The sequence below is a fragment of the Anabrus simplex genome, chromosome 13 (genome assembly GCF_040414725.1).
Source record: "Anabrus simplex isolate iqAnaSimp1 chromosome 13, ASM4041472v1, whole genome shotgun sequence".
NCBI lineage: Eukaryota > Metazoa > Arthropoda > Insecta > Orthoptera > Tettigoniidae > Anabrus > Anabrus simplex.
Genome location: NC_090277.1, coordinates 50,332,540 through 50,404,628, shown reverse-complemented (window position 1 = coordinate 50,404,628; position 72,089 = coordinate 50,332,540). Strand labels below are relative to the sequence as shown.

Here is a 72,089-nt window from a genome sequence, read left to right as displayed (position 1 = left end):
TGTCGGTGCGACGTAAAGCAAATAGCAAAAAAATTTCAACTTTCCTACCTAACCTCTCTTCCGACCGCGGCAGTATTCTGTTCGAGAGACCTAGGGAGTCTCTCATTTTTCACACCCTTCGTGGTCCTTTACTTTTGTTTGGTGGTTACTTTCGTTCTTCCAAGTGTCGGGCTCCTTCTGATTAGTGATAATTAGGAACTGACGTCTAGACCGCTCTTCCATAATGTACTGTGAGTAACATAAATTCTAGGGGTGCTGATGGGCCGAACCCCTAATGTTTATGCAAATCTCAGAGCATAACCGTTATGCAGATTGTTAGTCGCTCCAGTAAGTTTGCATTCTAACTTATTACTGCATAAAAATCTGGGATGTAGAGATCAGAAAAGAAGGTTGCGCGGTTAAAATTCCTCTTAAAACAATAACAATCACCATCACCAGCGCCTAGGGAGTCTTTCATTTTCACACCCTGCCCTTTCTTTTGTGCATCCAAAAATAAACGCCCTTCTCAACTTATTTTTAATATTATTATTATCAACCTGGATATGATTCTCGATTCGAGGTCTGTCTGGAATTAGTCATCAGTTTCCTGACACCATTGTAACCATGGCAACCAGAGTTCGTCTATGTACACTCGGTCAGTAGCCACATCTTCTCACTGTGCGCTTTCTTCCTGTATCAAGTGAACCCCGTTCCACTCCTCAGTCGAAAATAATATCCTTGCACTGACCGGAAAATGAACCCATGGCCTTGGAATAGGAGACATGTACACTATTATTATTATTATTATTATTATTATTATTATTATTATTATTATTATTATTATTATTATTATTATCTCATAAGTCATAAGCCTTACCATTCTTTTGTCTATACACTCATTTTTCCTTCGATTTATCCGGAACTCTCCATCTCCCATGTGAGGGTGGAATCATGTCATATAGGCTACTAAACAGGGAACAACCAAAGAATCTGTACTCGTCTTATAAACTCAAATACATATGATCCATGATTCTGGTTTTTTTTCGTGTAGCGGCGAAAAATGAACGATTGTGAAATTCTTCTTCTTCTTCTTCTTCTTCTTCTTCTTCTTCTTCTTCTTAAACCTTGACGGTAATTTCTTAAAAACTGTACACGTAAGGCTACATTACTGGTTCTCCGAAGTCTGAAAATGGGAAGGGAAATTTGGTTTCAATGCCGTATTTATTTATTCATGCATTCATTCATTCATTATTTATTTATTTATTTATTTATTTATTTATTTATTTATTTATTTATTTATTTATTTATTAATGCATGTATGTATGTATGTATGTATGTATGTATGTTTGTTTGTTTGTTTGTTTGTTTGTTTGTTTTTTGTTTGTTTGTTTGTTTGTTTGTTTGTTTGTTTGTTTGTTTGTTTGTTTGTTTGTTTGTTTGTTTGTTTGTTTGTTTGTTTGTTTGTTTGTTTGTTTGTTTGTTTGTTTGTTTGTTTGTTTGTTTGTTTGTTTGTTTGTTTGTTTGTTTTCCCCTTCTCCGGGGTCGCTCAGTCGGCGGAGCGAGAGTCCCAAAAGGGTGGACTGTTCGCAGGGCCGATTTGCTATTACGGGACCGACCTTCAGAAAATTTCTATTTACAGGGCCATTGGTGACTGGATAGGAGACATAATGTGAAATAAAAATCAGAATAAAATAACCACATCATTTATTAATATATAAAAACAAAACTCAGTCTGGACCAAGCACCAAATGGAAAAAGAATTGTTTCAACATCTCTTCCACATAATTCAATTGCTCGATCTTCTCATTTACAAATAACTATAAGTCCTTGACATGCTTTGTCGCTTCATGGGATTCAATAATATCTCCAATGAACTCCAACCGAAGCAATTCTCTGTAACATTGATTGATCGTGCAATTAGTGATACCGTCGTACTAACATCAACGAAACAATGCCACATTGAACATGAAAATAACTATTTCTCATTACTGTTTTAATCTTCACAAATTTTCATTAAATAATTTTTACCTTAACACATCTGCGACAAATTTTCTATTTAATTTGTATTGGCATACTTGGAGAAAATTCTTTTGAGAAAGTACTTTGACATTTCTGAAAAATCCTTCCTAACTCATTTTTTCCACACCACTGAGAAATTCTTTACAACTTATTCTCGAGGAATTCTATTCAAATTATTTTTGTGAAATGTTTTACAATTTGAGAAATTTTATACAATTTTGAGAAATTCCTTTGAGAAATTCTTTGAAAAATTCTTTGAAAAATTCTTTGGCGCATTTCTCCCCCCTCGCAGACTTCGCTCGATTGCATTCCTTTATAAATTATATCAACAATTTCTATCTGACTAGTATTCTCTGGGTGGATAGAGCATCACGTAACACCACGCGTAATGAACAACAACAACAACAGCAACATCGTCGACGAATAAATCACATAAAATATAAAAAAAAGAATAAGCATTCCTGGAAAGACATGAATAATATTCACGAATAACTCAATCACACCAGCTGTTTATAGGCAAATTTATCATACAGCTGAACTTGTCATATTTTATTATTATCATCATTTATTATTATGTTCTCCTCTTAAATTTTATTGAAGACCCTTATAGCATGAATCGATCATAATAAGAATTCACTAAGACTGTTGTTACAAGACGACATAGGATGACTAAGTTAATCTCGAAGAAATAATTATCACCACCATCACCAGAAGGATGCGTCTGTGAGCCCCAGGAAAAGCTAATAATAAGCAAGTCGTACGTTATACAATATCGGTTGTTGAGCGAAGGAATGAACTATTATTAGTCCCTAAATATTATCAAATCACTATAAATCACTATCATCACTATAATTCACTATAATCATTATGACTGACATGCACCCTAGTGGTCCCATATAGTCAATTTCATCGTAAAATCTACCATCATAACGCCGTAAATTTTTATTCTCAACAACCAGTCAAATACCCGACTTTCATTATTATTATAATGAATTATCTTTGTTCCTCCTATTATGGCTCCTAGAAACGTCTTCTCGATGAGCTGCTCCTAGTACACGTCAAGGACCATCCCTTCTGATATCAATTATATCACATAAACTAATAGTTCATTAAGACTTCGATTTACTGGTATTTACTCTTATATATAATTTCATCCTCCTCGTCGTGATTATTATAGCCATATTTTAATATTATTATTATTATTATTATTATTATTATTATTATTATTATTATTATTATTATTACCGAACTCGATAGCTGAAGTCGCTTAAGTGCTTCCAGTATCCAGTATTCGGGAGATAGTAGGTTCGAACCCTACTGTCGGCAGCCCTGAAAATGGTTTTCCGTGGTTTCCCATTTTCACACCAGGCAAATGCTGGGGCTGTACCTTAATGAAGGCCACGGCTGCTTCCTTCCAACTCCTAGCCCTTCCTTACCCCATCGTCACTATAAGACCTATCTGTGTCGGTGCGACGTAAAGCAAGTAGCAAAAAAAAATTATTATTTTTAGGTCTTAATCCCCCATAATTCCTTTTGAGGACCTTAATTGTACATGACCTCATGTAACTCATTGACAACTGGGATTACTTATCTTCGAATCAAAAACACAAACATTGTTCTAAGGAAATGCAAAGACTGCAAATGTAGAAACCATAAATTAAAGAATACATGAATACTCCACCATCACCATTTAAATACAACATTTCCAAAAGAAAGTACACTGCTCTAAGCAAGAATACAATCTACTATTCATCTACCGAAAAAGAAGAAATTTTACAATGGTACTTAAGGTTCCGATAACAGTTTTCATTTTATAATGCTGAAATTTTGTTGACATTTAACTAATGTCTGTAGAAATAGTAATGGGTATTAGTTTCAAACTAAAGGGCCCGTGATGTTCCGCAACATTAATTATAAATAGGTCAGATAAGTCATTTTGATATGCCCGTCATGGACATACTGCTTGTCTGCCCTTTTCAATGGTTTCATGAACATTTAATACGAAGCGCGTTATGGTATGCCACAGTTCGCAGTCAGAATTCGTCCATTCTGATGTCATCATGCCGCCTGTTCGGTAAACATCTATCCATATATTTGCTTTTGTTTTTTAAAGAAATCCTGCAGTTCTTGATGTAAAAGCTTGGTGTTGTGTCGTAGAAGGGAGTGGTATTTTTAATTGCAGTTCTTTTATATAGAACGGTTGTCTTGTGAAATCATAGGTTAATCTCGAAGGAGCGATTTTTTTCTAGGTACAAATATTTTTTAAGATACATGGCCTACACTCTTTCTAGTGTTGCTAGGTTATCCTTCGATAGATGTTTCCAGCATTTGCCTGGTGTCAAAATGGGGAAACTATGGAAAATCATCTTCAGGTCGCTGTTCGGTCCGGTCCAACTCCTGTTGATCATGGCTTCAGTACAGTAGAAGTTTAGATCTATTTCCTCTCTTTTTCTTCTTCTCAATTGTAGGAATTATGCTACCTGTTTGGTAGAAGGTAGCTGCAGTGTAAGTTCTTCTATAAGAAAATGCTACTGTGCCGGTACGTATGCCTTTCTAGATGGTGCCAATTTTGAAATGCCTAACGTTCTTCTGGTTTTCACGTCCTCTATGCAATTTAAATCACTTAACGTGAGATAATCGCAGATTAGTTCCAAACCATACGTGATTACCGGAACAACTTTTGCTTGGAAGAGAAACATTGCTGTGGTTAAAGACAGTTTTGTAGGTCATGCATGTCATAAATACTCCTAATGGCTGACGATGTATTTTCCCTTATATGGATGTTAAACGACGCTGAAGTTATCTGAAGTGTGATGTCGAGGTATTTAAGGGGGACTTACCCCTTTGAACATAGAAAAATGAGATGTGTTAAACTGTTCTTCCGCAGCAGTCGAAATGAATATTAAAAGGAAACTTAGTATTTGTATGACGAACATATTATTCCTTAATAATGTATCTATATATTTATAAATCACATAAGCCTGTGTCATTATATATCATTAATTATTCAAAGTGGCGGTGAATCATAGCAACTACTTTGCCGTTTCCCTGATAATTTCTAAATACATGAATATTTTTCTATGAACTTTTTTATTATGATTAGTAATGTTATAGCTACACCATGTACTGCTAGAATCAGAAAAGTCCATCAAGTATAAAATACTTCTTTCATGAAGTTATTTTCAAGTAGTCAATTTTTCAATAACTTTCATTTGAAAATAGTTTTTAAACTTAACCAATGAAGTTATCTCAATAATTCTAGTATATCTTGTTCTCCTCTATGAAATATAAATGCATGCAAAATTTCATGTTAATGTCTTAAAAACTTTCAAAGTTATCACAAAAACGTTTCTGAAAATCAAAAGTTGCGGGAGACGACCAACAAATTTTCAAAGTTTCAAATGAAAATCATAAATTGAAAAATCGCACTTTTGGTCGGTCAAAGGTGTTGGTTCCCCTTAAAAGAGCTCACTGTCTCCAGCTTCTCTCCTTTGTATGTTATTCCGTCACCCGCTGGTAATCTTCCTCCCTTTTTGAAAATCATTTGCACCGCTTTGTCCAGGTTAATTTTAAGTTTATTGTCTTTAGTATATTTTTCAAGTTTGTTGATAGTTGCATGAAGACCTTGATGGAGTAGAATTTGCAGCTGTAACACATGTTTTGCTGAAGGACTCTAATTCGAAGTCAGACCAGGAGTCGAACCCAAGCTAACTGGGTCAAGAATTACGCTAAACCCCTAGACTAATTTCCATCTAAAGCTCATTATGTAACCTGCCAGACTCACACTCTTTTCTGGTAACAAATCGCTTGACATTTTCAGAATATCGTTACATTATATTTAGCAATGTAAATCCTTGTGTCGTGACAGGTGACTCGCGTGAAGACATGTTCTACTGCTTTAAACGGCCATACATCACCATTTGTTGGAACACCTTGAGGACAAATAACACGACAGTCGCTGAAGCGAGCCAAATATATTTTTTCAGCCTAATTTGGCTTTCCACCACAAGCTACAAGTGTACTGGAGAGATGCTTCTAATCCCCTCCTATTAAAACTTCAGTGCCCACTCTCTGTAAGATCTAGTTATGAAGCAAGGAACGAATTTATTTATTTATTTATTTATTTATTTATTTATTTATTTATTTATTTATTTATTTATTTATTTATTTATTTATTTATTTATTTATTTATTTATTTATTTATTTATTTATTTATTTATTTATTTATTTATTTATTTATTTATTTATTTATTTATTTATTTATTTATTTATTTATTTATTTATTTATTTATTTATTTATTTATTTATTTATTTATTTATTTATTTATTTATTTATTTATTTATTTATTTATTTATTTATTTATTTATTTATTTATTTATTTATTTATTTATTTATTTATTTATTTATTTATTTATTTATTTATTTATTTATTTATTTATTTATTTATTTATTTATTTATTTATTTATTTATTTATTTATTTATTTATTTATTTATTTATTTATTTATTTATTTATTTATTTATTTATTTATTTATTTATTTATTTATTTATTTATTTATTTATTTATTTATTTATTTATTTATTTATTTATTTATTTATTTATTTATTTATTTATTTATTTATTTATTTATTTATTTATTTATTTATTTATTTATTTATTTATTTATTTATTTATTTATTTATTTATTTATTTATTTATTTATTTATTTATTTATTTATTTATTTATTTATTTATTTATTTATTTATCGTGTCAGAGGCAAGAATCATTACATTATAGAAACAATAGTACAGACTATATGTACAAAAAAAGTTTGAAAACAAAAGGAATGAAATGAATGAAAAGAATCATATATGTCAAGAAACTGGGGAGGCGGTATTCATTTACTAATACGGTTAATTGTTTGTCAGGCTGAGTAGCTCAGACAGTAAAGCGCTGGTCTTCCGAACCCGAATTAGCAGTTTAGAGTTCAGGTCAGTACGGTGGTATTCGGGGGTTCTCAAATACGTCAGCCCAGCGTTGGTAGATTTACTCCTACAAGATAAAACTCCGGCACCTCGTCGTCTCCGAAAATCGTAACAAGTGGTTAGTGGAACGTAAAAATTATATTATTATTATTATTATTATTATTATTATTATTATTATTATTATTATTATTATTATTATTATTATTATTATTATTATTATTATTATTATTTCTCAGTCTCATTTCCCGATGCGGGGTTGGTGATAAGGTGAGATAAAATATGGGATGGACGGGCGAGTTGGCCGTGCGGTTAGGGGCGCGCAGCTGTGAGCTTGCTTTCGGTAGATAGGGGGGTAGAACCCACTGATGGCAGCCCTGAAGATGGGAGTTTTCCCTAGTTTCCCATTTTCAGTTTAATTAAGGCTGTACTTTAATTAAAGCCACGAACGCTTCCTTCCCACTCCTAGCCTTCTCCTACCCCATCCTCGCTATAAGACCTATCTGTGTCGGTGCAACGTAAAGCAACTTATCTATATATATAAAATAAGAGTTTTGTCTGTACATTGCTCAGAATTTGAAAATAATGGTATTTCTGTATCGGCCATGTCCATAGTAAATGGTATTTCTGTATCGGCCATGTCCATAGTAACAAGAAAATGCATTTTTTACTTTTCCGTAATTTCTGTCTGTCTGTCTGTCTGTCTGTCTGTCTGTCTGTCTGTCTGTCTGTCTGTCTGTCTGTCTGTCTGTCTGTCTGTCTGTCTGTCTGTCTGTCTGTCTGTCTGTCTGTCTGTCTGTCTGTCTGTCTGTCTGTCTGTCTGTCTGTCTGTCTGTCTGTCTGTCTGTCTGTCTGTATGTACACGCATCGCGAGAAGACGGTTGAAGAGAATTTAATGAAAATCGGTATGTGAAGTCGGGGGATGAGCCTCTATAATCTAGGCTATAAATCATTTTGCGCACGCTGAGTGAAATGGTAGTTTAGGGGAAGGCCTAAAATTGAAAAATCAACTATTTATGTTATTAGTGGTCTAATGAAAATCGGTATGTAATGTCGGGGGATGAGCCTCTACAATCTAGGCTATAAATCATTTTACTCACGCTGAGCGAAATGGTAGTTTAGGGGAAGGCCTAAAATTGAATTCTCGACTGTTTATGTTATTGGTGGTCGTATTTTAAAGAAAATGGGTATGCAAAATTGGGGAATAAGTTGCTATAATCTAGGCTATCAATAATTGTATTCACGCTGAGAAAAATAGTAGTTTAGGGGAAGGCCTAAAATTTAATTCTCAAATATTGTTGTTATTAGTAGTTCTATCTTGATGAAAATCGGTATGCAAAGTCAGGAAATAAGTCGCTATAGTCTAGACTGTAAATTATTTTATTCACGCTGAGTGAAATGGTAGTTTAGGAGAAGGCCTAAAATGTAATTCTCAAATATTTGTTATTAGAGGTGTAATCGATGAATGCTACATAACTAAGGTTATATAGTATTAATTAAATTTCCTATTATTCATGTCTTATACATTGTTACCGTACTGGCTATGATCACAAAGATATTCATGAATTTGGGTTTTAGTTACCAAGTCTATATCAGCGCCGAGTAACGAGAAAATGGGTAAACAGTATTTAATGAAAATCGGTATGTAAAGTCGGAGAATAAGAAACTACAGTTTATGGTATAAAATATTTTACAAATCAGAGTCGAAAGAAAACTAAATGTGAAGGCCTACAATATAGAAAGCTCATAACATTGATCAACAATAACATTACATTGACCATTGTTTGTCGTGATGTGCTTTGTGTCTTCTGTTGCCCCTCATCTCTGGTAGATAGGATTACTGCTGCGTACAGAGTATTTTTTATTTGATTTACGTTGCACCGACATAGATAGGTTTTATGACGACGATGGGATAGGAAAGGGCTAGGAGTGCCTTAGGCCTTAATTAAGGTACAGGCCCAATATTTAACTGGTGTGAAAGTGGGAAACCATGGAATACCATCTTCAGGGCTGCCGACAATGGGTTTCGAATCCACTATCTCTCGGATGCAAGCTCATAGCTGCGCACCGCTAACCACACGGTCAACTCGCCCAGTCGTACAGAGTGTAACAGCCTGTCTGAATATTGATAGAAAGTAGCTGGAGAGTCAGGTAACTTTCTTCTTTAGCATGCCATTCCCCTGGTTTATAAATTTTCTGATACTACTGGTACGTAACACACTGGATCATCATAGCATTCGGGCTATTCAATCCCTACTCTGAGGCACTGATTGGAATGAACAGTGTGCATATTTAGCGGAATAATGGCAGATGAGTGTTCATGTCAATCTGCGGCCTGGTCATCCCAACTCTGGAACTTTGGACTATTAGATTGTCACGGCAATCTAACCGCAGCACTGTTCGTTAAAAGTGATAAAACGTGCGGCTTTCCATTTGATCGAGTATTTTATATGATAGCATTGCTTTTAATCGCTATATTCACACTTACGTTTTTGTAATGACCTATGTTGATTTCAGGTTAGGAAAACCACAAAGTCAGTCTTTCTGAGAATCCCGTAGGGAAGCACGGGTACATCAGCTAGTAATTAAATATAAAGATTCGTCCAAGAATACGCCTGTGTACCGGGCATTGCACACATACACACAAACAGTTTCGGATATTACGGACTCAATGCGGCTACTTGTGTTGGGGACTGAAAATGCCTTCTTACGCCATGGAATTAAAATGGCTCCTGGACTTGTATTGCCTGTCTTATGTACGTTGCCTAGCGACGGTGAATGTATGCACTTAATCCTGATGACAGCACAATGGACTGTCATATCCTAACACACGTTTCCAGCCAGTTGTTCGTTCATAACACACCAACGAAAGCAAAAATTGAAAAACCGGTTTCGAGGTGCATTCGGACCCCCCTCTATTTACTTATGTTAAAAATTTCAGATCACAAACACTTTTTTTATTATTATAAGATAGACTAGGGGACCCGTGCGAGAAATCTCGCGTGGTCATAAATTATGTGGTGGAGTAGTCCCCTGGTGAACTGCTGGTGAGCTAAGGAATACACAAATCAGTATTACAACTTAATGTAATTTTTTTATTTGTCGTAGTCACTTGAACGGAAGCCATTGCAAGTGCATAATTATACTGACGAATATTCCGGAAGTAATTTTTGGTTTTACTATCATTCTTTTTTAATTGATATTTACAGCATATTATAATGACATAAAATAGGCGTCCCAGCGGACAAAATGTGAAATGGACAGCAATGATGGCGGGTATTTACCTACAGCAATCGTATTTGCAAATCGCACACTTCGTACAATTCTTAAAACTAATTATTTAAAAAAATGATTGATATTTATGAAATGAAAATGCAATTCATCACTGCTAATGTCTATTCTCTTTCTTTTGAATATTCATTTCTCACGATCGGTTACTTGTGAACGCCCCAAAAGGGAGCTATACTACTAAAATAATATATATGATGACAAACATTGGTTATACCACGGTGTCTGTTTTCTGTCCGCCCAAAATTGATGATGTTAATTGTAAATAAACCCCCAGTCCAAAAATATATCCATGTTAAAAATAAATAACTAGTGCATTTCTAGAATTGTAATTACTCCGACAATCCGACTATCCTTTAAATTGTAGTATTCTTTCGTTTTTTATCTCCTTCTCATTCAAGGGAAGGCGCACTGTATTGGAGTATGAAATTCTCTTCAACAGAGAGGAGAGCTGCAGCAATTTATGTAACCAGGTAAATGTTTCTTATTTGTTATGTATGGCCTTAAAGTCATTCACAACGTATGTTCAGCGCTATTCAGAACAATATGTGACACCTGTTCCTGGCCTGTTCTGCCTTTCTAAAGGACCCAACTTTTCGATTTATCGTCACCAGCCAAGGAGAAGGTCACTTGAAGAGTCACTAAGCAATTTTTTTAGAAAGAACTATCTAGAATTGTGGGTGGTCATGTGGTGGGGAGTTACACTAGAATGCATTTCCTGGCCACTTAGGGGGGTACATATAGCGACTGAAGAGAGTGAGCAAGCCAGAAACCATCTGCTTCCCTCAACAGAACCACACAATGGCTCTCCTGAAGGTAAGAAAATACTCTACCAGTTTATAAAAAACTACGATTAAATGAGTGTTTACATTTAATAATAATAGAAATATTCTTATTTATATTACAGATATTGTTCTGTTAAATTACGTATTACAGGATTTTTCACACATCGCGGGGGAAAATCAGATACTTCTTTCTTTAGATGTTACATTTTATCTTTACTCCGGTCTGTTTTCGAACAACTTTGCCTTACGGGAGTGAAAGCTGGGTGGAAACGGCCTATCTTATTCATAACTTAGAAGTAAATTGCAGTGGTTATTGGTTTAAGAGGAACTATGACTAGGCAACCAGCCCCTATCTAACTCTAATAAGAGAAAAAAATGCAAGGGATTCGACACTTATTGGAATTAAGGTATCGGTCGAAGAATGATAAGGGCCACGAGGGGCGTGAAAATAAAAGACTCCCTGAGGCCTCGGAAAACTAATACCGTCGGAGTCGGAAAAGAACAAGAGTTAAGCAAGAGAGGTCGGATAGTATAGATGTGAGGAGCCTGACACAACTAAGTGGAAGCAATGACAGGACTCAGCTAAGGTTCCGTTGGTCTCCAACCCACGCTCTCAAGTTAAGAGACCCTGGGGCCAGTTGTAAGTAAAAGACATGAAACTAGCGGGAATGATCGCTGGTATTAAAATGTAGGAAGAATGGTAGGAGGGTACTAGGAATGCTAGGAATGAGGAAATAAAGGCTAATTATGAATAAACTAAATTGATGGAGTTATACGCATAAACCGGCTTCGGTGTTCAGGTCATGTGAGGTGAATGAGGAAGGATAAATTACCTAGGAGGATATTGGACTCATGTGCTTGTTTAGATATCGAGATGCGATAAGCTAAAATACTTAACTTCAGAATTCTTAATTGTAACTCATAAATTAATGTTAATGCGGGACTTTTTTCCATGTAAATTATCCTCGAAAGATGTTACTTTTCCTGGAATTTAAAATGATCTCTCTTCAACAGGTTTGATCTGATTGCCTTCAAATTTGGCACAAAGGTACTCGTTTGTGCTGTGACCATTTGAAAAATAGCTGATAACTTTCATCCAAGAATCATTTTTACTTATGATGTAATACCCCATATAAATTAAATTGTTGTCGAAAACATAGAGAAATAGTTATACAGTTTATTCCTTTAAGTTCTGGAACTTTTATAGCTAAGTTTTTAAATAATACATCAAAAAGTTAGTCTTTGCGTATTTTTAATTTATTTTAACTTTTAGTTTGAATGATATATATGACATTACTTCAAAGGCGTCCGGCTTCATGGCTAAATGGTTAGCATGCTTGCCTTTGGTCACAGGGGTCCCGCTAGGGTCAGGAATTTTTCCGTACTACCATTACTTTCGTTTTCCGTTTGTTTACTTCACTAGGACCAACATTGTAATAAATATCATTAGCGATTCTTACAAACTGGGTTTATTGTGAGAAACACCTGCCTGTCTCCCCCAAGCTAAGTGTACAAAATTCCGGTATATTTTTCTCAAAATCTATTTGGATTAGCCACTTGAAATTGTCCAAGCTGCTTATTTGCACCTTCAGCTATAACAGTAAGGAGGAGCATTTGTCGAAACCGAATACTATTTTAATATGACAACACCGAGCTCGATAGCTGCAGTCGCTTAAGTGCGGCCAGTGTCCAGTATTCGGGAGATAGTAGGTTCGAACCCCACTGTCGGCAGCCCTGAAAATGGTTTTCCGTGGTTTCCCATTTTCACACCAGGCAAATGCTGGGGCTGTACCTTAATTAAGGCCACGGCCGCTTCCTACCCACTCCTAGCCCTCTCCTGTCCCATCGTCGCCATAAGACCTATCTGTGTCGGTGCGACGTAAAGCAACTAGCAAAAAAAAAAATGACAACAAAAGGAAAAACAAAGAAAAAATCAAAGTAATCTCCGTACAGGCCATGAAGGGCCTTGGAGGGGTGGAGGGTTAAGGCTTCCACTATTCGTACCTCGGCACGTGATGGGGTAGAGTGGTTAGCTCTACGCCCGGCCGCCTTTGCCCCCAGGAATTAACCTGGTACTCATTTTTATGTAGGCTGAGTGAACCTCGGGGCAATATGCACCTCCGGAAGTGAATATCTCGTTTCTTACATTTTACGACTTCCTGACGAGGATTCGAACCCAGGTCCTTCCGGGCGCACCGAGCACGTCTTTACTGCCTCGGCCAGGTAGCCCCTTTAATATGACAAGAAATCTTTCTAATTTCTTTTAGTTATTACTTACAGAAAAAAATACATTGCTATTGCTGTATGGCGCAGAGACTTGGACATTGAGAAAGAAAGATGAGAGAAGATTGGAGCCACTAGAGATGTGGGTATGGAGGAGAATAGAACGAGTGAAATAGGAAGACCGGGTAAGGAATGAGGAGGTATTACGAAGAGTTGGAGAAGAACGAAGTATGTTACAAATCATTAGAAGGAGAAAAATGAACTGGATCGGACATTGTTTGAGGAGGGACTGTTTACTGAAAGAATGAATAGAAGGAATGGTGAAAGGCAAACGAGGAGGAGAAAGGAAAAAGTATCAAATGTTGGACAATATCCAAGGAAATAAATATTCGGACATGAAAAACTTGGCGCAGGACAGGCAACAGTGGAAGAGGTTCATCCCATGACAAGACCTGCCATAAGGCAGAATGCCTAGATGATGATTAATGTGTAGAAAAATTCAGAGACCCAACATTGGAAGTTTTCTTGAAAATGGTACCGAAGTACGAAAACATGTAACTTAAGAGAACTATGTTAAGGTTCATAGCACTTTTTCCTTTTTTTTACTTCAGGCCATTTTTAGAATATTCCTGTCCTATACTTTGGAATAGCCCTTTCAGACCGAGTACGCACAATTGTGCGGGTTCGTATTTTAGTTATCCCTGACCGTATTTGATGTTTTTTCGGCGCTACACCGGACTGCAGTGATTGTGCAGGACACGTGGCGTGTATTTCAATTGATTTTATTATGCGCTTGACCGCCAGGGCGAAGGAAGAAGAGTTTAAAAAGCACAGTTGATCGGCGAGATGGCAGGAAGCAGTAGTGCCGAAAGTAAGTATTTATTTACTGCGTTTATATTAATCTAGAAGCTTTACTGAATACCGGAATATATTCAATGAAGTGTGTACATTGGTTAGTGAACGTAAATTTTGAAGCTACATCATCGTACGTGATACAACGAGGTTTTGAATTTTGATACGCACAATTGCGTGGGTCCTGTTTTCCGGATGTTAGTTTTTATTTTGTAAAATAAACTATTAATATGTGTATTGAGGAGCATTTTAGTCAGTTCTTGACGTACAAACAAAAATTCACACCTCCAGTTTTCTTTCAGGTCTGAAAGGGATATGTTTGTCGTACTTTGTTGCTTTTAGGTTCCTCTTCTTTCTTGTGGCTCTGTTTGTCATCTCTTCCATCTTTGCTGAGAATATTGTTTTTCTTTGAAGAACTTAATGGAGCTGGAATACTTGCGTGAAGTTCAAGTCCAACCTATGGCGGTATTTACTGCAATATTAACCTCTACCACATTTGAATCATTTGCATTCTCACCTAAATTAACCTCATTAACACGGTGAAATTCCCATGTATAACAATTTCTCTTATACTTTCGATCGAGCGAGTGTGTGCTAGGAAACATACAATAAGATTTTGTAAATACCAACAAAATCAATATTTTTCATATTTACCAACGCGAAGAATGCGTTTCACTGAGTAGACCGGAAGTGAGTTCAGAAATCTATCTCTAATAGTTTAGAAATTATAGGTTCAAATGTAAAGGTCTGTAAAATGGGCGTGCCCTTCCATAGGACACCTTCATAACTAAAGCCTCCTTACTCGTTTTTTTTCATAATAATGGCATTTCTCAATGTATTTGTGTTCCCTGCACTTCAAATACTGTATATAAAAGCGCCAAAATCTCAAATGTCTATTTTTTCACACTACTTCAATTCTGAAGGATTAGGATATCCATTAGGGCTTAAAAATGTATGTGTCTATTTATAGCTTACTACCGGGCGAGTTGGCCGTGCGGTTAGGAGCGCGCAACTGTGAGCTTGCATCCGGGAGATAGTGGGTTCGAATCCCACTCTCGGCAGCCCAGAAGATGTTTTCCGTAGTTTCCCATTTTCACACCAGGCGAATGCTGGGGCAGTACCTTAATTAAGGCTATGGCCGCTTCCTTCTCATTCCTAGGCCTTTCCTATCCCATCGTCGCCATAAGACCTATCTGTGTCGGTGCGACGTAAAGCAAAATAGCAAAAAAAATTATAGCTTGGAAGGCTATTAGTTTAATTAATTGACTTAAAATATTTAAAGCCTGGAGTAAACTGCTGGGTTAAAAGTTAACCGTAAGGGTGGTACACCGGTTAAGGTGAGCACCATCGGGAAGAGTGGATTGTTGAAAGAGTTAAGGAGGGTTAATTTGAGATAGGTGTAGGAAGTTTAATCGAAGATAATAGAACAGGGTTACAAGGGTTACTGGCTAACTGGTTAGTGTTCTGGCCTTCCGTCCAGGCCTTCCCGGGTTCGATTCCCGACCAGGTCGGGGATTTTAACCTTAATTGTTTAATTCCTCTGGCTCAGGATTCTGGGTGTGAGTGTTGTCTTCATCATCAGAAATTCTCTTTTGTAGGGCCCCATCAACACAAACACGCAGGTCGCCTTTAGGCCGTCTACTAGCAAAATACCAGAACTAGGTCCCTCTGTAGGCCAAACGCATTATTATTATTATTATTATTATTATTATTATTATTATTATTATTATTATTATTATTATTCCGTTATTGTCATCTAGGGACCACATGACAAGTTCGATGCTTAATCCTTTGTTGTTCCTCCAATTCTCCTTCATCTGTCACTATGTCAGCATATCCTCTCCTCAGACCATTTTGATCGTGTTTTCTTTCCCTCCCGACCTGGGAATCCTTCCTTTTTAACACTTTCTTTCTAAAAATCTTTCTCCTGCTGCTTCTTCCCTTATCTTACTTCTTTCCAAATCTTTCTTAACTTTATGAATCGAATTTGTTGTCGACTTCTCGTTCCAAAGATATTTCAAGATCTGTTCAGTTAACCTGTTGTCATCCATTCTGTATAAATGTCCAAAAAATATCAATCGCCTCTTCCGCATTGTATCTGTTATGATTTCTATGTTCCGTATATCTCATCATTAGTTCTTGATTTCCGCATACTTTTTCTTTCCTGTTCTTCTAATTTATTCAGCTTATAATTCAGTACTAGACGTTCATTCGCGTATAGGCATTACGGTTTGACTATTGTGTTTCAGTGTTGTATTTTAATGTTTCTAGATAAACACTTTTGTTGTAATTATTATTATTATTATTATTATTATTATTACTATTATTATTATTATTATTATTATAGTATTATGATAATGAATTGGTAGTTTATTTCAGTCTAAGTTTGCATAATCACCCATTGGGGAAAAATCCGAAAACGGGTGGAAGCCCACCTAGAGATTACAAGAGTAGGAATATACTGTACAAGATTTTGTAATACGATCATCAGTTAAGAAATGTTGATTGATGTGGTAAATGCGGTGGGTGTTGTAATTGTAAACGATAACATATTATTCTCATATATTTTCTCCAACTACCATTACTGAGATTATATACCAAACTTTTGGTTAATTGATGAGTTAGATATTAATTTTTTGATTTAAACCTCCTATAGAGCCAGTTAGGACTGAGGGGATAATAATTATTCTGATGAACATACTTATTTCTATGAGGTAAGCTAACTGTAGTAGAGGAGCTACGACGTATTTTCAGTCAAATTTTAAACCTTAATCATTCTATTGTCCCTGGAAATCAAAAATGAATGGGGATGGCTTCCACTTTTAATAACAGCTTGTTGTTTCTTGCCGTAAAGAAACGCAACCATTCGTGAATAAAAGCCTAATCAACATCTATTACTTCTCTGTCCTACAGTGAAAAGAGTAGTATCAAAGTGGGTAATGTCAGTGCGACTAATTCATTATTATTTGCGCACAGTTTGCTGTCCTGGCTGTCGTGGCGGTGTTCGTCCAGGGTGTGTACGTACCTCAACCCGTGGTTGCTCCAGCTCCAGTGGACTTTTATTACGACCCCAGCCCCCAGTACAGCTACCACTACAGCGTGATTGATGCCATCACCGGAGACTCCAAGACCCAGCACGAGAGCCGCATTGATGACGTGGTGGAAGGTAGCTACAGCCTGGTAGAACCTGATGGCTCTATCCGTACCGTCAACTACGCCGCAGACCCCATCAGCGGATTCAACGCCGTCGTCGAGCGTACCCCTCCGCAGTGGCACCAGTAGCAGCTCCAGTCGCACCAGTAGCCGCCCCTCTGCGGTATGCTTACTCTCCCTACGGGTACCCTCCATACACCGGCTATGGCTCGCCCCATTTATCATACGTTCGATAAAATAGCTCCTTTTAAAGGTCAAGGATTTCACACTGTATAATGTTAGATTATTCGCTCTTCAGTGATTCAAATTTCAAATCCCTCTTCTTCTGAATTTCCACTGGCTTCTCTATGCTTCGTAAACATAATATTCTACGTAACGATATTAATTGTTATCACCGTGATTTTAACAGTCAACAAACTGAAAGCTGTATCTTCAAAATTATATGGCTAAAGAAAATGCATCCGTTGTCATTTCTTACGATGTGCCTTGAAATGTTTCTGCCTTCCGGTTAGTAAAAGGATATTAATCGGTGTTATCAATGTTCTCAAAGACAGTTTGTATATTATGTAAGATGTGAAAAATTGAAGCCCATAATCCCCAGCAAAATGCGAGATTTCCATTAAAGGTTTGATTTACTTTTTAAAATCACACGTCTCAACAGACATGATGTCCATACTTGGTAATAAATGGGATATCACGTTCTATATTTTCAACTTTGCCAGTGTAACTATCTGTAGAAGCTTGCTTTTTGCAACAAGAGTTCGCAGGTATAATTTGTCCACATATGCGGTCCGTAAGTCTGTGTTAATTCTGGGCTAATGTCCCCTTGCTGTATATGTACCAAAATTAAGTTCAGAAAAAGAGTTGAAAATACACTGTTCATTTTCTTCATCAACAGCTTCTGCGTCCGAAGAAGAGGCTAACAAATGAGTCGTTAAGCAAGTATTTCCATTCTGAAATAACAGTGGATCAGAACTACCTTGAATTGTAGGCGCTAGAAAGGGCTGTGTAATGCTATTTTGGTATACAGCATCCCCGTCCTTTCATACAGAATGTACAGGTTATATCAGGAATTGTACGGGGCTCTGCCATCGGTCCTGTTGAATGTCCATGAAGATGTTACAGAATTTTAGTAGCCAGAAAGATTATTAAATCAACCTTTGATAATGCGGCTAAGAAACTTTATCGGGAAAATCTAATTACATTAATATTTACAGATTAAAATATATTTCTCCACGCATGTGGACATTAGGTCAGAAGAGGATATTGCTGCTTCCATATTTCCGATAACAAACTTCATCTAAGGTTGTTTGATAGCAGTCTTAACGTAGTCCTGATCTTGTGTCGATCTCTTCAGCTTCACATAACATCGGATGACCATTTTCCCCGTTAGTTGTCCTATGTATTATCATAAAGCTGAACTAGTTGGGCAATCCAGAGGATCCTGTACAGTTGACAATGGGAATGTTTCATTCGCTTTTGCAGTAGTTCCTCAGCCCAAGACAAGAGAGGGCCCTGAAACTCCGCCTGCTTATCCACCCTCCAAAGAAGCTGTTGGTTATAGGTGTCATACGGTTGGTCGTAGTTTAACGCCATACTAAATATTAAACAACCGGGCGAGTTGGCAGTGCGTGTAGAGGCGCGTGGCTGTGAGCTTGCATCCGGGAGATAGTAGGTTCGAATCCCACTATCGGCAGTCCTGAAGATGGTATTCCGTGGTTTCCCATTTTCACACCAGGCAAATGCTGGGGCTGTACCTTAATTAAGGCCACGGCCGCTTCCTTCCAACTCCTAGGCCTTTCTTATCCCATTGTCGCCATAAGACCTATCTGTGTCGGTGCGACGTAAAGCCCGTAGCAAAAAAATATTAAACTACCACTCTTATTATCCAAACTGCAGAGATATTTGAGGTCATCAGTCCAAAAGTGATTAGCCTCCGACTGACAGTTTCGACGTTTCCTCTCTTGAGGGCGAGGATATTGTCATATATATTTCGTGCAATATTTTTGAGGCTAATATGCCGATGGTTGGTGCTATGTAAGTAATACAATATCACTGCTACCGTTCGGAAAAAGAAATAGGTTTACAACTGTCAGCTGCAAATTTTTTAGTGACAATATCCATACAAATGGGAAACAAATAGATGCCAAATGTTTCAACCTGGTATTTGGTCCCAGAGTGGTTAAACAGCAGTTTATCACGGCATTATTTCATGTGACAAAGGAGAAAAGTGTATGGTGGGTATTACGCTTTACACACATCTTCTCGGGTTCTCCATAGTTTCTCATGCCTCAAAATCCAACTGGTGCTTTCCCAGTTGTCCATTTTGTACCAGAATGTTCGGTACAATATATTCGTCATTGACAGTCATCTCATTCATACCTAGGAAAGGTATCGTAAATAGAAATAGGGAAAGTATGAAAAATGCGGAAAAATAATGTCCAGATTTCAGGGGATAAAGCTGTTCCCTCATTTATGGAAACATAGAAGATCAACATTCATTACATGACAGACTTCGACTTATCCACCAAAGGCAGGAAGACATTTCTTTTGATAATTTGAGTTATTCTTGTATACATTAGGAATAGTAAGTTAGTAATTATACATCCCGCATGTCCCAGTATTTAATAGTACATGTTTTACATTGAAAAACGCTGCACTTGTCATATTCAGTAATCCCAGTATAAGTAAAAAAGATTGCTTTCCGGTCAAATCTCTGTAGAGCTATAATCTTTCATTGTGAACTAATTCAAATCGTCAAAATGCAATCGTCGACATCACTGTGTAAAATTCATCCTAATTGTTTATAATATAAATATTTATAATTCTTATTAAATAATTTTACAGGTTGCTCATGCTTTGTATATTAGTTGAATGTAATAAAGTATATTTGTCACATGAAATTATTCTTGTTGTAATTTCCTGAATTCTTTTCACACATTACAACTGATCTTCCTATTATTTCACTTCATGTTGTTCGGGTCATCAGTCAAGAGACTGGTTTTTATGTAGCGCTCCACACCATCCTGTCATGTGCTACCCTTTTCATTTCTTCTTAACTAATACATCTTACATATACTCTAATATGTTTGTAATGCCTTGGTCTAGCCCTACCGTTCTTACCGCCTACACTTCCCTCATAAACTAAATAAATTTTGAAGAACTACAGTATTGTCCCTTGATGTGTACTACATCGGTAATGCCGCATGTTGGGTGCCATTAATGTGTCCCTTTATGTGTATCACAACTACAGTATTGTCCCCTGATGTGTACTACATCGGTAATGCCGCACGTTGGGCGCCATAAATGTGTCCCTTTATGTGTATCACAATTACAGTATTGTCCCTTGATGTGTACTACATCGGTAATGCCGCATGTTGGGCGCCATTAATGTGTCCCTTTATGTGTATCACAACTACAGCATTGTCCCTTGATGTGTACTACATCGGTAATGCCGCACGTTGGGCGCCATTAATGTGTCCCTTTATGTGTATCACAACTACAGTATTGTCCCTTGATGTGTACTACATCGGTAATGCCGCATGTTGGGCGCCATTAATGTGTCCCTTCATGTGTATCACAACTACAGCATTGTCCCCCGATGTGTACTACATCGGTAATGCCGCATCTTGGGCGCCATTAATGTGCCGCCTTATGTGTATCACAACTACAGTATTGTCCCTTGATGTGTACTACATCGGTAATGCCGCACGTTGGGCGCCATTAATGTGTCCCTTTATGTGTATCACAACTACAGCATTGTCCCCTGATGTGTACTACATCGGTAATGCCGCACGTTGGGCGCCATTAATGTGTACCCGTATGTGTATCACAACTACAGTATTGTCCCCTGATGTGTACCACATCGGTAATGCCGCACGTTGGGCGCCATTAATGTGTCGCCTTATGTGTATCACAACTACAGTACTGTCCCCTTATGCGTACCGCATATTTAATGTCACACGTTGGACGCCATTAATGTGTCCCTTATGTGTATCACAACGGTAATTCCCCAAGATACGCAGCGGATCCCAAGGCATGATCAATCCGCGGCAAAGAAAATACTCCTAACTTAAATTACACCTTGGATGTAAGTGATGGAATGCATACATTCTTAACTTATAAGACATGGACACTAACGTAATAAATATTTTCATTAATCTTACGTCATGGTGTGCCTAGCATCGTTTATTATATTAGTGCCCATCCAGAAGGGAAGCACATAGATGCCAAATGCTTCGCCTAATATTTTTCGCAGAGTAGTTAAACAGTAGCTCATCACGGCATTATTTCATCTGATAAAAGGCAAAAATGTACGGTTGACCATGTAAGCTGGGGGCATATAATATTTTCATTAATCTTACGTCATGGTCTGCCTAGCATCATATATTAGTGCCCATGTCTTGTCCGTAGGTTAAGAATATATGCTCCCCATCACTTATAGCTAAGGTGTAAATTAGGATAAGAGTATTTTCGTTGCCGAGGCCTGCGCACGCCTTGGGATCCGCTGAGTAGCCTGAGACACTTCCATTGTGCTACACATACGGGGACCCTATGTTGTTCTCAACGATGAACTAAATTACCCATTACTAATACTCTTAAAAGAACTTACAATTGCTCTTATAAGTTACAGGGATTTCACAAAAATCCTAGTATGTACCACGTATGCAGAGAAGTACACCTCAACTGGAAACAAATCCCTGTGGGTGGGTCTTAAGAGGGGGCTAAATGGAGGACCAGGAGCTCGAAACTGTGGAGCATGGGCTAGCGACTACGATTCCGCTAGCTGAGTCTGGCATGGCTCCCACTTACTTCTGTTAGGCTCTTCACTTTCAACTTTACCGAGCTCGGTAGCTGCAGTCGCTTATGTGCGGCTAGTATCCAGTAATCTGGAGATGGTAGGTACGAACCCCACTGACGGCAGCCCTGAAGATGGTTTTCCGTGGTTTCCCATTTTCACAGCAGGCAAATGCTGGGGCTGTACCTTAATTAATGCCACGGCCGCTTCCTTCCCATTCCTAGGCCCTTCCTTTCCCATCGTCGCCATAAGACCTATCTGTGTCGGTGCGACGTAAAGCAAATAGCGAAACAATTTCAACTTTTCTACCTGACCTCTCTTCCGACCCCGGCAGTATTCTGTTCGAGAGACCTAGGGAGTCTCTCATTTTTCACACCCTTCGTGGTCCTTTACTTTCTTTGGTGGTTACTTTCGTTCTTCCAAGTGTCGGACTCCTACTGATTAGTGAAAATTAGGAACTGTCGTCTAGACCGCTCTTCCGTAATGTACTGAGAGTAACATAAATTCTAGGGGTGCTGATGGGCCTAACCCCTAATGTTTATGCAAATCTCATAGCATAACCGTTATGCAGATTGTTAGCCGCTTCAGTAAGTTTGCATTCTAACTTATTACTGCATAAAAATCTGGGATCTAGAGATCAGAAAGGAAGGTTGCGCAGTTAAAATTCCTCTTTAAAACAATAACAATCACCATCACCAGCGCCTAGGGAGTCTTTCATTTTCACACCCTGCCCTTTCTTTTGTGCATCCAAAAATAAACGCCCTTCTCAACTTATTTTTAATATTATTATCAACCTGGATATGATTCTCGATTCGAGGTCTGTCTGGAATTAGTCATCAGTTTCCTGACACCATTGTAACCATGGCAACCAGAGTTCGTCTATGTACACTCGGTCAGTAGCCACATCTTCTCACTGTGCGCTTTCTTCCTGTATCAAGTGAACCCCGTTCCACTCCTCAGTCGAAAATAATATGTTTGCACTGACCGAAAAATGAACCCATGGCCTTGGAATAGGAGACATGTACACTATTATTAGTATTATTATTATTATTATTGTTATTATTATTATTATTATTCTCTCATAAGTCATAAGCCTTACCATTCTTTTGTATATCCACTCATTTTTTCCTTCGATTTATCGGAACTCTCCATCTCCCATGTGAGGGTGGAATCATGTCGTATGAGGCTACTAAACGGGGAACAACCAAAGAATCTGTACTCGTCTTATAAACCCAAATATATATTATCCATGATTTTGTGCTTTTCCGTGTAGCGGCGAAAATGTACGAGTGTGAAATTCTTCTTCTTCTTAAACTTTGCCGGTAATTTGTAAAAAAACTGTACACGTAAGGCTATATTACTGGTACTCCGAAGTCTGAAAATGGGAAGGGAAATGTGGTTTGAATGCCGTATTCATTCATTCATTTATTTATTTATTTATTTATTTATTTATTTATTTATTTATTTATTTATTTATTTATTTATTTGTTTGTTTGTTTGTTTGTTTGTTTGTTTGTTTGTTTGTTTGTTTGTTTGTTTGTTTGTTTGTTTGTTTGTTGGTCTTATGGCGACGATGGTATAGGAAGGGGCTAGGAGTGGGAAGGAAGCAACCGTGGCCTTAATTAGTTGCCTCGTGTTAAAATCGCAAAACCACGGAAAACGATCTTCAGAGTTGCCGACAGTGGGGTTCGAACTCACTATATCCCGAATGCAAGCTGACAGCTACGTGACACAAATCCCGCATCCACCCATTCATTGTTAAGTAAAATTTACCTTCTCGGGCAAAATATATGCCTAATGTTATTCTGTTAATCCGTGGACCTCGTCATGGGTAGGTGGAAAGCAGGGGATTAAGTTGAACTGAAGGATGAGATTGATTTATTAACTAGCAGAAATATGTAATCTGACGTTAGGCAAGGCCAGCAAGAATTAGGCCTGATACCATAACCTTTACTAATGATCACAGGTGTTAACTGCGTGGCCCAACTGGTTTATAAACTCTTATGTTACGAAACACTTTACTCGTTCATTGTATTAATTTACAGGTCGTGACACTAATTTGTTACAAGTCCTTATTTTATCTTCGCCGACCTCACATGCCAGGGTAACCAAGCTTTCTTCTTACCCGGAGGTTTAGTACGGTAGGTCCAAGATATTATAGCCTGATCGTGGAGGATTAGTACTGGAATTACATTTCCGTGTCTCCAATCCACATGAATGTAGAGGAAAACCGGTTAGGGAGGCAAGTTTCGGTCAGTGATATTCATTCTCAGCTGAGATATTTGGTGATGTCCTACTCGGAGTAGAAGTGGCAGGCCAACTCTACTTCAAATAATCTCAGAACGATTAAATCATAGGCGGACAAAATTCGTCTCAACGAGCAGCGCTTCAGCTGAGGCAGGTAAAGGAGCAGAGTACAGCCTAGCTGCAGCTTGCACGGCTCTCAGTTACAACTAGTGAAGGGGCGCGTGTTTGAAAAGATTTAAAATTTTAACAGTTTTTTTCTGCCTAATGTGCAGTTCTATTCAATTTATTAGATTATGGAGAAAGAAACAAAATACGTTATTTTGTATACAAGCGCCTTGTAAAGCAAATTCGTTTAATTATATTCATTTCACCCGTGATTGGGAGATTGGAATTTTCATCCACTCATTTAGGTAGTTAGTCTGTCAGGCATTAATTCATTCGTATGGAATGATCTTATCTTATCTGCTAGAGTTCCGTAGAAAACATTCAAGCATACAGATAGCATTCAATTCATGCATTCATTCATTCATTCATTCATTCATTCATTCATCCAATCATTCAATTACTCATTTAATAATTAGCGTTCTCTTCCTAGTTGGTGGCTATCCGTGAATGGGAGAAAGGAGTGTTCATCTACTCATGCATGCATGAATCTAATCCAGTCAGGCAATTCATTCACACAGTCATTTAGTTAATTCATAATGTATATTGTAAGCTAAGGATAACATTGTTCAGACTCTTGACACAAATAAATACTTGCATTAACACAAATGAATACGGGATAAGTAGAGGCATGATTTTTTCGCATTAACGATAAACGCGACAAAAAATATTTTGAAGCGATTTTGCGATATCTTTACGAATCATATGTTTCTACTTAAGAAAATATGGATATTACGTTCGCGAATTAAAGCGAATTAAAGCGATAAGGCCATTTTAAAGCGAAATTCAATTATTTCGCGATAAGCGCGATATTACAGCGAAATCTGTAGTGAATAACGAACTTGGCATTTTGTTCCAAGATTATGTATGAAAAGAAAAGGAAGAGCGAAAAAAGATTCATCAACAGGAAAGAAATATGTTATCATTAATGAAAATCTCTTTAAGACATGGCATCGAAGAAAATGGGTTTGCTCCAGATTTCTTGTCAAACGAAATGCTTGGTATGTTGTTCTTGTGGTGGCTGGTAATCCCACCCCTGCCTGTCTCCTCACGGCATTGTGCAATCCTGGAATCCCTAATGACGTCTACAAGCAGCACAACTGACTGGTGTATTTCGGATTCGTGGTCAGGTAAAATTAAGAAACTGATCACAGACAGTAGCGAAGATGGGTCGCTCGACAAGTGTTACGGTGCACAGCAGAGCTAAACAGTTTGCGAGTGAAGGTTTATACGTTTCGGAAAGCAATATTTTAATGTGTAAATTTTGTTATGTTCGTATCGAGTGGGAGAAAGAAGATACTGTCTCAAAACATTGTTTTAAAAATAAGGAACATTCAGAACGTAAATTTAGCACTCCGACAGTGAAACAGCAGGCAGGAATAGAACTCTCATTAGATATGCAAAAGAAAGCTAAGAGTTAAAAAATAGAATTTATTCACGAAACAACAGCGATGCTACTCAAAGCCAACATCCCGCTGGAGAAGGTAGACGACCCTGCAGTCCGGAAATGGCTTCAAAAATATGTACCAGATATGTACAGTCTATCAATTAAACCTCCACAATCAACGATCAGTGATAGTAATTAAACCTTTAATGATTAATTTTAAAATGTCATTAAAGCGATACGGCAATATCTATTTCGCGAAATAACGCGAAAATTAGTATCCTTCTCGCGAAATCGTTCAAAAATTAATGCGAAAAAATCATGCCTCTAGGGATAAGTTACATGTTGTTCTAGACTACATAACACTCTTAACTCTGCAACAAAAAATAAGTAGGAAGTCTTAGTAACTACAATTTAGAGTTTGGCCGAGGCAGTAAAGGCGTGCTCGGTTTACCCGGAAGGACGCGGATTCGACTCCCCGTCAGGAAATCGACAAATTTAAGAAACGAGATTTTCACTTCCGGAAGTGCACATGGCCCTGAGTTCCACTCAGCCTACAACAAAAATGAGTACCAGGTTAATTCCTAGGGCCAATGGCTGCCGGGCGTAGAACTAGTCACTCCACCCCATGAAGTGCTGAGGGTATGGATACTGGAATCCTTTACTTTCCACCCCTCCAAGGGCCTTCATGGCTTGTACGGAGATGACTTTTCTTTTGCTGATGATGATGATGATGACGATGATGATTGTTGTTTTTAAAGGGGTTTAACATCTAGGTCATCGGCCCCTAATGGTACGAAATGAGACGAAATGTAATGACAAATTAAAAGTCCAAAATCCTTCACTGACCAGAATTCAAAACGTGAGGACGAAGAATGAATGGATGGATATGAATTTAAAACAATCGGTGAATCCGACCCGCAGTGCCTCACATTCGCAGAAACTGACGTAAAACAATAGTATTACTGACTAAGGGACTGCGTCTATAGCATAATAGTCAATCGATGATGCTTCTAGTCTAAAGGAGTCCAAAATCCAAGCCATCGGCCCCTCATAATGGTACTTATCACTAGGAAAATTGAATCGTGGTATTTGTCATGTTGCGGTACTAATCAAAAGTAGGGTAGACTCGCGGCATTCCACACAGTATGGTACTACTCACAGGTAATGAAATTCACACATCAGACCTATGGTGCTTTGCACATTGCGGCGCCATTTACAGGCAACGCAAACCTATGGTGCTCATCACATACGTGCACTAACCACAGAGACCCGCACTATCCCGTGGTGTTCCTCATATAGTGGGTACTAATCGTAGGCAAGCCAGAACCATAGTGTCGCTCACCCATGGTGTCACTTCTGAAGTGGTACTAAACACAGGTATTGTAGAAGCCGGCTACGCACTCTGTTGCTACTGATTACAAACCTATTTGGTACCTAAGATAGTGGTACTACGCGCAAGTAAAAGCGACCCATGGTATTTCTGACATGGTGGTACTAATCAAGAGTAGGTTCATAGTTCTATTACAATTATCCCTTGGTCGCCTCTTAGTCGCCTCGTACGACAAGCAGAGGATACCGTGGGTGTATTCTTCGTCCCCCACCCACAGGGGTTATGTGTTTGGTCCGCAAGAGGTATTTTATTTCCCTCAAGTCCGCCGTCAAGCCGGTTAGGACCCCCCTATCCGCCACTTGGGACGCGGCACGTGGGAGTATCACCTCTCGCCCTGCATAAAGAAAATTGGCTGTTGGAAGAACCAGCATAGTTCTTGAATGACCAAAGGAGTCTACGGCACACTACTAACTAGACACCAAATATAATCACTCACACTGAAGAAAAAGGCCCAGCTCTTCCCTACCAGCCAAACAACAAGAAAAGAAACCGCTTGTAAGGGTGGAGGACGCTCTAAAATGCATTTCACTTTGGCCTATGTCCAGGTGCTGTCGCAATAAACACCCATTGTCCCTTCATGTTTGGCAACATACAGCTGACCTCGTCTGGACGACAAAGTTCCTTTTAGGACTACGCACCACGTCGCAAAACAACTGTGCACAACCGTGTGCATTGTGATGCTGTTAGCAAGCAAATAAGTCAATAAATTCTACCTAATTAGTTGGAAACAGTTACTACTCACAGATGTTACCTGTATTCTCTCGTAATTAAATCTGGATGGAAAGTACATTAAAGTAAGACACTTCCTTGTTGAAAACTTCAACCTGATAATCATCACGAGAAAACACACTCTCACCTCTCTCCACTCCATTGAACCTCTCCCATAAAATACATTAAGGGGAGAATGTAGTTCCTATGTCGACAGTGTTAAAAGTAGTAAATTTAAATACCTTTTTCTCAGGAACTATTTGCAATACGTTGATGATATTTTTACATTTAGATAGGGAGTTTCTATACATACTGGCTCCCTTTTAGTAACCAAGGTGTTTCAGATTATTATTAGTTAGAAACCATTTCGTAATGTCATACAATTTTTAACTTTTTTACATGCATTCAGGTTCAAAAATTCACTTGAATACTACCTTGAGTCTTGAAAAATTGTCCACAGCTGGACGTTTACTAGTGTAACATGCGGTGAAAATCTGAAGTCATCATCTTTAACAGATCCAAAGTAAAGGATGCACATATCTAAAAAAGAAAATGACTCTTACTATTTTACATGGCATTGTACAGACCTTAGGACATTTCTGCTCCATATACTTCCTTACCCTCATAACCTGTGATTTCCCTAACCGTTTTCAATTGCCAGTCCTACCACAACGCTGACTGCACTGCAGCGAAGCAAGCTATGAGATCTCTAACACTTTCTTACAGCCTAATTAATGTGATAATCCCAATGAAGATGCTTCCTGGCATTAACAGCTAGACCCGTTTACTTATTTACGAGTGGCCGGTGATATTACGGTACGAGACGAATGGCACACAGCGGGCAATTGCCATGTAAATGAGGTAAATAAAAATGTAACTATTTTATATTTACAACTGTTATGTTATTGATATTATTTGTTGGGAACTAACTACTCAGAGTGCTCCTCTAGAGACATGGATGGACAGTTCTATAGCCCAAGCATATGTTTAAAAAAATCTGGCAGTTTTCAAAGTTCCGTATAACATCTGCTCTAATGGCCCTCACTCTACGGCAATGGTACTGTTATACTGGGAATCGAACCGAAGCCCTCAGGTTAATAATGTCTGTCTGTTAGGTCATCAGCCCAGAGGCTGGTTGGATCCTCAAATAGCACCACCAAAGGTCATGCGGTTATAAGGAAACCCCAAAAACCAATGGCAGCACCAAAATGAGGCGTACTAGGCAAGATGAGGAGTGAGGTAGTTTGCCATTGCTTTCCTCACTGGGTCAGAAAGTACTATTGCAGCACGACTGACCCTATGAGCAACACCTTTCATAACACTCAGATGCACTAGTCGTGATCTGAATGTCAAGGGTAATAATAATAATAATAATAATAATAATAATGGTGATGCTTGTGTTGTGTAAAGGGGCTTAACACCTAGGTTTGAGACGAGGCGAAATGAAATAATAGATTAAAATGTAAAAATGTAACCACTGACTAGAATTTTTTTTAAAGATGATAAATGGCGAGGAAAATGATTGAAAATCCACAACCTGTTTTCAGTCATTCAACCGGGTCAGGAATGAAGCCCCCATCTAATGGCGAGGATAGGAAATGTGCCGGCTACCAAAGCCTGTCGCACTCCTCTAGGACAATGATTGATGACTGACAGGTGAAATGAAATTATATTGGAGAGTGTCGCTGGAGTGAATGACAGGGAAAACCGGAATACCAGGAGGAAAACCTGTCTCGACTCTGCATTGTTCAGGACAAATCTCACATGGAGTTCCCGGGATCTGAACCACGGAACCCAGCGGTGAGAGGCCGGCACGCTGCCGCCTGAGTCACGGAGGCTGTAAGGAAAATGATTATGAATTGAAAATAATCAGTGGATGTAATTCGCCATACCTAATCTTCCTATAAAATTATATTTAAAATACATTAAAATGTATTAAAACTGGATCTGGATGATGATAATAATAATAATAATAATAATAATAATAATAATAATAATAATAATAATAATAATAATAATATCGTGTGGGTATTTATAGCAGAATGCAGCCCTTGTAAGGCAGACCCTCCGATGAGGGTGGGGGCATCTGCCATGTACAGGTAACTGCGTATTATGTGTGGTGTGAGAGTTGCAGGGATGTTGGGGACAGCACCAGCACCCAGCCCCTGGGCCTTTGGAATTAACCAATCAAGGTTAAAATCAGCGACCCTGGACTCTCTGAACCGAAGGCCGGTACGCTGACCATTCAGCCAACGAATTGCAAATAATAATAATAATAATAATAATAATAATAATAATAATAATAATAATAATAATAATAATGGCATATGGCTTCCAGGAGGTCTGGTGCAGGTCTTTTTCTAGTAGACAGTCTATAGGTGACTTATATGTCTGTGAGGATGGAGCCCTACCTAAGATGATTTCTAATGATGAAGAGGGCACACATACCTGTCCCCCGAGCCAGACGAATTAACCTGATCCGGCCGGGAATCGAACCTGGGATCCCCTGGACCAAAGATCAGAAAGCTAACGATTTAGCCATTGAGCACTGCCTTAGAACTGAAATAATGTATTTAAAGGCTCAAAAAATACTAAACATACGAAAAGGATAGATAAAATATACCGGGCGAGTTGGCCGTGCGGTTAGGCGCGCGCAGCTGCAAGCTTGCATCCGGGGATAGTGGGTTCGAACTCCACTGTCGGCATCCCTGAATATGGTTTTCAGTGGTTTCCCATTTTCACACCAGGCAAATGCTGGGGCTGTACCTTAATCAAGGCCACGGCCGCTTCCTTTCCACTCCTAGCCCTTTCCTATCCCATCGTCACCATAAGACCTATCTGTGTCGGTGTGACGTAAAGCAACTAGCAAAAAAATTTCAAAAATCAAAAGAATAACAACGTCGTTTCCAATAAAAGAAAAGTTAAAAATAAATAGAAACTTCACTTTTAAACCTGACAAAAGAGCCCGCTATCCCTCACAAAATGGACTACGAGGTTTGTTGACTGCTTGTCATCTTGTAGAATGAGGGAGATAGTACTCGGAAATTTTAGACTACGGCGCAGATCGGCCAGGTCCAAGCACTCCGTAAGGATGCGTACTACGGTAAGTTGACCGTCGCAAGTACACAAGTACAGACCCGCGGCCGGGGGGGGGGTTCTTCTCCCTTCAGTAAGTAGGAGTGCATTGCTATACCGTGGTCGATCCTAAGAGGACAAAATACCACTGCTTCTTTTCGAAAGAAGAGCCTCCGCGGCTCAAGCGGTAGCGCGCCGGCCTCTCACACTCCGTGGTTCAAATCCCGGTCACTCCATGTGAATTTGTTCTGGACAAAGCGGAGACGGAACAGGGTTTTCTCCGGGTACTCCTGTTTTCCCTGTCATCTTTCATTTCAGCAAAACTCTCCAAAGTCATTTCATTTCACCTGTCAGTCATTAATCACTGCCGCTGAGGAGAGCGACAGGCTTCTTCAGCCGGCACAATTCCTCGCCGGTAGATGGGGCTTCATTCATTGCATTCCTGACCCGGTCGAATGCCTTGAAACAGGCTGTGGATTTTTCATTTTCTCTTCGAGACACCCGAAGAGAAGACTTCCATATCTTCGTTGTTCCTTTAACCCAGAGTTGCGCAACGAAAAACTCCGTTCCTCAAGCTAATGGCATATACGTGGACATAGCATAGAGAAGCTCACTTCTAATAGTTCGTGCTGGATGGTGATATGCGGAGTCAAGGCGCAATTAAAGCCACAGGAATGTACGTGGCTGTGTAGTACAGTCGTACGGTTCGCTTGTTGTTCATTGTTTACATTGTATTCCTAAACAAGATTTTACATTGGCGTGCAGCTATGAGTACAGGTAGCAGTCGGAGTATTTAGTTATCACATATCAAAATAATTAATTTTGTTTCCTACGCGTAACATAGTGAAATTAATATAGAATACTACCATCCACTAGTTCCGAATGGCCAGGAACTGAGGAGATTGTGTTATTTATTGCAATCCAAATTATTTTCGATCTGTTATTACCTTCCGGGTGAACCGAGCACGCCTTTACTGCCTCGACCAGACAGCCCCTTAACCAAGTTAAGTGCTGTGTCCAATTTCAAATGCAGTACTTTAATCCTCTTTAACATAATATCAAGGGCCACAGTTGATCAATCAATCACTACTGATCTGCATTTAGGGCAGTCACCCAGGTGGCAGATTCCCTATCTGTTGTTTTCCTAGCCTTTTCTTAAATGCTTGCAAAGAAATTGGAAATGTATTGAACATCTCCCTTGGTACGTTATTTCAATCCCTAACTCCCCTTCCTATAACCGAATATTTGCCCCAATTTGTCCTCTTGAATTCCAACTTTATCTTCATATTGTGATCTTTCCTACTTTTAAAGACACCTTCCAAACTTATTCGTCTACTGATGTCCTCCCGCGCCATCTCTCCACTGACAGCTCGGAACATACCACTTAGTCGAGCAGCTCGTCTCCTTTCTCCCAAGTCTTCCTAGCCCAAACTTTGCAACATTTTTGTAACGCTACTCTTTTGTCGGAAATCGCCCAGAAAAATCGAGCTGCTTTTCTTTGGATTTTTTTCAGTTCCTGAATCAAGTAATCCTGGTAAGGGTCCCATACACTGGAACCATACTTAAGTTGAGGTCTCACCAGAGACAAATATGCTCTCTCCTTTACATCCTTACTACAACCCCTAAATACTCTCATAACCATGTGCAGAGATCTGAGGAACTGGGAAGGATCTAAAGGGAGAAAAGCACGATTTTTTCTGGGTTATTTCCGACAAAAGAGTAGAGCTACGAAAATTTGCAGTGGATAGGGAAGACTTTGGAGTAAGAAGACGAGCGGTTCTGCTAAGCAGTCAGTGGAGAGAGGGAGTGGTATGAGATTAGTAGACGAATAGGTTTGAGTAGAGTTTTTAAAAGTGAGAAATAAGATAACTACAGAATTCAAGATGACAAATATAGGGGAACAAATATTAGTTGCCTTTGATGCTTTCGCGGCCCGTGCTTATGACATGATATAAGATGTTGGGCTAATGCCGTGTCAAGAAAATACGGCGAATTTCTTTACGTTTCTCAGAGAACTTTGCTCTGCGTCATCAGAGTAAAATTTCGACCGTCGACAAGGAGGCTTCTTAAACAATGAGTTTTGAATTTATACGTTATAATAGAAGTAGAAATGCTACGTTCGTTCGTCACCAGATGGCTCCCCGGACGCGGTACAGCGCTAACGTTCGAAACGGAAGCTGACGGAACCATCAGTCAGTCTGCGAGAGTCACATGACAAAACAGGTGTACGCACATATGGAGCTATGACATTGACACAAGCCCGGTGATTATGAACGTACGAATTTGGAAAAAAACGGAAATACCAATAGTGAGGTGACAGGGAAGGGAACTACTTACGTGTTCTCTGCGAAACGTAAAGAATTTTACCTTATTTGCTTGACACGGCTTAATCCCAAATATCCGTTCATAGGAAGTGGAATAATTTACCAAGGTAGACGTTTGATAAGTATCCAACTTTTTTGAAATCATTTAATAAAAGGCAAGGTGTACAACTGATATGGAATACCCTACCTGGACGACAGCCCTAATAGAGATAAGTGATTAATAATAATGAATTAGTCGCAATTGATCAACTGGTTAGGACCATTAAAATATCATTACTAGAGCCCGGATTTTTATGCATTAATACGTTAGAATGCAATGTTTCTGAAGCGAGCAGCAAGTATAGTCTACCTTCACAACGATTATGCTATGGGGTTTGCATAAAAATTAGGGGTACGGCCCGTCAGAACTCCTATAATTTATGTTACTCTTGCTACATTATGGAAGAGCGGGTGGCCGACACTTCGTATTAACCAAATTTAGTTTGCAATCTAACCTGTTACTGCATGAAAATCTGGGCTTTGATCATTACACTGTATATATTCCATACTTTCAGTAGCACAAATTTAGTTGTGTTCACGAATACTTTATACGTATCCCTTTGAATATATCATATCAGTGCGATATACCTTCATACATCACAATACTTATGGAATCACCCAACAGATGAGAGTAAAACTTGGCACGTATGTTCCTCTAGCATCATGTATAACAGCCTGCAAAGTTTTTTTCAAAACTTCAACCTTACGAGGAGTGGAAATGTGCGATGTTGTGAAGCAGTGGGCAGCGGATACTATAATAGTTCATTTTGATGCCACTTGGTAGCAATTAAACAAAATCACAACAAGAGAAGTACAGGGTGACGCGGAATTGACCTTTGTTAATGAACGGGAGAACTGCCCAAAACAGGCAATGCTGGAAACCATGATTTCGATGCACCAATGTCACATGCCTGCACTTCCACATCTCCCGAGTACATAGCTGTGTTACTACGTGTGAGTGGGTGTGAGGAGGAGACGTGTGTAGTCACCACTTGAATGCAAGACAATATGGTGCCCGTGTTCATTGTCGAGTGTTACGAAGCGCGATTCGTGGAAAATCTGTGCGGAACTGTTTGAGCGAGAGTTTGAGACTGGAAGTGTTTTAGGAAAATCTCCATCAAAGTCTGCAATGCAAAATTTTGTGGCAAAATGTCGTGAAACGGGCTCTGTAGCGAATAAAAACTATAACTGTCCGAAAGGAGTTCGAACACCAGAAAACACTGTTCGAATGAAGGAAAGCTTGGAACGAAGTCCGAAGAAATCTCAGCGCCGTTTATCTGTGCAAGTTATAATTAAGAGATCGCCCTGTCTAAACAGTACCAGAAAGGACCTGCATCTATTCCCTTAAAATTTTACTGGTGTGCGTGTGTTAAAGCGTGCAGACGAACCTTCGCGTGTTGAGTTCTTCCGGTGGTTTCTGAGTAAAGTGGAGTCAGGACTTTTGGATCCTCAGTATTTTATTTCTTCAGATGAGACCATTTCTAGTATATATTCTGTGATGTTCATAAACAAGGGTCAATCCCGCGCAGGTCAAATTGTAAATACTTTCCTGACCAGTATTATTTTTTCCCACCCGGTACAAGATGGATACATCCTTGAGGTATTTCTCTGGCATTCTGAGAGCAAAGAAGATTTTTATTTTTATTTTTCCTGAAGATGGTTTTCCGTGGTTTCTAATTTCCACATCAGGCAAGTGCCGGGGCTGTATCTTAATTAAGGCCACGGCCGCTTCCTTCCCACTCCTAGCCCTTTCCTGTCCCAACGTCGCCATGAGACCTATCTGTGTCGGTGCGACGTAAAGAAATAGCAACAATTAATTTTTCCTTATATGCAAAATAATGTTTATTTTAACAAATTATCCCTTGCGAAGAACATTAGTAATATTGTGTTAACATGATTCGTACTTCCAAACAGAATTAATAACGTCCTCAAAACGGACATTCTCTCATTGGTGGAGATTGATTTACATTAATGAATATGCATATTGCTCCTCTTGATGTCCTATGTGGGAAACGGTATTAATATTTCGAAAAGTATTATATTCCCACATAACGCCTGTGATGTTCTCTACTCATCGTACACAGCAGTGAATGGCGGTTGCCTATCCATTAAGCTGCTACTCCTTTACTTACCACACCGTTCACAACAGAGCAAAAACACTATGATTCTCACCCTATTGTTACATCACAGAGAACTGGTAATGTAAGGCGACGCTTCTTGATGAAGACTGTTTTACGCAAAGGTGGTTCATTATTACAGAGATTTTCATGGGCCAGTGCTCACGTGTAGAATAGAAGAATGGGACTCATATTTCTCAAGCTGCGACATGGAAGTGTGACATACAAGTGCTTTGTGAATCACTCAGTCTTGTAGAGGTTCTCATATATGTTTTGTTTTGTTCTTGTACGACTTATTGGCTGAATGGTCAGCGTTGAGGCCCTCGCTCCGAGGGTCACGTGTTCGATTCGCGACTGGGTCAGGAATTTTATTCGCATCTGATTTAATTCTTGTGACGCAGGAACTGGGTGTTTGTTCCAACACTTTCCTCTTCGTATTCAGATAACACACTACACTACCAATCACCACAGAAACACGTAATACTGATTATATCCCTCCATATAGGACCGCTGTGAGAGAAGGTGGTAGAATAACACCCACGTTATCCCTTGCCGGTCGTAAGATCCGACTAAAAGGGGGCTCTCAACTTGGGAGGATGGATTGGCGACCATGTAGCCCTTAGCTGAGTCCTTGCAGTGCATCCAGTTACCTGTGCCAGACTCCTCACTTTCATCTATCCTATCTGACCTCCATTGGTCAACTCTTGGTTTTTTCGACCCCGACGCTAGTTGGTTCCGAGGGGTAGGTACTCTCATTTTCACGCCCTTCGTGGCCCTTATCTTTCTTTGGCCGATGACTTAATTTTCCGAAGTGACGGCCCCTTCCATTCTTCCCTATGGTTAGTGTCAATAGAGGATGGTTACCCAGTTGTACTTCCTCTTAAAACAGTAATCATCACTATCACCACCTCAATATATGGTTGGCATTTGGAAGGGCATCTGGCCGTAAAACAGGGCCAAATTCACATATGCGACATAGTTCGCACCTACGACCCCACAAGTGTGGGAAAAGCGCTTGAAGAACAAGAAAAATTGAATGGCTCTTATTGCCGGGAGTGTCCGAGGACAGGATTGGCTCGCCTGGTGCAGATCTTCCTATTTGACGTCCATGGGCGATCTACGCGTCTGGGTGTGGGATGAAGAAATTAATAAGGTAAGGAGAATATGAAACCCGGTGAGACACATTACCTACTCCTGTCAGATAACTGGAAGAGATCTGCTCAGAGCTTAGCGTCTCCATCCGACGGACGAATCACCATTAACAGCATCATACGTCCTCGCTTCACATGAATGCTGCGGAGAGGTTCGGGCGTGAAATGATTCTCTGCTCCAGTGTTATATTACCTACCAGACATTTCTGCTCAACTGGCATCACTTTCGTCTTGGAAATGTTAATTTTCATATCAAACTCGCTGCACTTGCTTTCAAATTCCAAAATATTAGATTACAGGCTTTCAGTATTATGTGCTATTAAAGATCAACTCTTTGACGTAGACCAAACTCCTTACTACATTTCAATCCAACTTAATCTCTCCCTGCCATAACGACCCATGTAAACTACAAACAATAAGGGTGAAAGCTTAGAGCCTTGTGTAACCCCCTGTAACTAATTTGAACCATGAAATTTAGTTTCGCTATTTAAAAAATATAACATAGTTACACGAAAAACTTGATTGGCACCCGATACAGCATAGTTGGAGCTATTTTTCGACATAACCACCATCAGAAGTGAGACACTTATCGTATCGTGGGATCAACTTTTGAATGCCGGTGTCGTAGAAGTCTACCACCTGAGAATGGAACCAGGGTGTGACATTCGTCTTCAGCTCTTCGTCCGTGCGAAAATGGTGACAGGGGGACAGAATTTTTTTGAGAAGCAAGAAAAGATGAGCAAGATCAGGTCTGTACGGTGGATGACCAAACACCTCCCTGCCGAACTTCTGCATAGCAGTTGCTGAACGCCGAGCCGAATGTGGGCGAGCATTGTCATGGATCACTTGCACTGAGCATTCCACGCCTCTTGTTTTGAATGGCCCATCGCAATTTCCATAGAAATTTTATCACAGATCGAACTTCGCAGGCGGCGGGAGAAAGAATACGAGCCGCCATTTCGAGCCACTGCTACTGCGCTACTGACACAGGGGGGACTTGTCCGGCCGGTATATGATTGCTACATCATAGATCTGTCGCGCATGCTCATATTTCCCTATTAAATACATTTGGTAAAACTTAATGTCTGGATTATTATTATTATTATTATTATTATTATTATTATTATTATTATTATTTCATTTCATTGTCCATTTAACTTTCAGGGTCGGCTTTGCCCCTGTACTCAGTGAGGAATCCCATCTCTACCGCCTCAAGGGCAGGATCCTGGAGCGTGAGACATTTGGTTTGGGATACAACCGGGAAGAAGGGCTATTACCCCGCCCAGGCGCCCTCATCTGCTATGCTGAACAGGGGCCTAGGGGCCTTGTGTGGGATAGAAAGATTGGAAGGGATAGGCAAGGAAGAGGGATGGAAGGAGGGAATCGATGCCGGGGGCAGGGTGACAAGTAATCACACTAACCACTACACCACAGAGGCGAGAATAATAATAAAAATAATAATAATTCTAACGTTTTCTTCTACACGCTGCTAGAGTCACGGGTGCTATCTGAGTAGCAGATATGGACACAGCCCTGTTTTACGTATAGATGCCCTTCCTGACGCCAACCTTCTGTGGAGGGATGTAATCGCTTTTGCGTATTTCTGTTCTGGTTGTGTTATTAATACAAACACAAATGCCCAGTCCACGAGCAAATTGAATGAACTAAACGCAGTTGAAATTCCCAAACCATCTCAGTATCGAATCCGGGACCCTCTGAACTGAAGGCCAGCGCTTCTATCGTCTCAACCATGACATCTCGGAGCAGGTTACTTCAAATGCACGTTGAACATAGCTGAAGCCCCATCGTAGCCTTGGAAATGTTCATCCTTCTGATAACACTGCTGAAACGACGGGAAAGCTTTTGTAATTGGAGATAAGACACTATCACACCGCCATTGTTGTCTGAGCGTAATTTCGTAGTTATGAGGCTCAGGCTAAAAATGTGATAACTTGTGTATCGTGAGATCTTCTCATGTTAGATATACAAGAAATTAATTATCTCCGTCTAACATCAGTTACCCAACCTTACTGTCATGTTTCCTTTAAGATGTACAGTACAGGCGGCACCCACTGAGCTTACTTCATTATTATGATCTTTGTATGCATTGAGTAATATCATGAGACACCGCCAATTCCACAGTAACAGAGTTATTATTCAACGGAATAATTATAGACAAGTTTCACAGGACTTAACGAAAGTCAGTCTTGTTCACGAAATCACCTCCAAAAGTACGAGTAAGATGCGTTGCAGGTGAGGCCGCCTGGGCGGGGCACTGGTCCTTCTCCCCGGTATTATCCCCAACCTAATGTCTCACACTCCAGGACACTGCCCTTGAGGTGGTAGAGGTGGGATTCCTCACTGAGTCAAGGGGCAAAGCCTACCCTGAAATTTAAGTGGATAATGAAATGAAATGAACTTTTTATTATTATTTTAATACTGTTTGCTTTACGTTCTATTAACTACTTTTTTATGCCTTTCGGTGACGCCAAATTTCTGGAATTTTGCCCCGCTGGGGTTCTTTTATGTGCCAGTCAATCTGCCGGCACAAGGTTGACATATTTGAGCACCTTCAAATACCACCGGACTGAGCCAGGTTCGAACCTGCCAATTTGAGATCAGAGGGCCAGCGCCTCAACCGTCTGAACCACTCAGCAGGCGAACAGCATAAAGACTGACGGAGACGTATTGGGGATTGTAGCTTTACAGGGGATTCGGTGATTTCTTATCGAGTTTCAACAGCCTATCCCGAAGTCCTGTTTCTTGATACGGGGGGGGGATGAGGTAAGTTGAATTGATATGCCATGTTTTACGAATGGATGCCCTTCCTGGCGCAACCTCATTTTAGGAGCTAATGAAGATGAAATGAAATTGGTGAATGAAATTGGGTAAGGAGTTGAAAGGAATTGGCTGTGACCTTTGAAAAAGATTTTTCCTGATATTTACCTGAAAGTGAAAATGGGAACCATCCCAATGACAGTAGAAAATACGATATGGGAAGAAATGTTTACAGATTTCATTTTCTCCGCTACACGGAAAATCATAGAATCGTAAATACGTCTTTGGGCTTAGAAGAAGAGAAAGTGAGTATACATTCTTTGGGTGTTCCCCTCTTGGTAGCCTCTTACAACATGCAGAGGGTACAGATAAATCATCCTTTGATTCACATCTAGGAGGGAGATATGGGCTTCCAATAAAACGAAAGAAAATTGAGTGTGTCCTTGAAAGAATGGTAAGGCTCACGAATTGAGAGAAAATTAAATACATTCTAGACTTCGTAAATGTAGGAAATACTAATGTAATTGTTGTTGTTATTATTAGCCATCCCTGGTGGCGGGGAGGTAGCGAGTCTGTCTCTAATTCCAAGGTCCTGGGTTTGTCTTCTGTCCAGTTCAAGGGATTTAATTCTGGCTTGTGTAGCAGAGCGTGGTTCACTTGATACTAGACTTTCTCAAGCTCTTAGTTATAGGAGGAAAGCGCACAGTGAGAAGATGAAACTACTGACCCAGTATACAATGTTTGCCATGGTTACAATGGTTTCGGGAAATTGATTATGCCAATTCAATGATCAGGAAGTTAGTAAAATAACCACCTAATCGATACTTTATTATTGCCTCAGGCAAAATTGAATATAAATTTTGTGTATTTGACAGACTGCATTTTTGTCTGATATTTGGGCAATGAATGTAAAACAAAAATAGGAAGAGGGAAATAATTCTATAGAATTGTTAAATCATTAAACAAACAATGGATTGAAACAGAAAAAATTAGAAAAATATTTTTGTATTAAAAATATGTGACAAAAGGAAACGATTAGGTGGTTATTTTACTAACTTCTTGAGTATATTCATCGATACGGTCATGAAATGGACAACTTGTAATACGAATGCTAATTCAATGAACCATTGAACCCAATGAGAAACTGCACCGGTCTTCAGGTGTCCCTTCTCGATGTCCACACCACATCCTACGCTTCTCTTGAAGGTTTTCCTCTGCCGGAGTTACTCTCAAAGCCTCTTGCAGTTTGTAACCCGGCAGGTTGCCCCACGATCACATCGCAGCGTTTAAGTTTCAGCTCGTCTTCCTTTTTGTCTGCTTAACATTCACAACTAGAACCACCATTTTACATAAGTATATCTTATAGCAGGGTGTCCTCTGAAAATTCCGTCACGCAATTACCGATAAAAAATGTGTGAAGCGGTGTGATATTGCAGGCTGTGTTATGAAGTATTGATGGATGGCCACGACTGAGACATATAGAAGTCTCTTTTATCAAAGAGGTTTCATCACATCATACTCTAGAGAACAGTTTATTTCCTTCGTGGCAGTTCCATGGGCCCTCAGTCAGTTTCCCCCTTCGATGCACTGAACGCTACACTTGTCCACTCCCCATTCCATACAGATGTCTCTCGAAAACGATTCTTTAATTGCAAATAAATGATTATCCTCCTTACAATTATTTGACTGTTACTACAGTAAATATTATACCTAAAGGTAATAATGCCTGCAAAGGAACGTGTTGGTGCCAAGCTTTGAAATTATTCAATTTTTACTGGTCATGGCAAATTTGGTTATTATTTTCATCGATTTGGAATCAATCATCCTGCTGGCTACGTGTGCGTCTGTAGATCCTCACAAACAGTGGACCACCTACTGTTTGAATGTGCTGCATTTGAAAGAAGAAGGCATGACTTGAACTCTCATTTGAATTATTGCAACATTGCATTATCAAAACCCCTGTATCATTTGTTTAAGAAGCCTCGCTGTTACAAATATTTTATTAACTTCATCCACTTCATTTTTCCGTTGATTAGATTCATGAATTCATTCATTTTCATTGTAAAACTGAATATATATTTCAACTATAACCATAGTATACTATGTAAAACATGGTTCCAAACTGCTTTGTATATTTAATAATAATAATAATAATAATAATAATAATAATAATAATAATAATAATAATAATAATGAAGTTTGCATACATTCCACAAATTGTCATTCAATTTTTCTGTTCTTTTGACGTTCTTCTTCTCCTAGGTGTAGAACAATTCTACACATTCTCGGACAAACTTGCATCCTAGCCTTCATGCTTTTCTTTTTCGTTTCCTTTTGTCACATATTTTTAATACAAGAACATTTTTCTATTTTTTCTGTTTCAATCCATTGTTTGTTTAATGATTTAACAATTCTATAGAATTATTTCCCTCTTCCTATTTTTGTTTTACATTCATTGCCCAAATATCAGACAAAAATGCAGTCTGTCAGATACACAAAATTTGTGAAATTTTTGAAATTTTGGAAAGTTTTTATGTCCCATTTGACTAAGCCGACAATGGAAAGTATGGCTTCCTTCTTAACAAATTAAGATATATGTTTCACTCCAAGTGCGTGAGTTACCCTACATATTATTCATAGATGCGCCTCTTCCACTATTTCTCCACAAATAAACGATTATTTTCGATTTTTTTTATTAAAATAGGGCTATACAGAAAAGATCATGTGAACGCGGTGTTTTTGGAGCATCTATACCGTCAGCCGAATTGCCCTGTGGAAACTCAGCATGAAGATTTTTTTACGCAGTAGGGTATAAGCACACGTAGGATTTTGATGACATGTCATCTTTTGATTGGTTCACAACAAGACACTGCTATCTTGCACAGAAATCTTGATCTTAGTTCCTATATTGTAGAAATGCTAATTTATTAGGTCATTTTTGGTCATTTTATGGAATTGATTAAACTATTTTATACACTTTGAGTCACTTTCTTACATGTTTGAGGATTTTTTTGAACCATTTACGCGTGTGCTATTGGATATTATCGCAACTTTAAGTGAGCACGAATACGGAGACTTGAGAATAATCACAACGCTTCGTCAATCTGGGAACTAAAGGAAATGTGCACATTCCAGGAGAGACAGCTCCAATTTGAGCAGTCGAGATTGTATTTTGAAGACGTGGAGCAATGTTCTCTGCGAAACGCAAGGAATGTCCACCTTGTTTTCTTGACACGCCAAAAGCCTAAAAGCTTATTATCATGTCTCTAACGTAAATATAAGCTACACAAACTCGATTAGTAATTTGATTTTTTAAAATTTCATTTAAAATTAATGTCAATTTTTTTAAGTTTTCGGATCATTCTACTCGATATTTGCCGTCATTTTGAAACTTACTTTTAAACATTTTTTGGTCATCAAAATCCTGACCTTGCTGCTTCATACTGGAGCAACTTCAATATTTAAGCAGAATCGGATACATTCATTCTTTCTGTAGGAAAGTTAAGCTTCGCCTCACCTGGATATACAACTAACCTTGTACTTCTTGTACTAAATATCGGTCAAACGAGGTGCGCCTCTCCTTTCCGCTTGCCAATAACGTACCCGTCAATTCTTCCTTTGTATTGTTCCAGGAACAATGTCTGCCTGTTCCGGTCTGCTGCTCGGTCAGCTATAATTATGATGTCGAGCCAAACCATTTAATACATCCTGTACTTGACCTCACAGAATAACATGTTCGAACAGTTATATTAACTAATGGCACTGTAATCTATAACTGTTAGGTTTTTTTAGTCTGTCCAAACTAATTTATGATTAAGTACAGTTTAGAAAATACGTGAAGAAGAAAATATTTAACAACAGATAGATTATACCCGAAATAAACACAATTTAAATAAAAATAATTGATCAAAAAATTTATTGTTAATTTATTGAAAGAAAAGCATCAGATTCTATTAAATCACAATTTTAATTGTTTTAATGTTTTTACGAATGTATTGACATGATAAAGAAACGTAAAAGCATTTATGTTCAAACCTGTGTCCACTCTTCCAATAATTCTTAAAATGTTATATCTAGAGCCCGGTATTTTGGGCAGAAATAGGTAGGATGCAAACTAATTGTCTTATTAGGAAATGTCGTCTACTGCGCCCTTGCGTAACGTAGCGAGAGTAGCATAAATTCCGGGGATTATGATGGGCCATACCCCTAATGTTTATGCAAAACTCATAACAGTATAGAGTATATTTGTTATCGTTTCAGGAAATTCGCATACTAACCTATTGCTTCCTAAAAATCATGTTGAGCTGCCCCTGTGTACCAGTGATAGAGTGTCGGCCTCCACATCCCAGGATAACGGGTTCGAACCCGGCAGAGGTAGTCGGATTTTTGATGGGTGGAAGAAAACCCATTCGAAACTCCATGTCGTACGATCTCCGCATGTAAAAGATACCTGGTGACACATTTGCTGTTTACCCGACACCATTCATTAAGGCTCAGCCATAGACACCCAAGAGAGATTCGGCCGGGCGAGTTGACTGAGCGGTTAGGGGCACGCAGCTATGAGCTTGCATCCGGGAGACAGTGGGTTCGAACTTCACCATCAGCAGCTCTGACTATGGTTTTAAATAGTTTCCCATTTTCACACCAGGCAAATGCTGGGGCTGTACCTTAATTAAGACGACGGTCGCTTCCTTCCAACTCCTAGCCCTTTCCTATCCATCGTCGCCATAAGACCTGTCTGTGTCGGTGCGGTCGCTTCCTTCCAACTCCTAGCCCTTTCCTATCCCATCGTCGCCATAAGACCTGTCTATGTCGGTGCGACGTAAAGCAAATATAAAAAAATATTTGGTTTACTGTGCTACCTAGTAGGCTTACAGTAAAACGGAACATCGAAACTGACGAACAGACAGCTAGATGGCGTCAAACTGAAATTTCTGCATACTGTAGCTGAGGCTATATTGTTGACATTATTATTCCTCGTGTTGTTTTTTTTTTCCTTCAATGATCCACTTGAGAGAGAAGAACGAATCTTCTTTCTGCCTGTTGGTCATTTTCAGCTTACCGCTCTTAAGCTATAACGCGGGGTGCGTGGATGCAAAGTGGATCTCGGCACACAAATGGCCACGGCTGGTCCGTGGTCCAAAAGCTCTGCACTCCGACCGGCCAACCGAGCAGAGGAGTGGTGGCCACTGCTCTACCGTGGATCTACGCCTCTGTATTCGGGAGATGGAGAAGGCCTGGTCCCCACTATCAGCTGTCGTGAGAATGCTTTTCCGCGGTTTTCCATTCTCCTGCACCAAGATGAATGTCTGGACAATTCCTAGTATAGCCCGCAGCCGGCAACCCTCTCACCTTCTCCGCACATCTCCTTCACCGTAACAATTCTCCTGGCCTGAGAGACGGTGTCACCGTCTAGGTGGCCCGCCTCCCCCTTCAAGGGAAGAATTAAAACATTTCAGTATTAGTAAATCTTATCCGCCGACAGCCACATTAAATCGAGCTTCTACTACTATAATAATAATAATAATAATAATAATAATAATAATAATAATAATAATAATGGCATTGGCCTCAGGAGAGGCCTGGTTGAAGACGACACACTCGCCCAGCTCCCTGCCATTGGAATTAAGCAAAGAAACTTAAAATCCCTGATCCAGCCGGGATCCCTTACACCAAATGCGAGCAAGCTAACCGTCTTGCCACTGAGCCGGACATAATAATAATAATAATAATAATAATAATAATAATAATAATAATAATAATCCTCAGTCTGTTTCCAGTCATTCGACCGGGTCAGGAATGGAATGAATGAAGCCCCCATCTAGCGGTGATGATAGGAATTGTGTCGGCTGCCGAAGCTTGTCATACTCCTCTGGGGCAATGATTAATGACCGACAGATGAAATGAAATGATACTGGAGAGTGTTGCTGGAATGAAACATGACAGGGAAAATCGGAGTATCCGGAGAAAAACCTTCCCCGCCTCCGCATTGCCCAGCACAAATCTCACAAAAATGAAACGGTGTATGGCTTTTAGTGCCGGGAATGTCCGAGGACATGTTCGGCTCGCCACGTGAAGGTCTTTTGATTTGACTCCCGTAGGCGACCTGCGCGTCGTGATGAGGATGAAATAATGATGAACACGACACATACACCCAGTCCCCGTGCCGGCGAAATTAACCAATGATGGTTAAAATTCCCGACCCTGCCGGGATGGAACCCGGGACCCCTATACCCAAAGGCCAGCACGCTAATCATTTAGCCACGGAGCCGAACATCTCGCATAGAGTGACGGTGATTTGAACCATGGAACCCGCTGAGTCTCGAAGGCTCAATAATAAAAATAATAATAATAATAATAATAATAATAATAATAATAGTAATAATAATAATATAGTCTGTTCTACAGTGTGCAGACATTCTTTTTATTAAACGCTATGAATACTGCCCGTGCTTGAATTTCGAAACTCTGCTTTACTCTACCAGAGGACAAAGATTTAAAAACTGTATGTGCTAACCTGTAGTTGAACTTTTTATTTATCTTTTCTGGTAAACACCAAATGTGTCAACAGCGATCTTTCACTTGCCGGCATTATTCAACATGGGCTATCGAATGGACTATTCTTTGCTCCTTAATGATTTCGACTCCTTCGGCTGGATTTGAACCCGCGATTGAACCACAGATGTATTCACGTTTGAAATAGTGATTTAGGTCAAAATATTCAATGTTTGGTTTTTGATCTCATGAACGCCTGACAATTTTAGTTTCCAAATATGTATCATTGACGATTGCTCGATTCCGGGGAGTAGTCAAGCTCACTTCTTCATTCACTGAATTTCTCCGCGATTCTCATAATTCAAAAAAACATAGTATCCTCAGATTTCCAGTTATACAATTCCTTTTACTGTGTGTCAGTTTACAGCTTACTAAACGTATAATGGTCGGAACTAAACATATTCATAAATAAGACTACAATGAAACAAGGTACCATAAGAAGAAACAATTCTAAAAATTTCAAAATTTTGAATTTCATTAAAAATATATCCAAAAATTATCACACTAGTTAATTCTTATATTATCTTCATGTCGACCCATTTTAAGGATTATTAGGACCAATACCTTACAAGAATAATTCGGATTGAATTATTTTCCTTAAAACTGCGATTTTTGGAAACCTATGAAAAATTTTGAAGATTTTGTGAAACAGTAGACTACCGGTATTTGTGAACTTTTCGTCTTCTCAAAAAACAAATGTTTCACTGTACAAATTTCAAACAAATTATTCGAATAGTATAGATTTTGATTTGGTATGTCCAGTTCGTTTGGTTGCAGCGTGTTGAAGAGTTCTTGCAGGACAAAATTTCGGCATCTTGGCTCGTCTCAATTTATATAGCCATTGAAAGGCTGGCATTACCATTTTTCGCATCCTGAGACTTCCAGGATAAAGGGACACTAGAAAGGAAAGCAAGAAATGTGTATGTAAATGTTTCTGTTACACGTGAAAGCATAGAATCATGGCCTTAGAAGACGAGAGTGCGAGGACACATTTTCTGTGGTTCCCCTCTTAGTAGCCTCTTACGTCATGCAAGAGATACATTTTTTTTGCTACTTGCTTTACGTCGCACCGACATAGATAGGTCTTATGGCGAAGATGGGACAGGAAATGGATAGGAGTGGGAAGGAAGCGACCGTGGCCTTCATTTAGCTACCATCTCGGCATTTGCGTGGAGGAGAAGTGGGAAACCACTTCAGGGATGGTTAAGGGTGAGATTTGAACCGCCTTTCTACTCAGTTGCCGGGCTGAGTGGCTCAGACGGTTAAGGCGCTGGCCTTCTAACCCCAACTTGCCAGGTTCGATCCTGGCTCAGTCCGGTGGTATTTGAAGGTGCTCAAATACGACAGCCTCGTGTCGGTAGATTTACTGGCACGTAAAAGAACTCCTACGGGAATAAATTCCGGCACCTCGGCGTCTCCGAAGACCGTAAAAGTAGTTAGTGGGACGTAAAGCAAATAACATTATTATTATTATTATTATTATTATTATTATTATTATTATTATTATTATTATTATTATTATTATTATTATTATTATTATTATTATTATTATTATACTCAGTTGACCTCCCAAGGCTGGGTGGACCCCGTTCCAGTACTCATACCATTTTTCAAAGTTCGTGGCAGAGCCGGCAGCTAATCACATTAACAGCTATACCACAGAGGCGAACTATATAATAATAAACAACAATAAATCTTAGCGTCCCACTAACTACTCTTACGGCGCGCGGCTGTGAACTTGCATCCTGGAGACAGTGGGTTCGAATCACACTTTCGGCAGCCCTGAAGATGGTTTTCCGTGGTTTCACATTTTCACGCCAGGGAAATGCTGGGGTTGTACCTCAATTAAGGCCACGGCCGTTTACTTCCAACTCCTAGGTCTTTCTTCTCCCATCGTCGCCATAAGACCTATCTGTGTCGGTGCGACGTAAAGCCACTAGCAAAAACTACTTTTACGGATTTCGTAGACGCAGAGGTGCCGGAATTTAGTCCGGTAGGACTTCATTTACTTGCCAGTAAATCTACCGACACGAGGCTGACGTATTTGAGCTCCTTCAGATACCACCGGACTTTTTTTGCTAGGGGCTTTACGTCGCACCGACACAGATAGGTCTTATGGCGACGATGGGATAGGAAAGGCCTAGGAGTTGGAAGGAAGCGGCCGTGGCCTTAATTAAGGTACAGCCCCAGCATTATCACCGGACTGAGCCAGGATCGAACCTACCAAGTTGTGGTCAGAAGGCCAGCGCTTTAACCGTCTGAGCTAATCAGCCCGGCACCAGTCAAAGGCAGCAGTGGAAACTCGTTAAAAAAACGGCGTTATTTGTGCCTGCTGTATATAGAAGACAGGGTTCTAGCACCGGTAATAACGTGAGGAGAAAGAAGATGACGAAGACTTAGTATATAAAGATGACGAACATTAGTTGCCTCAGTTGAATACACTATTCCTAGCCCAAAATCATATCCATGTTAAAAACAGAGAGAGGTGGAATGCGTAAGAACGGAATAAGCAAGAGACAAGTATTCTGTAACTTCTTCTGTAATATGTTATGATGGCTAGATAACGGTTAGCTGTGAGAAATTGTTAGACAAAGAGAGAATAGTGTGTTACTGTGTGAAGGAGGAGAGGAGGAGGGGTGTATGGCGGAAGTGAGACAGAGCTAAGACTTTGAGAACTGAAAGGAGATGTATGCAACACTTTGTGTCGGTATGTATATAAGGTAGCCGCGTAGAGGGACAGCACCATCACAATTATCTCACTTCTCTCAGAGCAGCATCGCAGAGAACTCACAGAACCATGGCAGTCGTCTTTACAGTAAGTGCTCTGTAATTTTCTAAAAAGTAACTAAGGCATTTTTGTGCTGTTATCTACATTACTTGTTCGGATTTTTTTCCTCGCCAAAGGCTGGCAGTTATCATAGAATAATTATTTCTATTTTACGCTTGCCATTTTGGAAACCATTGTGGGAGGATTCGCACGTTTCCCTTCTATCTTACCTTCCAGTGCTCTGCCATCAGTGCATATACGTGTATATAATATGCCTTCTAGTGGTCACTAGTATTTATCTTTAGCTGTCCAGTGTTCATTAGTATTTGTACTCTGTCTTCCAGTGTTTACACGTGTCTACATTCTCCCTTCCAGGACTGATTTGTGTTGATAATCTGCCTTCCACTGTTCACTAATATTTATTCATAGCTGTCCAGTGTCCACTCGCAGTTGTAGTCTCCCTTCCAGGGCTTATCAGTGTTTATATTCTCCCTTCCGATGCTTATACGTGTTTATAATCTACCTTCCAATATCACCAGTGTTTATCCTTAGGCTTCCAGTGCTTATGCGTGTGTTTATATTCTCGCTTCCAGTGCTTACTTGTGTTAATCATCTGCCTTCCAGTAGTCTCTAGTATCTATACATAGCCTTCCAATGTTCACTCCTATTTGTGCTCTGCTTTCCATTACTTAGACGTGATTATATTCTCTTTTCCAATGCTCACTATCATTTGTACTGAACCGTCCAGAACTCCGCTAGTATTTTTACTCAACCTTCAAATGATTACTCCCCTTTGCACTAATTACTACTACCTCACTCAATATTCTACTACTCACAAGTATTTATTGAACATTCCAGGACTCAGGAAAATTTTTACTCGAAATGCTTACTCCTGTTTTACACAACAGTCAGTGTTCACTAGCATTTTACTTTAAATTCCAGTGCTCACTAGTATTTATATCGAGTCTTCCAGGACTCGTTAATATTTTTATTCGGCCTTCCACTGCTCATTAGCATTTAACTCAACATTCCAGTGGTCAATTTTGTTTACATTCTGCCTTCCACTGCCCACTAATATTTTTATTGAGGTTCCAAGATTCATTACTATTTCCAATGCCTACCGATGTCCACAGGGTTGAGTGGCTCAGACGGTTGAGGCGCTGGCCTTCTGACCTCAGCTTGGCAGATTCGAACGTAGCTCATTCCTGTGGTATTTCAATGTGCTCAAATACGTCAGCCTCGTGTCGGTGGAATTACTGGCACGTAAAAGAACTCCTGTGGGACAAAATCCCGGCACTTCGGCGTCTCCGAAAGAAACGGGACTAAGGGGATAGACAGACAAACAAACAAACTGACATCGACCCTCAGCCTTCCAGGGCTTGCTAGTATTTTATTCAACATTCTAGTGCTTATTTTCGTTTCTATTCTGCCTTCAGTGTTCTCTTGCTTTTACAATGAGCTTCCAGGACTCTCCATCATATTTAGTCAGTTTCCACTGCCTACTAATATACACACACCCAGCCTTCCAAAGCACGTTAACAATTATAATTGTACTTGTAAGGATCTACAGACTCTTGGGGCCCATGTCCATACGACATATCTTATTCTTCTACGTGTGAGGAATGTGCGCATAACAGTTTGGTCGTACTTTCTTGTTACACGCTGTATACAGTGGCAGTGCTATTCCATACAATCGTGACAGTATTAGACTCCATTTGATGGAATCATTTACGTTACGACTCAGCTTCCCCAAACAGCCAAATACTACTGTCGGTAGTGAGCAGTAATATTTATCTCGGCTTGATGATGAGTATTGCAATATATTCGAAACATTGGGAACCTTATAGTACTGCAACAAGATCGAATCTGGATGAATTATAATTATTCACTTTAACGGACCGCAGATGTTTTCGACATGAAGGCATATAAATTCCTTCGCTATTGATGAAATGTAATCATTAAAAAACGCATAAAACCATGCTGATCCATCACAAGAAAATGAATATTAAATGTTCTAAGTGACCTTTTAAAGGATATTGCGGCATCATGGTCAATATATCCTTATACTTAGTGTATGTAATAGGTTTGTCTAAAAATATGTCTATATTCGTGATGAATTCGAGTTAAGGTTGAGAAAGAACCGACTGTGACCTAAGGAATAACTACAGTCGTAACTTTCCCCTATAGTCGCAATGAAGCGCCATAGAAATGCTCATTCTGGGTTGATCTGAAGTAGAATCTTAAAACATTTGTAATGACTAAAGCCCGGATTTTCAAGCAGTAATAGGTTAGATTGCAAACTAATTTGGTTAGTAGGAAATGTCGGTCACTCGCTCTTCCATAATGTAGAAAGAGTAACATAAATTATAGGGGTTCTGATGGGCCGTACCCCTAATGTTTATGTAAACCCCATAGCATAATCGTTGTGAAGGTAGACTATACTTGCTTCTCGCTTCAGTAAGTTTGCATTCTAACCTATTAATGCATAAAATTCCGGGCTCTAGTAATTACATATTATTATTATTTTATCAGGAATTACAAGTAGATAACTTGATGGTAAAAAGGATGACGTAAGACGCTACAATGAATGAAACTGTCCATGGATAAATCCTCAATGAATGCTTTTACGTTACGAGTGTAGTACCTCTTCTCGATCCGACGCAGTCAGATTAGAGCAATAACACGGTCATGTCTATTACAGTTTTCAAAATCGCGGGAATATTTTGTCTGGTAATGTCCCTTAATAAATATTATAATCCTTTAATTACGCCAATGACAAATAACGCACATCACCTTGTTACCGTGCTCATTTACAAGATAGGTACCGACCTAAGACTCGTTATATTTCTTGGACTCGCTATGAATTTTGCGCTTTATGTAACACTACTGAACATGTAAAAATTGCTTAGAACTAAAGAAGCACTGAAGGTAGTGAAATGGGTGTGGACAGCGATACAGGAGAGATTCCAATTTTCGGACAAATCTGCTACAAGGATGTTCAAAAACTGCCTGTAATTACTCTGACGGGGAATTATAATTTGAGCAAAAATCCACAGATATGTGTACTTATCAAAAACTGAGATATTTATATTTCATAAAAATAAATAATAATTAAAAATCAACACGCTGTTTCCAGTCATTCCGGATCTGGAATGGAATGAATGAAGCCCCATCTAGCGGGGAGGATAGGAATTATGCCAGCTGCCAAAGTGTGTCGCACTCCACTGGGACAATTGTTAATGACTGACAGATGGAATGAAATGATATTGAAGAGTGTTGCTGGTGATAGGAAAAACCGGAGTACCGGTTGAAAAACCTGTCTCGCCTCCGCTTTGTCCAGCATAAATATCAAATGGAGGGACCAGAATTTGAACAACAGAACCCACCGATGAGAGGCCGGCGTTGTGCTGCCTGAGCCATGTGCGATCCCACAAAAAGAAATCTATAGATAAGTTAGTAAATTAAGCAAATTAAATATGAACAAAATATTGTCTTTCCCATTTTAACCGAGAGCATTCGTGTCGTACTTTAGAATGATGTGTGTGCTTGAAAAGTCCGCTTTTAATTGCTTTTAATTTAAATGTGTATATCATATCCAAATCTATGGAAAAAATCCATCCTTATGAATCATTTATATGTTGGTTTCTTTTATGAAGTCAGCTTTACGAATTCGTACAAGGTGATATTTTTGATTTTGTACTGCTACCATTTCATACTTACAAATTGCATTCCCTTATCGGTTTCGAAATTCTTGCTAGTTTTGCTTAAATATATGTTGACACTTCTCATTTTTATATAGGTATAAGCTTGATACTCTTTTTGTACAGAGAGAAACTGGATGTTGATGATCGCCAAAGCCCGGATTTCTATGCCGTAACAGGTTAGATTGCAAACTAAATTTGGTTAATAGGAAGTGTCGGCCACCCGCTCTTCCATAATGCAGCAAGAGTAACACATTATAGGAGTTCTGATGGGCGTACACCTAATGTTTATGCATACTCCATAGCATAATCGTTGTGAAGGTAGACTATACTTGTTGCTCGCTTCAGAAACTTTGCATTCTAACCTATTAATGCATACAAATCCGGGCTCTAATGATGATAATGATTATGCTTATTGTTTAAAGGGGGATAACAGCTAGGTCATCGGCCCCTGAGAAACTTTAAGTAATGAGGTTGGTGATGGTAAAAGCTAGCGTTGAAAATAGTTTGAAGAGAACACTTCTACTCAACACACACTCAAATTTACTGATCTACGTTGCCCAATGTACATTTTGAACTAATTGCTCAGTTTACATATATTTTGTTAAATCTAAAGCCTTCTCTTTTTCAGTCTCAACACAGTTAATTTATAGCTGTCATGTTCTTCAGTCTGCAGAAACTAAGTTTTAGTAATAAATTCATAAACTACGTGCATTAAAATATATGGTAACCAAAGCCCGTATTTTCATGCCGCAACAGGTTATTTTGCAAACTAAATTTGGTTAATAGGAAGTGTCGGCCACCCGATCTTCCATAATGTAACAAGAGTAACATATATTATGGGAGTTCTGATTGGCCGAACCCCCAATGTTTATGCAAACCCCATAGCACAATCGTTGTGAAGATAGACTATACCTGCTGCTTCCTTCAGAAACTTTGCATTCTAACCTATTAATGCATAAAAATCCGGGCTCTAATGGTAACAGAATTATAGTTGAAAAAGAAACAACTTAATAAAATCAGAGTGACATGTTTTGCCCTTGAAAGAACATAATAATAATTCTATCAAATCACACTCAAATATTTAGAAACGTACAAACATGTATGTTTATTTCTGTTTAAATACTTAGTAGCTTGAAATCGGGAGTTTGTCTTAATCGCATCTATTGTCTCTCCACTCTAGCGTAGAATGCGATGTGTTGAAAAACCTCTGCTCTGTCATTGGCGTGAGTCCAACTGGGTAGCCACTCCACTGACCTTCCGCCACGCCATTCTCCCGTCCTGGTTAGGTCAATAACAGGCTGTATTTTACCTTTAGATGTTTAATTTTAGTGCTCCCATTATTATTATTATTATTATTATTATTATTATTATTATTATTATTATTATTATTATCATCCTCGTATTACAATTATCTTTTAAACGATGCAAGGGTACTTAATTACCTACTAATGGGCTGCCTATTATACCGTTATTTTCCGTCATGTCATTATCGCTTACTTCAACTCTTTTGGAACAGTACTTGCCGTCATTATTATTATTATTATTATGGAACTTGAAAATAGGTAGTGAGTATGATATGAAAATTAGCCTTTCCAGGACTAAATTGATGTCAGTACCGGGCGAGTTGGCCGTGCGGTTAGAGTCGCGCAGCTGTGAGCTTGGATTCGGGAGATAGTGGGTTCGAATCCCACTGTCGGCAGTCTTGAAGATGGTTTGCGTGGTTTCCCATTTTCACACCAGGCACATGCTGGGGCTGTACCTTAATTAAGGCCACGGCCGCTTCCTTCCCACTCCTAGGCCTTCCCTATCCCATCGTCGCCGTAAAGCCCATCTGTGTCGGTGCGACGTAAAGCAAGTAGTAAAAAAAAAAGAAGTGATATCAGTAGGGAAGAAAATTAAGAGAACTGAGTGCCAGGTTAGAAAGATAACCTGGAACAGGTAGATAATTTCAAGTATTTAGGATGTGTGTTCTTCCGGGATGGTAGTATAGTAATATAGTAAGTTGCGATCAACAGTATTCTGTAAGAAGGAAGCATGCTACCGGACGAAAGTATCTTTATATCGGTGTGTTTTCAAACCAACTTTGCTGTACGGCAGTGAAAGCTGGATGGGCTCAAGATATGGTGTTCTTAAGTTAGAAGTAACAGGCATGAAAACGAGAATGATCGCTGGTACAAACAGTTGTGAACAATGACAAAAGAGCACTCGGACTGAAGAGATAAAAAACTAAGAGTTAGGAATTAATTTGTTTGATGAAGCTGTACGCATAAACGGTCTTCAGAGGTAGGGTCATGTGAGGCGAATGGAAGAGGAAAGGTTGAGTGGGAGAATAATGGATTCTGTTATAGAGGGTAAGAGAAGTAGATGAAAACCAAGACGACTATTGAATTTATAACCATGTAGATTAACATACCGAAAGCGATACAGCTGTATGCCACGCTATACAGAGTGCTCCAAAATATGTAGGAAGTAATCAGGGTTTGGATACTACACCCCAAACCAACGCAAAAAGGTCCTATGAACATGTGGCCTACGGTCGGTCGTTTACGAGTTAGAGGCTTTGAAATCTGGCACATCCCATGTCGTTTAGCTGTCACCATGTTGGTGTATCGGCGCGGATACTACATTCTGAAACAAGAAGTGTTCAAAATGTAATACATGTGCATGAATGCTCGCCCGGGCACGCCCCCTCATTGATTGTCGGACACTTTCGAGCACTCCAAGCATTGCACGTATTCGATGGCAAACTTGCTCCACACACTGGCAAAGTACTGCAATGTTCTTACCGGCCAAACTTAATCCTAAATACGAACTTCCCTCCCACCATTATAACTAATAACTCAAACAGGCTTAGCTCATAAACGATCGACCGTGTGACACATGTTCATAGGGACTTTTTTTCTTGTTTTGGGGTGAACTATCCACCTCCGTAATTATTTCATATATATTGGAGACCACCCTGTTTACTCTATTAGTATATTTTCATGTACATTTTTTAATGATTGTAGTAGTAACATAAGGATGACATAAAATGTTCTTGTTGCTCGCTCAGGCACTGGTGTTGAGCTCGCTGATCGCTGTCTCCAGAGCAGGATACACGCCTATCAGCTACAATGCCCCACACTACACCCACTTCGCCGCTGTCCCCGTGGTAAAGACGGTGCCTGTCTACCCCGACGCCTACCCACAGTACAGTTTCGGCTACAGTGTACAGGACTCCCTCACCGGTGACTCCAAGACGCAGCACGAAACTCGCGACGGAGAAGTCGTCAAGGGTAGCTACAGTCTGGTAGAACCTGACGGCACCACCAGGACTGTTAAATACACCGCAGATCCCGTCAATGGCTTCAACGCCGTAGTGGATCGTCAGCCAGCCGTTGTGAAAGCCATCGTGCCTGTCCACAAAGTGGCTCCTATTCAACATTATGCTGCCTACGCCGCCCCCAGGCCGGTGTATAACCCGGGACTATACACACAAGCAATCACAACACCCCACCACGGCTACCATCACTACTGACAATGACGTTGATCTTCACCAACCCGACCTCCGACATCGCACCTTAGTATTAAGAAAAACCACTTTTGTACATAGCAATATGTTTCTAATTTATATTATTTAAATAAAATGCACTTCAATACCTACTGTCAGTTTTTCATATCACCGTTACGCCTGCAAAAACTGCTATGTAAATTATTTTAGCTTACAACTTTTCCCGGTAAGATTTTGTCATCTAAGGTACCATATTGTGTGAGTAATTTCCAAGAATTATCGCTCTTACGATATGTGTGCTGCGGGTTATCAGATAGCGGTTTTCGCAGGCGCAACCACGATATACACATTACACAGTCCTCGACTTGCGTAAATAGATCATCATAAGAAGAAAAAGAAAGAAGGAAAAAAGAAAGAACTTCAAAGAGCACAAAAATTACATGAAAAAGATACAGCAAAAGAACTATGTCAAAAAAGGCAAAATTACAACATTATAACACTGTAGTTAAAACAGATGCACTTTCTGCATCTGAAATTGTTATAATTGATGGCAAGTCTCGAATAAAGATTATCGAAAAACAAGAAAGGAAAATCTTCAGAAAAATCCTTGAATCAAAATGCGGAAATAAAATTTGGATGAGAAAGAAATAACATAAAATCTAACAAGTTGCAATATACCGTCAGGAAATGGGGATTATAATTTTATGGTCGCTTATACAGAATGGATAATAACAGGTTCACAAAGAAAATTTTTAATCTTAGCATTATCAATGAAAATCAGTGAAGACTTAAATAAAATTGGCATTAATGAAAAAACCATTCAAGATAGAATAAAATCCAGAACTTTAATTCAAAAACACAAATTTTCTCTAAATCCCAAGCGACTAAACACAGGATGAACAGAACAAAGTAAAAAAGGAACACAGTCAGAGGATGAAGAGAAAATGGGAAGAGAAGAAGAAAAAAACAGGTGCTAATAAGTTCAGACTCTCTCCTTAGTTGGGCATAACTAATTAATTAATAAATTAATAATAATAATAATAATAATAATAATAATAATAATAATAATGTTATTGGTTTTATCTCCCATTAACTACTTTTACAGTTTTCGGACACGCCTAAATAGATCATTCTAAAACTCTTTGCGCAAGTCGAAATTTACGTAAGTCTAAGTTGTACCATTAACCTAAGGCTACTCGCAAACTCGTATGAAAAAATTACCGAAATATCGATACTGCAAGCCCAAGTTCACGTGCTATAGAAAATAATATCTAGCCACTTTCATATTATATATTATAATTTGCAATTTCAATGTTTTTACGGTAATGATAGGCTGAGATCAACGAAGCAGATCTGTACTTAAACATCCTCATTCAAGTTTGGTTAGCAATTTGCAGACAATCCCCGAGTTACGTAAATTCATACTTCCGTAAGAAATGTCCGTTATCAGAACAATTTACAAACCGAACTTACATACTGTACATCTTCGTTATAGACTGTTACGCCTTTCAGTGTGTTCAGTCTGCAAGTCTCTCACCTGCCATAATCCTCTGTGGCCGCTTTTGGTTCTATACCTCTTATCTTTAAACAACCAGAAACTGAGTCTAGCCATCGTGTCTTGGTCCCCCTCTACTTCTCTTACCCTTGATGACCGAGCCCATTATTCTCATAGGCAACTTATCCTCCTCCATTCATCAGTCGAATTCATTCCTAACTCAGCCTTCACCTCCTCATTGCCCTTTCCGAGCACCCTCCTGCCATTGTTCCCAGCTGTTTGTGTCAGCAATCATTCTCTCTACTTTCATGTCTGTTACTTCTAACTTATGAATAAGATATCACGAGCCCACCCAGCTTTCACTCTCGTAAATCAAAGATGATCTGAAAACAGACCGTCCGGGAGCTGACTTCTTTCTTACAGAATACTGTTCATCGCAACTGCGTCCTCACTGCATTAGCATTGACTCAATCTCACTTACTATACTACCAACCTTGGAGAACACATATCTTAAATAGTTGAAATTATCTACCTGTTCCAGCTTCGTATTCCCAACCTGACTTCAATTCTCTTTAAATTTCTTACCTACTGACAACACTTTAGTTTTGAAAAGGCTAATTTTCATATCATACTCATTGCCCCTATTTTCAAGTTCCAAGATATTAGACTGCAGGCTTTTGGCAAAATTTGCCACTAAAACCCAGTCGCCGGAGTAGGTCAAACTGCTTACTACATTTCCACCTGACTGAATCCCTCCCTGCCACTTAATCAAACCAAACCAAAACCAAACTCCATGGCACTACAGCCCTTGAAGGGCCTTGGCCTACGAAGCGACCGCTGCTCAGCCCGAAGGCCTGCAGATTACGAGGTGTCGTGTGGTCAGCACGACGAATCCTCTCGGCCGTTATTCTTGGCTTTCTAGACCGGGGCCGCTATCTCACCGTCAGATAGCTCCTCAGTTCTTATCACGTAGGCTGAGTGGACCTAGAACCAGCCCTCAGGTCCAGGTAAGAATTCCTGACCTGGCCGGGAATCGAACCTGGGGCCTTCGGGTAAGAGGCAAGCACGCTACCCCTACACCACGGGGCCGGCCCCTGCCACTTAATACTTCATGTAGACTATGAGCAACAAAGGCGAACGATTAGAGCTTTGTCAAACTTCTGTAAGTACCTTGTTCCAAGAACTCATTCTACCATCAATTCTTACTGCAGCCCAATTATCAACATAAATATCTTCAAACGATTTTAATAATCAGTCCTTAATCCAATATTCCCCTAGTATGCAGAACATCTTTTCCCTCGGTACCCTGTCATATTCTTTCTCAACATCTACGAAACGTAAACATAACTGTCTATTCCTCTCGTAGTATTTTTCAATTACCTGGGGCGCATACTCAAAATCTGACCCTGACAGCCCCTCTGTGGTCTGAAACCACACTGTTTTTCATCAAAATTACCCTTAACCACTGATCGAACCCTCCCTTCCAAAATGTCAGTGAAAACTTTGCCAGTAACACTGATCAATGAAATTCCTCGATATTTGTTGCAATCCGTCCTGTTTCCTTGTTTACTGATACATGAAATTACTGATTTCGTCCAATCAGAAGGTACCTTACTAACACTCCATGCTAATTTTATTACTCTATGAGACAATTTTATCCCCGACTGATCACTGTATTTCTTACATCTGAAGTAAAAAAGTATAATTAAATTTCTAAATTTTATTTTGAGAGCAACTAAGTGCTAATTTGCCAACCCTATAATTGTCATTAACTGTACGAAACACGGCGGCGTACCCTCCGCGTATGTTGTCATTCAGTCAGCGGGCTAGTTTTGTGTCTGACAGAAGTAACATGTGATTGTCCTACAGTTACAATGTTTCTTTTTTCTTCTTTCTTAATCCGTTTACCCCCCAGGGTTGGTTTTCTCCTCGGACTCAGCGAGGGATCCCACCTCTATCGCCTCAAGGGCACTGTCCTGGAGCGTGAGACTTTTGGACAGGGAGGAGAACCAGAACCTCTCCCAGGCGGCCTCACCCGCTATGCTGAACAGAGGCCTTGTGAGGAGATGGGAATGGATAGACAAGGAAGAGGGAAGGAAGCGGCCGTGGCTTTAAGTTAGGTACCATCCCGGAATTTTGCCTGGAGGAGAAGTGGGAAACCACGGAAAACCACTTCGAGGATAGCTGAGGTGGGAATCAAATCCCCCTCAACTCAGCTGACCTCCCAAGGCTGAGTGGACCCCGTTCCAGCCCTCGTATCACTTTTCAAATTTCATGGCAGAGCCGGGAATCGAACTCGGGCCTCCGAGGGTGGCAGCTTATCACACGAACTACTACACCACAGAGACGGACAGAGTTACAATGTCTGATAATAAAAACCCTATTGTTGACTCAAAACGCAAACCATCTCGGAAATGACATTTAATTAGCACGGAATTGAAATTGTGTGTCTCCAACTCTTGTACCGTTTCTCTACGGGATCGGGTATGAATTGAGGAGTTATTGAGATGAAATATACGATAATATTTAAAAGATGTACTAGGTCCATCACGTTCTACACTGGCTGGCTGGCTGGCTGGCTGGCTGGCTGGCTGGCTGGCTGGCTGGCTGGCTGGCTGGCTGGCTGGCTGGCTGGCTGGCTGGCTGGCTGGCTGGCTGGCTGGCTGGCTGGCTGGCTGGCTGGCTGGCTGGCTGGCTGGCTGGCTGGCTGGCTGGCTGGCTGGCTGGCTGGCTGGCTGGCTGGCTGGCTGGCTGGCTGGCTGGCTGGCTGGCTGGCTGGCTGGCTGGCTGGCTGGCTGGCTGGCTGGCTGGCTGGCTGGCTGGCTGGCTGGCTGGCTGGCTGGCTGGCTGGCTGGCTGGCTGGCTGGCTGGCTGGCTGGCTGGCTGGCTGGCTGGCTGGCTGGCTGGCTGGCTGGCTGGCTGGCTGGCTGGCTGGCTGGCTGGCTGGCTGGCTGGCTGGCTGGCTGGCTGGCTGGCTGGCTGGCTGGCTGGCTGGCTGGCTGGCTGGCTGGCTGGCTGGCTGGCTGGCTGGCTGGCTGGCTGGCTGGCTGGCTGGCTGGCTGGCTGGCTGGCTGGCTGGCTGGCTGGCTGGCTGGCTGGCTGGCTGGCTGGCTGGCTGGCTGGCTGGCTGGCTGGCTGGCTGGCTGGCTGGCTGGCTGGCTGGCTGGCTGGCTGGCTGGCTGGCTGGCTGGCTGGCTGGCTGGCTGGCTGGCTGGCTGGCTGGCTGGCTGGCTGGCTGGCTGGCTGGCTGGCTGGCTGGCTGGCTGGCTGGCTGGCTGGCTGGCTGGCTGGCTGGCTGGCTGGCTGGCTGGCTGGCTGGCTGGCTGGCTGGCTGGCTGGCTGGCTGGCTGGCTGGCTGGCTGGCTGGCTGGCTGGCTGGCTGGCTGGCTGGCTGGCTGGCTGGCTGGCTGGCTGGCTGGCTGGCTGGCTGGCTGGCTGGCTGGCTGGCTGGCTGGCTGGCTGGCTGGCTGGCTGGCTGGCTGGCTGGCTGGCTGGCTGGCTGGCTGGCTGGCTGGCTGGCTGGCTGGCTGGCTGGCTGGCTGGCTGGCTGGCTGGCTGGCTGGCTGGCTGGCTGGCTGGCTGGCTGGCTGGCTGGCTGGCTGGCTGGCTGGCTGGCTGGCTGGCTGGCTGGCTGGCTGGCTGGCTGGCTGGCTGGCTGGCTGGCTGGCTGGCTGGCTGGCTGGCTGGCTGGCTGGCTGGCTGGCTGGCTGGCTGGCTGGCTGGCTGGCTGGCTGGCTGGCTGGCTGGCTGGCTGGCTGGCTGGCTGGCTGGCTGGCTGGCTGGCTGGCTGGCTGGCTGGCTGGCTGGCTGGCTGGCTGGCTGGCTGGCTGGCTGGCTGGCTGGCTGGCTGGCTGGCTGGCTGGCTGGCTGGCTGGCTGGCTGGCTGGCTGGCTGGCTGGCTGGCTGGCTGGCTGGCTGGCTGGCTGGCTGGCTGGCTGGCTGGCTGGCTGGCTGGCTGGCTGGCTGGCTGGCTGGCTGGCTGGCTGGCTGGCTGGCTGGCTGGCTGGCTGGCTGGCTGGCTGGCTGGCTGGCTGGCTGGCTGGCTGGCTGGCTGGCTGGCTGGCTGGCTGGCTGGCTGGCTGGCTGGCTGGCTGGCTGGCTGGCTGGCTGGCTGGCTGGCTGGCTGGCTGGCTGGCTGGCTGGCTGGCTGGCTGGCTGGCTGGCTGGCTGGCTTTATTTGTTTGTTTATTTATTTATTTATTTATTTACTTAGGAAGGGGCAGGGTATAACCCGGTGCTGGCACATAGTATATTCTTGTCGAATAGCAGCCAGGGGTTTGTGCAAGGCTTAACGTCCCCATCCGATGGAGAAATCACCATCATATGAATACTGCGAAGAGTTTTAGAATTGAATGCATGCTTTTGACTCGCAGTCTCGTGATTAAAAATTCTATACCGCCACTTCTCCTGCCCTGCCGGCCAACATTTTAATAATGAACATTTTTTCCACGAACGGTACTCGAATCGGGTACTCCCGATGGCATATTGACTTGACACCTTAACGATTATAGCCACTTGCTTCAACTCAATAACTTCTTATAATGCAGAGACAGCATCTTGTCGTTAACAGGTGAAAGCTATTTTTTCTACGAACAAAACAACAGAGTTACCTGATGAATCTTGAACATGTGTGCGATCTTTCTTTACCTTAAAAGAATAAGACGACGGCCACGACGTTGATCGTGTGCCAGAAAAGATCCGATTAATCACCCTACTTTTCTCTTTCGGGATCGTCTTTTGTTACTCTGTGCTCTCCATCTATGGACACAGTAGAAACAGTTCCGCCATCACTGGGGATCAGTACTCGGCATACCGTACTGCCATCTTCACAGAGTTACTTCAACGCAAAAAATTAGATTTGGCGCTGTAAGGAAATTTGAGTGAAATGAAGGAATCATTGCCTGTGAAGGAAAGAATAGCACATACTATCTCTCCCTGAAAAAATTCTCTTGTGGCTGAATAGGGGGTCAATGCATTAAAGAGTGCGTCAAGAAATATTTTATTTCGTAGTTCATAACTTGCACGAGGTATACGAGGCGTCTGTTGACATAATTACGTCTTATGGCTGCAGGTCATCTGAAGTTATGCATACGAAATGTGTGACGCGAAGTTGCCTAGCAACCGTGCAGGCTGTGTTGTGAAATATTGGTGTATGGCCATGGCTGAGAGACACATTATTAAAGAGGGCCGTTAGAGTACAGATGGTAAATGTGATCTTGTAGGCTGTGATATGAAGTATTTATAGATGGCCATGACTGAGAGATATGTTCTCAAAGGGGGGGGGGGGCGTTAGAGTACAGATGGTCGATGTGATGTAGTAAGCTGTGTTGTTAAGTATTTATAGATGGCCGAGTTACATATAAAAGGCTCTTTTATCAAGAGGCCTCATCTCATCACACCCTAGAGAACTGATCATTTCATTCGTGGTAGTTTGATAGGCCCCGAGACAATGTCCCTCTTTCCATGCTCTAAATCCTACACTTGTCGACTCCAAATTCCAAACAGATTTCCTCGGACACGATTTGTTAGACGCAAATAAATTAAGTGTTTTCAGTTTGAGAAAGACGTATTTATGATCATTTGATTTTTCCGAAGGAAAATTTGATACTTTTTCGTAAGAACCGACATTTTTCCGAGCGCTTCTCCTAAATAATTTAAAACTTTACCGATGCTGTGTATCGTGCTATACGGTAATATTTAAAAGATATACCAGGTCCATCGCGTTCTTGATTTATTTATTTATTTATTTATTTATTTATTTATTTATTTATTTATTTATTTATTTATTTATTTATTTATTTATTTTATATGGCGCGGCTCAGGATACGAAGCCAAACATCTTGTATATGCTACGTTGTGCAAACTACTGCGTACTAAGGTTCCTAATTACTTATAATTAATTTAGAAATTAAACTTAAATAATAGTTATAATCGAATGGTAAATTTCTGAGAGTTACTATTAAAAAATCAGTACATACTAATTTCTTAAGCCTATGTACCATTTACACCATATCTTTTTAAATACATTTCTACTGTGAACGTCTCTAATATTACAGCCGGAAGGGAATTCCACGAGCGTACGGTTGCAGGAATGAATGAACTACCGTAACCTTTCGTGCGGTAAATTGCGAAGCTTAGAGGGAAGATGTTTCTGACCTTGTAGGTATACTGTTTGGGGATGACAAGTATTTAAGATCCGTTCTCAGATAACTTGGTGTGTCTGTACGGAGGAGTTTGTGGACAAGCGAGACCGAGTGAAGGTTTCTTCTCTCCGCAAAATATAACCACGACGGCTGAAGTTTAGCGTTAAGTGTGATGTTTAGGTTGTTGTATATTACGTCACCGTAATCAATGATGGGTAGAATTAAGCGCTGAAGAAGTTACTTCCTCGTATTTAGTGGAAGGAGTTCCCGTAATCTTTTAAGGGATTGCAAAAAAAGGAATCAGAAGACTACAGAAAAGAGAATGACTAAAGGCCGCTGAAGGTGCATCTGCTATGGACATTTTGAGGGTCCGTCGTCTATGTGACGAAGTTCCACGAAGACTAAATGAGTGAGAGATGCAGTCAAGCACCATGACATTTTTTTCCTACGAGAAACGAATTATTTCTTCAGTTATAATTGCAAGTTGATTCTTTAATTTTTAACAATTTTAGGTTTTAAGATGCGTGTCCTCCCAGGATGATAATTTTTTTTTTGCTATTTGCTTTACGTCGCACCAACACAGATAGTTGTTATGGCGACGATGGGACATGGAAGGCCTAGGAGTGGGAAGGAAGCGGCCGTGGCCTTAATTAAGGTACAGCCCCAGCAGTTGCCTGGTGTGAAAATGGGAAACCACGGGAAACCATTTTAGGGCTGCCGACAGTGGGATTCGAGCCCACTATCTCCCGGATAGAAGATCACAGCTGCGCGCTCCTAACTGCACGGCCAACTCGTCCGGTGGGATGATAATATAGTAAGTGACTGAATCAAGGTGCTGTAAAGCTAATGTAGTGAGCTCGCAATTGTTATCAATAGTACTGTATTATGTAAAGAGGAAGTCAACTCCCTGACGAAACTATCTTTACAGTGTTCTGTTTTCAGGCCAACTTTGTTTTACGGGAGCGAAAGCCGAGTGGGCTCAAGGATATCTTATTCATAAGTTAGAAATAACAGACATGAAAGTAGCGAGGATGATTGCTGGTACAAACAGGTGGGACAATTGCAAGAGGATACTCGGAATAAGGAGATAAAGGCTAAGTTATGAATGAACTCGATGGCTGAAGCTGTGCGCATAAAATGGCTTCGGGGGGTGGGGTTATGTGAGACGAATGAGGTGTATAGGTTGCCTAGGAGAGTAATGGACTCTGTTATGAAAAGTAACAGAAGTAGAGGGAGACCAAGATGACGATGGTTAGACTCAATTTCTAACGATTTAAAGATAAGAGGTATAGAATGAAATGGAGCCTCAGCACTAGTTGCAAATAGAGGACTGTGGTGACGTTTAGTAAATTCACAGATGCTTGTAGACTGAACGCTGAAAGATATAACGGTTTATAATGATTATAGAACCCGGATTTTTATGTATTAATAAGTTAGAATGCAATGTTTCTGAAGCGAGCAGCAAGTATAGTCTACATTCTCAACGATTATGCTATGGGGTTTGCATAAAGATTAGGGGTACGGCCCATCAGAACTCCTGTAATTTATGATACTCTTGCTACATTGTGGAAGAGCGGGTGGCCGACACTTCCTATTAACCAAATTTAGTTTTCAATCTAACCTGTTACGGCATGAAAATCCGAGCTTTGATAATGATGTATGTATGTGTGTTTGTATGTAGGAATATTGTACTTTTCTGTGCCCTATATTGTGCTAGAACATTCAGTAAAATAGTATGAGTTGTGAATAATCAACCCTTTATCCGTAAAACTCGACATCTTCTCAGTCCACATTAGGTCGAGTTTGCGATACTCTACTGTACCACCACCTCTTCTATCCTGTCGACCAACATTCTGATGGTCAAAATTTTTCCACCTAAAGGACTCGAACAGGCTAATCACAGTGACCAACCATAGAGTTTTGACATCTTAACCATCCTGACCGCCAGATGGGCTCTGCAATGGGTGAATCTAGGATGTCTTTCTTAATGATTGAACTCTCCGTTCTGTATCAAGACGAAATGAGAACATTGTACGGCCAAATTAGCAATGTAAAGTGGAGTAAAGAGAGATGGCTCACTGTGTGGCATGCATTGTAACAAGATCTGCGCGTGCCAGCAGCTCTCACAACATGGGAGAGGAGAAACTGTGGAATTTAGGATTAAATGGCAGTTTTAAAAAATAAAGTTTCTCTTCAAAGTGCGGTTTTGTTTCATTTCTTCGAAAAAAAATAGGTAATTTATTACATTCTCTGACACAATTCCCATCTTTTCGCAATCAGAAGAGTACGAAAAACGACACTTTACGAACGGCGCTGTAATTAACTTCCGCAATTTTAATTAGAAATCATATCTGATTGGTTGAAATCCGACATAAATAAAGGGTACAGATCTCTGCACATGGTTATGAAGGTATATAGGGGTTGTAGTAAGGATGTAAAGGAGAGGGCATATAAGTCTCTAGTAAGACACCAACTAGAGTACGTTTCCAGTGTATAGGACCCTCACCAACATTACTTGACTCGAGAACTGGAAAAATCCAAAGAAAAGCAGCTCGATTTGTTCTGGGTGATTTCCGACAAAAGAGTAGCTTTAATGTTGCAAACCTTGGGCGATGAAGACTTGGGAGAAAGGAAACGAGCTGCTCGAATAAGCGGTATGTCCCGAGCTGTCAGTGGTGAGGTGGCATCAAATGACATTAGTAGATGAATAAGTTTGATTGGTGTCTTTAAAAGTAGGAAAGATCAAATTATGAAGATAAAGTTGGAATTCAAGAGGACAAATTGCGGCAAATATTCGTTTATAGGATGGGGAGTTAGGGATTGGAATAACTTACCAAGGGAGTTAATCAATAAATTTCCAATTTCTTTGCAATAATTTAAGAAAAGGCTAGGAAAACAACAGATAGGGAACCTGCCACCTGGGCGAATGCCCTAAATGCAGATCAGCAGTGATTGATTGACTCTTTGGCTGAATTTTTAGCATTGAGATCTTTGATTAAGAGGGCCCGGGCTCGATTCCAAACCGGGTCGGGGATTTTAATTGTGTCTGATTAATTCTTTCGGCTCGGGGATTTTTATTTGTGTTTGTCCCAACACTCTCCTCCTCATATTCAGACAGCACACAATACTACCAACCACCACAGAAACACGTAATAGTGAATATATTCGTCCACATAGGGTTGGCGTCAGGAAGGGCATCCGGCCGTGAAACAAGACGTTATCGGCATGTTCTACCTCGCGAATTAATAGCTGTTGGAAAAGCGGTAGAGAAGAAGAAGCCTCTGATTTTGAACTCCGCTTCATACTAATATAAAAACCGGACGGTCAGAGAGATTATGAATCAGCGAAGACCAAAATTACCTTTATTGAATTGTTCCTCCGCCTGATGGCAGCACTGTGGTTCCGTACCCATCTTCACAAAAAATGGCGCCTCTGCATTCCCAGCTCAGGTAATCTGCCGCCATGACAATACTGACTAATGCATAGGTTAATCCATTTCCGGCAAATAAATATAGCGTATATCACAGTCTATCTTTATTTAAAACCTCGTAATGTGATGAGCTAGGGCCCGCTGTTTTATGCAGTAATAGGTTAGAATACAAACTAATTTGGTTACTAAGAGATGTCGTCTACCCGTTCTTCCGTATTGTAGTGAGAGTAACATAAACTGTAGGGGTTCTGATAGGTAGAACCCCTAATGTTTATGCAAATCTCACAGCATAACCGTGTGCTGGGTAGACTATACTTGTTTGCTCACTGAACTAAGTTTGCATTCTAACCTATTACTGCATTAACATACGGGCTCTAGTGATGACTCCTTATATTAACACCTAGGTACTTACATGATTCCCGTGGGGTGCTACCACCCATCAACACAGCAATTAAAACTGAGAGGACACTTGCAGTTTGAATCCTGACTCAGTCCGGTGGTATTTCAAGGTGCTCAAATACGTCAGCCTCGTGTCGGTAGATTTACTGGTATGTAAAAGAATTCCTGCAGGACTAAATTCCGGCACCTTGGCATCTCCGAAAACCAAAACAGTAGTTAGTGGGAAGTAAAGCCAAAAACATTAAGGCGACACTCCGGAGATAAAAAATATTTCTACCTAATGCATGGATTTTCACGAAACTTTGTGGGAATGTCACCTAGGCTACATAAAAGTAGAGATATCACTAACATTTCTTTAATATGCAATGAATAGTTTTTCCAAAATAATTTTTGTTTTTGAAACATCTAATTCTGTTTGTTTCACAAAATTTAATTAACATGTTAATGTAAATTCGTAATTAGGTAGATAGTATTTCTTTTAAAAGCACTACATATCGAATTTTCTGTACATAATTTATATAAGGAGATATATCGTACTACATTTTGTGTAATTTTTACGTTTTTACTTAAAAATCCCCATTACTTGAAAAACTTCTGCAATCGAAAATTCCATACGCCGGTTTCTTAATATAGCTATGATACATATACCATACAAATTTTGCTACATTTGGCAGAATATTTGGGATAAAAATGGGATTTAAGTAAAAAAATTACAATTGGCAAAAAAAGCATTATTACAGTGATGAATTGTTTGAATTTGGCGAAATCACTTCGTGACAAGAAAAAAATTCAATCCTTTCAATTTAATTCATTTAAAATTTTTACTTAAATGACAAAAATATCGATGTTTTTCTCCGGAATGTCACCTTAATTGAGAGGACTTTTCCTTTTTTTTGTTTTTTGCTTGTTTCTTTACGTCGCACCGACACAGATAGGTTTTATGGCGACGATGGGACAGGAAAGGCCTAGGAATGGTAAGGAAGCGGCCGCGGCCTTAATTAAAGAACAACCCCAGTATTTGTCTGATATGAAAATGGTAAACTACGGAAAACCATCTTCAGGGTTGCCGACAGTGGGGTTCGAACCCACTATCTCCCGGATGCGAACTCACAGCTGCGCGCTCCTAACCGCACGGCCAACTCGCCCGGTAGGACTTTTCCTCTTGGTGAAACCTACAACCTGATTTTTCATCACGTTTATCATCATGCCTTTGCCTACTGTCCATCTCACAACTTTGTCTAGATCTTCTTTTGTACTCGCTTACAATCTTGCAGCTTCATTGAATATGGTGTCTTTCATACATAAGCACAGTTTTCATCTGGTTTGTGAAAGACAACTGTGCTATGATGTATTGAAAATCTCCTAACTTCTTTTTTTCCCCCTGATGTAAAATTTACATTTTTTCCTAAAGTGCCACTGCTTCCTAACTGACGATATATTTCGTTGGGATGTAATTCGATTGGCTGAATAATTCGTACATCAGGAATGTTCAGCCTGGGGAGACCACAACCCGCTCTACAGTAGAGATAGCGCAGGTGTCCTTGCTCTGGAATAGCCAGGATTTGAGCCGGCAACTTGTCCATCCACGCTGTTAAGCGGCTATGCATACCTTCCAGGAGTTCTAAACGGCGATACGACCGGATGATTTTCAACGTCAGATTGTGTCCCTAGGTATTTGCGATTCCTAACTAGTAACTCTGAAATTAATGTTACAATCGGGGGGAATTTATTCACGTTCTAAAGATTGAAATACTGCATCTTTTCGAAGTGAACTTTCAACCTATTATATCCTGTTAGTAGACCTGTAGCTTCGATCCTTTCCAACAAAACAAAGATGACCTAGGCCATCATAGGTCAATTGGTAGAACAGCCCACGTGAAATGGGGAGGTTGTGGATTCGGATCCCACTGTTGTGCGGTTGGTCATTTGTGTTCTGTAGTTAAAATTTCTTCAACAAAGCGGTCGTGAAAATTCAATATTCACTGCACCTTTTGTATTTCCACTGTATTCTCATAATGCTAACAATAACAATTAATTTATGACTAAATTAAAACAAAATTATATTCTCAAGCGTAATATAAATTAAAATAGAAAGTAACAAGTTGGTTGCGCTTTCTTTCTTTCTTTCTTTCTTTCTTTCTTTCTTTCTTTCTTTCTTTCTTTCTTTCTTTAGTTTGTCATCTCATTGCAGCTACGGTTATTTGCTTCTCATGGACAGCTAAAAGGTCGTCGCAGACAGAAAGCATCGAACATAATAATACTCGGACGGATATTCCGAACTTGGTTGTACAATAAAATACTGATTCACAGAAACGTTTGGTGGTTTACCGATATAGCCCGGCATCAGACTATGTCATTTAAGCTATGGTCTTCTTCAAATTGTTGATTGCAATAAACTTTACACATACTGGAAAAGTATTATTAACCAAAAAACTTTTAAAAGGATCGCAATCCCTAACATATTCTTACAGTCACCTGTTTGTCGTGAAAATATTAATTTCGTCAATTTTAAACATTATTTGGGTATAATTTTTCGCTATTTTATTTTGTCAAGGATTCTTCTAAATTGTATTTCCAACTTTCAGCAATAAATATTAAACCAAAGGATAGTTGCTGGCTTATTTGCAGCAAAACATCGTATTTTATTTTTATACATGTACAAAAACATGAGAGGTATTCTTCTGATGAAAACACATGTTACATATATCAAAGCAGAGACGTTTTGAATAATTTTAACCTTCCACTTCAAACGTAGGGCCTAGCATGCGTACAAAATTTACATATCTGAAAAAGATTGAGATACCGTAGTTCCATATTAGTGGGAGTCAGAATTGTTCTCCTGTCAGACATTATATTACAATACATTGAAAATGACCTATTATGAACATTACCGACTGGAGTCCATAAAGCCTTCGCTGTAACTTCCACAAAACCACCATATTTTGATTTCAGGGAAAGAAGAACGACAATCATACGGACTACCAACTAGATCCCTAAACACTGTGCATGGTTCAAGATATTCTGAAGTTGAAATGTTCATAGTATGGGAATTTGCTTTATTAGGTGAGAGACTTCATCGTTTTTTAAAAGAACTATCATTATGCTTCATGTATCAAAGAGTGATTCCACACCATTTCATCAATCATTTCGCTATTGTGCTAAAAAGGTAAATAGTTTCGCGTTTTGAGACTTTTCTTAATTTTGCAAAAAAAATTCGTTTGACCAAAGTAGGTGCCTCTACACATTCTCAAACAAAATACCAGTGTGTCAATGGTTTTACGAAGTTGAGATTGTCTTAAACATTTCCTATATGTTACTACAGATTAGAACACATGTCGTTTGCAGGGTAACATTGGTCTTGACATTATTTAGCCAATTTCTCTTCCTAGCGGAGTACAGTAATTAGAATGCTTCTCTCGAAAGAACTATTGTAGTGCGGTCCGATGGTAGATAAGTCAAATGGCAGAGCAGGGCAGACGTGAGGTGCGTGGTGAACACCGTTAATAGGGGAAGTTTGAGCGCGACACTTTAGAAAGCAAGCAATTATCTCCACAACGTGGTGGACATGACATTTCCTTTATGAGGGGCAGTCATCTATGGCCTTTATTTTACGCGTAAAGAATCTAGAGGTTTACGAAAAGACTGATGATTGACCTGCACCAATCTTTAAATTAGTGTATTGAAAAACAACGTTGTAGAAAATTGCTTGAAATTGGAGCAATGTGGAGGATGATTCCGTTTCACCCAGCTGAATTTTTGAACGGTGCTTTGAATAATCTTGACTTTGTAAACCACTCGGAATTTAACAGATATCCTAATGGTACCAAGCATAATGTTGAGTGGGGTTGTTCTCTCAGTATGTTATCGAACATTATTGCAAGTTCTTCATCTTCTTCTTCTCTGAATCTGTCTTGAGGCGGTATCAACTGGACATCCTCCATGATTCTCTGTCCTGAGCATCCTGTTTTAGTTGTTCATAGCTTCTCCCTTGTTTGACATCTGTTAACATTCGAAACCTTCCTCTTCCTCTGCTTCCATCTATTTTTCGCTCCACCACTCTCTGTTGAAGACAATTTCTACGTAGTATATTACCCAAACTGGATACTTTCTTCTACTTTATTGTTTTCATCAGGTGTCTCTTCTCTCCTACTCTTCTTAGCGCTTTATCTGTCCACTTTACTTTTTCCCAAATACTTAGTAACGTAATCTCCATGTTTTAGCTTCGTATGATACCACACTCCACACAAACCACTTTGCGAACCTCTTGCTTAAATCAGTAAGGATTGCGTTAGATGTCAAAAGCCCTCTCATCTTTTCGAAACCTTCTTTTCCCATAGATACTGTGTAGAGATGAGGAGATAGCAAGAATGAGGAATGTGGCCTGCAAGCACGAACTTCCTGTTCTACCCAGACAGATCGGCTCGTATCTTCTCGTATCTGCTACACGAAAACATTGACTGCGTAGAGGCGCGCGGCTGTGAGCTTGCATCCGGGAGATAGTAGGTTCGAATCCCACTATCGGCAGCCCTGAAAATGGTTTTCCGTGGTTTCCCATTTTCACACCAGGCAAATGCTGGGGCTGTACCTTAATTAAGGCCACGGCCGCTTCCTTCCAACTCCTAGGCCTTTCCTATCCCATCGTCGCCATAAGACCTATCTGTGTCGGT

General features: G+C 40.2%; 1 protein-coding gene across 1 annotated transcript; it reads left to right on the top strand.

Annotated features, from left to right (window-relative positions):
- The first annotated feature begins 48,759 nt into the window (after positions 1–48,759).
- On the top strand, positions 48,760–56,036 carry LOC136884934 (larval cuticle protein A2B). Its single transcript, XM_067157256.2, has 2 exons — positions 48,760–48,809; positions 55,518–56,036. The coding sequence occupies exons 1-2, from the start codon at positions 48,792–48,794 to the stop codon at positions 55,980–55,982; spliced, it is 483 nt and encodes a 160-aa protein (XP_067013357.2). The 5' UTR covers positions 48,760–48,791; the 3' UTR covers positions 55,983–56,036.
- The last annotated feature ends 16,053 nt before the right edge of the window (positions 56,037–72,089 follow it).